Source organism: Calliopsis andreniformis, unplaced genomic scaffold (assembly GCF_051401765.1).
Source record: "Calliopsis andreniformis isolate RMS-2024a unplaced genomic scaffold, iyCalAndr_principal scaffold0022, whole genome shotgun sequence".
NCBI classification, from domain to species: domain Eukaryota; kingdom Metazoa; phylum Arthropoda; class Insecta; order Hymenoptera; family Andrenidae; genus Calliopsis; species Calliopsis andreniformis.
This window is the reverse complement of record NW_027480432.1, coordinates 10591217-10644032: the sequence shown is the minus strand read 5'-3', so window position 1 is coordinate 10644032 and position 52816 is coordinate 10591217. Positions and strand designations below refer to the sequence as shown.

The 52816-nt window shown below is 33.7% G+C and overlaps 5 protein-coding genes across 7 annotated transcripts; 3 read left to right on the top strand and 2 right to left on the bottom strand.

Annotated features, from left to right (window-relative positions):
* Window positions 1-19852: 19852 nt before the first annotated feature.
* Window positions 19853-25981, top strand: LOC143186971 (uncharacterized). The gene is made up of 3 exons (XM_076390867.1): window positions 19853-20178; window positions 23058-23225; window positions 25728-25981. The coding sequence occupies exons 1-3, from the start codon at window positions 20127-20129 to the stop codon at window positions 25940-25942; spliced, it is 435 nt and encodes a 144-aa protein (XP_076246982.1). The 5' UTR covers window positions 19853-20126; the 3' UTR covers window positions 25943-25981.
* A 4344-nt stretch (window positions 25982-30325) lies between these two features.
* On the top strand, window positions 30326-39803 carry LOC143187158 (uncharacterized). The gene is made up of 6 exons (XM_076391194.1): window positions 30326-30557; window positions 31268-34630; window positions 37122-37700; window positions 37764-38029; window positions 38350-38493; window positions 39307-39803. The coding sequence occupies exons 1-6, from the start codon at window positions 30326-30328 to the stop codon at window positions 39523-39525; spliced, it is 4803 nt and encodes a 1600-aa protein (XP_076247309.1). The 3' UTR covers window positions 39526-39803.
* Window positions 39804-40378: 575 nt separating this feature from the next.
* On the top strand, window positions 40379-46221 carry Reps (RALBP1 associated Eps domain containing). Of its 3 annotated transcripts, none has more exons than XM_076391207.1 (5): window positions 40379-40911; window positions 41790-43077; window positions 43167-43231; window positions 44458-44560; window positions 44650-46221. In XM_076391207.1, the coding sequence occupies exons 1-5, from the start codon at window positions 40738-40740 to the stop codon at window positions 44832-44834; spliced, it is 1815 nt and encodes a 604-aa protein (XP_076247322.1). In that variant the 5' UTR covers window positions 40379-40737; the 3' UTR covers window positions 44835-46221. The 3 variants fall into 3 exon arrangements, with proteins under 3 accessions (XP_076247322.1, XP_076247320.1, XP_076247323.1); XM_076391205.1 differs by having other exon boundaries at window positions 44353-44560; XM_076391208.1 differs by lacking the exon at window positions 40379-40911 and adding an exon at window positions 41178-41306 and having other exon boundaries at window positions 44353-44560.
* A 135-nt stretch (window positions 46222-46356) lies between these two features.
* Window positions 46357-49690, bottom strand: LOC143187166 (glyceraldehyde-3-phosphate dehydrogenase 1). The gene is made up of 5 exons (XM_076391209.1): window positions 49635-49690; window positions 48213-48312; window positions 47765-48004; window positions 47431-47685; window positions 46357-47351 (listed from the first exon to the last, which is right to left on the bottom strand). The coding sequence occupies exons 2-5, from the start codon at window positions 48288-48290 to the stop codon at window positions 46923-46925; spliced, it is 1002 nt and encodes a 333-aa protein (XP_076247324.1). The 5' UTR covers window positions 48291-48312; window positions 49635-49690; the 3' UTR covers window positions 46357-46922.
* A 255-nt stretch (window positions 49691-49945) lies between these two features.
* On the bottom strand, window positions 49946-52533 carry LOC143186719 (glyceraldehyde-3-phosphate dehydrogenase). Its single transcript, XM_076390439.1, has 7 exons — window positions 52456-52533; window positions 52258-52381; window positions 51893-52008; window positions 51185-51448; window positions 50843-51003; window positions 50394-50588; window positions 49946-50245 (listed from the first exon to the last, which is right to left on the bottom strand). Exons 1-7 carry the CDS (start codon window positions 52531-52533, stop codon window positions 50128-50130), a joined length of 1056 nt encoding a protein of 351 aa, XP_076246554.1. The 3' UTR covers window positions 49946-50127.
* Between the last annotated feature and the right edge of the window lie 283 nt (window positions 52534-52816).

The window sequence follows — 52816 nt, the reverse complement described above, 5'->3', positions numbered from 1 at the left end:
AGTTCTTGATATACAGATAATAAGAGTAGTTAAAATGAAAAAAAGTGTGTTAAGTCAAACATAATGCAAACTGTCTTAAGTCACGCAGAAAACAAGTTAACTTAATACACTCTGGCTCTGGAGTCTAAATAGTTATACATATGCAAACGCAAAAAGAAAGAGAGGTGTCGATGGTCGCTGACCTCTGACCTGGTGGTCTCTGTTTGGTTAGTTTCATCAATAACTAGCAACCATCAGTGGTCGATGTAAGAAGCACTGAGGTTTCGTAGATTTGAGAACTCAGTTACAGATCAGACCTCAGTCAAACGTCAACAAATTCAGTTAGCCCTAAGAGTCTGCTAGAACTAAATCGAAAGACATGTTAGAACTCAGACATCAATCGGAAAAGAGTCAGTAAAAAGTCACTAGATTAAGTAGAGCAGTTACGCTCTAGAAATCGATAAAACATTGGTTTCAAGCCAGCATAAGTTCGGTGATCCTTCAAGAATACTAGATGATACAATAGAGTGCATTAACCAAGCTTTACAGTGATAACCCTAACAAGTGTCATGCTAAAGAAAAGTTTCGGTTATTTCGAAAGAAAAATAAACGTTCCTTTTTTACAACTAAAAACTGAGAAATCATATTGAAAAAGCCTGCGTTGCCAGATGTGAAATTTTATTTTTTATTTGAAGTCGATTAGTCGAATGTAACCCAAGTTATCAGGATTACCGTATTGAAAAATCTAATTTCAAGAAAAACATATTTAAAGTATTGATTTTATTCTTTTCTAAATAAAATGTCTTTTCCATCAGGACAGTTTTTGTGCTGTGGCTTGTCGATAAAATAAGAATTATGATTATTTTCAGTATTCAATAGTGATACTTTTACGTAGGTATAATAAGACCCCTGGATAAGCTACCAGGCTACCTATAACATTATTAATTTTTCAAATGCTTTCGCGCGATTTCCTTTAAAATATTGTCGAAGTATGAATCTACGTAGATATGTATGAAAAAAAGTTGATTTCTTAAACATTTTTATATTTTAATAATAAAAGAAATACATATTCTCATGTTCAAAACTGATAATAATTATAATGCATAAGGTAGGTGACACCAATTGCACTATGCTAACATTTAAAATGTTGTATAATATTTCCAAATACATATGTGGTGAAATTATTTAGTGCTCCATAAAGTTTAGGGTTTTATCTGATACCTACCATAAATTATTATCTATAAAAGGAATTTTTAAGTATAGTTAAGAATAAAATAGTAACAGGCTGCAACTGGCGAAATTGTCATATCATAATGGAAAGGCTTGTCAACTTAACCTAAGAGAATTCTTTTTTAAAGTTTACTAGCCAAACTGAAAAGATTTTCTGCTCTAATACCAAATTTGCATACAAGACAAGACAAGTCTTACTAAACAGACTTTATGTAAATCATCTTGAACCCCTTACGCGACCATGTCGTGGTTCAGAAAAATGTTTATTATTCTTCATCATGTAATTTTTGGTTGAAATGCTGTAGAACGAAAATCATTCTCTTTAAAAATCTTAAGTTAGTGTTATTTAGCGATTATAATTATGAATTAATGTATTTCTCATGGGCAGCGCATTTGAGAGCACTGACGAAGGTGGGGTCACCTACTGTGCAACATCTGCGTTGACAAACAGACTGAATAGGACTTCGGTTACAGTGGATGCATTTTCTGATGAACTGATATTCTTACGACTGTTTGAACTTGTCTCGCTCGTGCAATAAATAGTTCGAACGTATGTGTCAGGGCATCAGCTCATCAGAAAACGCATGCACAGTAACCATAGCCTAACCTGCATAAAAAGTGGAACATCTAAAAAGATTTAGTACGAGGCGTCGTGGCACGTCGTTAAATGTTTCGTCGAAAAAATATCTGCGTTATGACATCCATTATCCTAGTAGCAGATCATTCTAAGAGAAATGGAGTACCGTCTAACGCAGATAATAACCTTGGCATGTGTTCAAAGCGCGTCAAGTCTCGTTTTCCTTCGCAGACAACAAATTTCGGACAATGAACATTTTTCTTCAAGTTACTGCCGGCAATTGATCGTTGCACATTTTCGACGCCAGAACCAATTGTAAGCCTATCCTTGTTATGGATTTATTGGACAGTATACAGGCAATCACTGAACTACCTATGTACACTCTATGAAGTTGTATTACCGCTGGCCCTTTTGCGTTTTGCGTTTTCTGCTACATTTTGTTACTAAGCTTAGCTGGTACTGAATAACAAGTACTTACATAATTATGAATGACAGTAATAAAAAAGTTACTGTTACAGCTACTAAGAGAGTGAAAGTACAATAGAATAAATCAGAAAATGAATAAACCACAATTTTGTTTAAATAGTGTTCTCTGACAATGTGACATTTGTAATGAATTTACCGTGGCAGTTAACGTGTTGATAACTGTAACATTAAAAGCTTACAATTAATCAAATCATAGAGCATTCATCCAGAGACAATAATAGAGCTTCAAATAGCAGGTGGATTATTTCATTTAAAATTTCTGATATCTACAATCTATGTAAAAGATTTGAATGAAATTAAATTGTGACATGGTCAGCTTGAAATTAAAGAAATTACGTTATATATATGAAATATTTTATTTTCGGACTGTTAACAATTGCGGTTATTTCCTTCTTACCAAAAGATTTCAGAGATATTAATACAGGGTGTTCCAGAATTGATGGTACAAGCGGAAAAATGGTAACTCCATACGAAAAAATAAGTTGAAAATATAGAGTAAGATTTGCTGGCAAGCTTCGTTTTCAAGAAAATTAACTTCGGAGTTTATCGAAGCAGGAATGTACCAAAGTTATTCACGCTTATACATTTGAGGAGTAGACGAAGAGAGGGAAATGTTTCTAGCTACAGTAGAAACAGTCAATAGTCAGACAGTGAGCGTTTTTCTTACCCCATATATCCTTCAAACACACAGAACTATACTTCTATACTTTTGCATCCAATTTTAATTCAAACTCAGTTTATCAGGAAACAAAGAATTATGTACAAAAATTATATTCTGTACCTTTGACTTACTTTCATGTATAATCACCAGTTTTCTGTTTGTACCACCTGTTCTGGAGCACCCTTATATGTAGTAACAATGATATTAGAAAAGTACTGTTTAAATTCATGAACTGGCAGCTTTTCTATAAATTGACACATTATGATTTTGTCTGTTAAGGCTAGTTGAAGCTACACGAATATTATTTCTGTGAATAATATACTTTTTCAAAAATCTATGATTTTTGCATTAATAGTTTTATCGATACACCTTTCTGAGAATTTTATTTATCTTATTATTAGATAATAACATTCAAAACTCGTCAAGTGAACCCTGTTTTAAAAGCTAGTAGAGTAGTAACAATAACTACTCTCACTGCTGTATACCTCATTTTAATTGCTACCAATTATCTTACAAGCTTTTTGCACTTAAATTTATAATGACATTTAACTTCAACTCTTGACTATTACTTCACATGCACATACATGTATCTACATTTACTTTCCTAAATTTGTGCTTGTTAAATTTCATATGTCATTAACAAAGCTACAATCAAAATATAACAAAGTGCAACTTCCATATTTCAAGAGACCTCGCTTTGAATAACAATAATCAACAAATTATATCACTATTTCCACTTTTAATAAACTCAATTTGAAAATATTTAAGTTCCAATAAAAACAAGAAGAAGGCAGCTTACTCGATCCTTAAAATGTTCAATCAAGAAGCAAATACGCGCATACTCACGACCTCTCGGTAGTTTAGGAGCAAGAATCGTTGGTGCGCAATAATGAAAGTGTAGCTAGTGAAAAGTGTCCCGAGAGCGTCAGGATGCTCGGCGCCACATTGCCGCGACCCAAATAGTAATAATACCATCGGCGAAGGCGAGCCGGCGACGACGCTGTTGCGAGTGATGAAGGACGAGGAAGAACGACCGCGCGCTACCTACATTTGCGAATCTTGGACGTAGCGAGCCTTCCCTCAGCGTTATTATTCGCCACGCAAGGTAAAGATTTTGCGGAAGCAGCCTTCTGTTCGAGAATTTCCTCGTGTTCTTCTACGCGTTCCCCTTTTGCACAGTTTCGACGCTCTACCATTCGTCGAAGATAAAGGGACTGTTTTATTTCACGCACGCGACCATGTGTGCATATACGTACGTCTGTGACTATGTTTGCGTAGAATCGTATTTGGAGTGAGAAATATCCTGTTTTCGGAAAGAATGTCATGCCGCGAGAAACATTAAGGGTCAGAATAGAAACTTTCCTCATACTGATAAATCAGATGATGACACCGACGAAATGCTCCCTCGGAGAAGTTTCAACGAGTCGATATAATAAAAGGATTACGTGGCAGATTGATCGAAATATGTTGATTTAATAGCTTTTTATGTTCTTTCGTAAATTCATTGGTATTTGCCATATCTCGATATTCCCAGATAGCACGCAACGTCTTGAAGACGTCCATTTTATGTTCATTTTATGCCTGAACGTCTTACGACATAATTTGGACGTCTGAAAAACATCCAACAGCGTACGTCTTAAAGGCGTCCGAAAATTACGTCCGTAAGACGTCTTAAAGACACACTACATGTGTTTAAAGAGTTACACTTTTGAACACCTTTTGACATTTATTTTTTGTTTGAACCTCTTATAGACGTAATTTGTTTAAACACATCCCAGATAGCACGCAACGTCTTAAAGACGTCCATTTTATGTTCATTTTATGCCTGAATGTCTTACGACATAATTTGGACGTCTGAAAAACATCCAACAGCGTACGTCTTAAAGGCTTCCGAAAATTATGTCCGTAAGACGTCTTAAAGACACACTACATGTGTTTAAAGAGTTACACTTTTGAACACCTTATTTTGACATTTATTTTTTATTTGAACCTCTTATAGACGTAATTTGGATGTCCTTAACATGTTTTCTGAATGTCTTTTAAAACGTCCTTTTTTTTTATGTTCATTTTATGCCTGAACGTCTTACGACATAATTTGAACGTCTTAAAAACGTCCAAGAGTGTACATCTTAAAGACTTGCAAAGTTTATGTCAATAAAACGTCTTAAAGACACAGTACTTGGACATCCTAAAGACTTACGTTTTTGAACGTCTTAAAAACGTCTAATTTTTGTCTGAACGTCTTATATACGTAATTTGGACGTCCTTAAAACGTCTTATAAATGTTTCTTAAGACGTCCTAAAGACATACTGGTTTGTAACATCGAACGTCTCAGAGACGTCTTTTGGACATTTTTAGGACTTTACTGGATGTTTTTAAGATGTCTCTGTGCTATTTGGGATACTTTATTGTAACTTCGGACGTCTCAGAGACGTCGTTTGGATATTTTTAGGATTTTATTGGGTATCTTTATGACGTTTTTAAGATACTATATGGGAACAGGACAAATATGAGTTTAAAGCACATGTACTAATCTTAAAAACATATTTTCTATAATCTTTAAACTCATACACTGATAACGAAGCGTGACATTATAGCAAGTAAAAACTGCATTCTTGTTAATTTGCTTGTACAATAGCGTTATTTGTTCACAATTTTTACGTATGAAATCAACTTTCCAATATAAAAATGTAGTCATTTGTTATTTGAAACAATTACTTTTCAAGTTCCCATGTTAAATTATTCTAAAAATTAGTACCCTAATTTTATAAAACGTAAAATTGGAACTAATATAAGACTTTAAATACTTTCCGCTAACTTATCATTTTTTAAATAAATGCAATAATTTTATTATAAATTATCATGAAATAAAATGTACCTGAATGGTCTAACTTGAAAGTATGTTACCCTTCTGTTTGGAGATTTCTAAATAACATTTTATGAATGTAAATACCTGCATGACACAACGAACTTAGCTACAATCAAACCTCTATATTTTATTTTTATTTTGAAAGTTACTTTATTTAATCTGCAGAATTTAAATGCGTTACAAAATAGTTTACAAATGATTTATAAACATAGATAGCTTGCGAGGAATACTTGGAAAGTGTTATTTATTGAGTTTCATGAAACTTTACAGATTCGTATAATAATCATAAATAAGCGACACATATGTGTCCTCAGTCAGTTGAGGTAACTCGAGCTTAGGAGGCGAAATGGCCCTTCAAACTTTCTCGCAACTTCGACAGCTACTGAAGCTATACATTAAATCGTTCAGATAAATATTTTACGATTCATTTATGGGAAAGTAATATCATTAATAAACAAATTTAACAAGATTGTCAAACAAATACTTATCACTAATTCAAACAATCTTTAAATTTATATTAGTTTACAAATAAATCTCCATTACTACAATCTTCTACTATAATCCTCTCCCTAGGGGACTCAAAGACAGTACCACCACAAAAAAATTGCAGCAAGACGCCGTGTTTATTAGATGTTCTGTCAATATGTGAATTAAGAGACTGATATAGCTCTGCTACGGATATTATATGTATTATTAAATAAAAACAAAAGTCTGCAATAAGCTTGCTAAGGAAAGAAGAATAAATCTCAGTAATTTATACAGGATGCTTCTGAATAGCACGCTATAACTTTGAAGGGTGACTCTGGACACTAAAATAAAATGAAACTCAAAAATTATAATTCCGTGTTTAAAGCTTCATTTGTCAATTATAAGTGTCTAAAAATCTAGTAAAAATACCCTGTATAATATGTTACTATAAATTTTTATTAAAATGCGTCAACACTATCCAGGGTAGAAATTATAAAGCGTTACAGACGAATATGTCCAAAAATATTGATTATACGCAAAAATGTTTCAGATGAAAGTTGTTTAATATCCAGGGGAATATCATGTGGTGGGACTTTTATTTTTCCCAGTGGACACATAAAGGTGAGATGAAGGTTGTGACCATTTTTTCAACTGGAACCTTATTTTTATTTTTTGCTGGTATTGTAGCTTATTAAGACGAATTTAAGACGAATTTGAAAACCTTTAAATACACGACGCGTTGTATGGATGGAACATGGTGTGCCTCCGCACTATACACTATGCTCTTGAACAGCATTGAACGAAATCTCTTCAGAAAGGTCGATAGGTCGAGAAAGTCCTGTAGCCTTGCCTCCCTGTTCTCTCGATTTAACACCACTCGATTACTTCCTATGAGGTTATGTTAAAGACTGCGTAATGTACATTAAGCCTACGACACATGAAAATATGAAAGTCAAAATACGCGTAGTGTTGGATACCCGCAAGTATTAAAATACACAAGTTTAGACTTCAACTGAATAATGTATTTCAACGAGTACAACAGTTAAAATGGCGACGAATGAGGAGGCGTGCAGTCGAGAGAAGCTCTGAGTACAAGAAGCCCATCTTACAATTTTCCTAGCTATTATATACTAATAATTTAGGTGGAGAGATGAGGACCTTAACCCTTAGTTTAGTCAGTATGATTTGGATTCTGACTAGAAAATATGTACAAATAGTGATGTCAGTTGTTTTTACCATAACTTCTTATCGTAGTTGTCCTTCATAATTCAGGACTCAGTAATCTAAGTGGCTTTGCACAGAATATCTTATCGTGTTTGTCCTGTGCGATTCAGGACTAAGATTAATCATCCAACAGTAACTTATACTAAGATAAACATTGAAATGTTGCGCAAGGCTAGACAATGATTTCAACAAAGAATTGTTAAGTGCATTGAAGTACAAGATGATCATTTTGAACACTTACTAAAGTACAAATAAAACACAATTACGTTAAATTATCAACACATTTATCTCAATCACCTTTTCAGCATTCCTCTGCAAGTTTGACCTTGAATGACCTTCTGTAGATAATTTTCAAATTCGTCTTAAAATAAGCTACAATACTAACAAAAAATAAAAGTATGGTTCCATTTGAAAAAATGGTCGCAACCTTCACCTCACCATTGCACATCCACCGGGAAAAATAAAAGTCCCACCACATGATATTCCCCTCGGTGCTAAACAATTTTCATCTGAAACATTTTTGCGTATAATCAATATTTGTGGAGATATTCATCTGTAACGCTTTATAATTTCCACTTAGTATAATATAACACGCTAGATGCTAGGTATTGAAATTATAAAATTTGCTACTCTTATTTTACTATGCATCTAACACAAAAAATATTATATAACATGTTTCAATTTTTTTCTAACAAGTGTTATAACACTGTTATATGAGATGTTATGTTATATGATGTTAGTCAGTCTCCTTCGAAATTCGCTACCCTATTGTAACTGGATAGACGATCATGGAAATCGGTTGCCGCCGAGCCATCTATGGTTCAATATATCACCTAATTAGGCAGCTATCTCACTTCAGCAAGGACCAACTCTTTGTCCTAAGCTAGGATCTCGTTGTTGCACATACACCTAAACGTTTCTATGTGAGATGCCTACGTGACTGATTACACGATTTTCGACGACCCACTGCCGCAATTACAAAACTGCTAACAGTATCTTGCTAGACTGCTACCTGCGCGCATCAACATAATACGTTCGCCAATCTTGGTACCCTTCGATACTTGCTTACCATTCAGCTGATCTCGATTGTACAAAGTAAGTTGCAACATGCTAAATTAAATTAATTTTAATTTAACATATTTCGTATCAAGCCATATTTATATAGGATTTATTCTCCGTGCTACGTGGGTCACGGTCGATTCAAGTGTCTTCGTTGTATGTATAATACTTGTTAAATAAATTGTGTTCTATGGTATTAGGAAATATTTCATAATTTTGGTTCATATTATAAACAAAATATCCAATGGCTTCAACGAAAATTCTAGCGTGAGCTTGGGGTCACCAGTGACCCCAAAGGCATGGAACGTGTTATCTAAGTTGGTACACAATATAGTTTAGTATAGTAATGTAATAATTTACATAAGCAATTAAGTTAAACATAAAAATTAAAAATATTCATTGTGAATCAATGTGCTACCTTTGTTTCGTGCACACTATTCCTGTAATTATAAAAGAATTATTTAGGAATTGTATTTCAAGGGCAAAATATATGTTCATTCTATTTGCGTGCAAATGCTTTTTCCCAAATATTATTTTTTTTAGTCCTCGAAATAACTGTTAGAAAAGGGGGGGTAGATCTAGGACGACCTATCTATCTAATCTAGTACCTTTGTAAGCTGTTTGAAGGACTCAGATGTGTTCTTTTTTATTTCAAAAAGTCATGTAGCGCGGAAATTAATTTGAACGATTTCTATTCAGGAAGATAGCCCAAAGAAGTTGGTTCGAGGAATGTTACCTGTTGAATTTGAGAGGCTTCTGAATAGGAGCTCTCGGAAAGTTCGTGTATTGGGTCGTAGATAGAACGATGAGCCAGTACATATGTATGAGCATTGTGTTCTATAAAATACCGTTAACCTGGTCGTCATAAACTTGCAGAGAGTCTGGACTGCAATAAATTATCGAGTAAATTTCAAGTAAACTATCACTTCCTTTTATTTTATTTTCCATGCCTGTTTAATGTGAAACATGATCAAACCATAACGTGTATATTTTTGTTTCAGGTCGTTCAACGTATCTTAATTTATTAAGATCAATTAGTACACACAGTGCAACTGCAAACATTAGAATTTAGAAACAGTAATATGAAAAGTAGATTTATTAACGCGAAAATTGTTTGGCTATGGAGAGAAACACAACAATGCTGGACTTACTACTCTAATACTACTGTAAATATATAACGGCGATGAATGCTCTAATTGGGGAATTGCCGCCGATTACATTCGTAGTGATGCGGAATACTAAATTTGAGGTGGATGGGAAAATGATAATCCCAGTTTTCAATCCACCTCATGATTCAATCCTGGATTTTAGGTGGATGAGAAAATCATAATACCAGTTTTCAATCCACCTCCTGATTGAATCCTGGATTTTAGGTGAATGGGAAGGTGATAATCCCAGTTTTCAATCCACCTCATAATGGAATACGCAATAATTTATTGACAAGAGAAGCCAATTTAGCTGAAAACGGACACCGTAAATTGCTGTATGTGCTACGAATTAACAAACGCGCATATTTAGACCAATGAAATGAAAGTAAATGTCGCAGTCCAAGTCATGTCTCACAGAGAACCAACAGCTTTACGACAGATCACAAAATATTGTACGTATATCTTTTTATATATTTATAAATTAAAGTATACAGTGCAGGATGTTTTAAAAATGCATGTCAATACTTCAGAAGAATCTACATACTAAAATAAGCAGAAATCATATGAACATATGTCCTATATACCCTATTACTCCAGTTATGGGTGGTTAAAGAAAATATTCGAAATGTCCACAGCGAACCTCAACACACGCTACTGCACGCCTTACAATTAGCATCGAGTATTGCATTAGTTTGAAAATATCAGGTGTTCTTTGAGTAGTCTCAAATCCAATTTGTATCCTTTGTTGCAGTTTGTAAACATTATTCATTTGCATTAAATATTCAATAAATTTTAAGCGGTCTCAAAGGTAACAATCTAATGATTGATGGACACTTTCGAACATTTTCTTTAGTCATCTATAACTCGAGTAGCAAAGTATATAGAATATATGTTTATTTAACATTTTTTACTTATTTTAGTGTGTAGATTCAGTTCCTGAAGTATTGATGTATACCCATTTCAAAAGCATCCTGTATATTAAAATGGCTGACAATTCTTAACCTGAAAGGTAGTGTCTAAAACTTATGTTCTCCTTTCAGGACAAGAAACTGCTTATTTTCTTCTACAGAGAACGCAGCAGATTTTTTAAATATTTGTGTATTAGCTGTTTGACAGTTGAGATAGCGCAATGGAATTCGAGGCGAGGCTAGAGGACTAGGCTTGGGGCATAGAAGGGACTTTGAGCGAGGCTTTGGCCGAAAGATGAAGCGGAGAATGAAAAAAGCAAGAAAGGGACCAATTATTCTTTTTATATAATAATATCGAGTACCTTATAAAATTTTTATACGCAATATTTTTGGAACATTTGGTATATTTAAATAAAGAAAAATGAAAATTAAATAACGAGACATCGTTAAATCATTTATTTAATAATAAGTGTTTGAATAATTCATTTTAAATAATATTTAATTTTTCGTCAATTCAAGAACGTATCTGAAGAAGTAAACACGAAGGTAATGTAACTTGTATATCTGTTAATTTTTCAATTACATTATACATATAAGAGATGTAGTGATGCAGCCTTTTTTCAATTAGAGTAAGTTTTGTATTCATATGGTATTCTTTTATACAATTATGTTTTCTCTTTACATCAGTATTTCATTTCTTTCTTTTCTATTACTTATGACCATTAATGTTGAATAATATACACAGATAATATTCTATTGCTATAAACTCGTGACTATTGCTATTACTTCGTGGTATTACAGTATTTCTTCAGTATAGGTTCATTGGTACATTCATATCTTAAATATATTTGGAACAAGTATCCTGTATTTTGTACACTTTCACTTTATCTTCTACCAAACAAAACTGAGGTACCACCATACGAATTTGCTTAACTCAAAACTTCACCAGAGAATTATGAATGTGATGAAGGAATACTATGATATGTATATAAATGGAACGAATGTCTTTTTTATATCTTATAAACTCACTCTCTTCTGTGATCATGTACAAATGAGCCCCCAATTGATACACTGACCTCAGAAACACATTTTATACACATTATAAAATCGTGATGAGTCACGAGCTTATAGCGAGAGAATATTTATTATTCTTTTATATTGTACGTATAATAAAATCCAGTTATTTCTGCTGTGATTTCAAGTGGGACTTAAAGCAAAAAGAACTATGGCTTGACACAAGATGTGGAGCAGAAACGTGGTCTCCGATAAGGATTTCGTGGAACGATTGCATCCCACGCCCTTGCACTCGCAAATCAACTGGTAACTGTCGCGTGTGTAACGACCTCTGTAACACTCCCTCTCGGTGTTTCGCCACTTTGCGCATTCGCGTATGGTTATGTACTCCCGTGAATCCGTAAAGTAATCTAAAAAGTGATAACATCAGTTTACGACAGATATAAATAAACTGATAAAAAACAGAGTTGAAGTTGAGTTATTAGGGCTGAAGGAATGGAAGAGGGGGTCTATAGTCCTGGGTCTTGCCCTCTAAGGAGCCTCATTGTTTCATCTACTAAAACAAATTTCTGCAAATACTTAAGAAAAAAGTAATTTCTAATTAATTAAAGGTTTTCTTGAAAAATCACATTTTTGAAGTTTAATTTGATCCAAGAATTGAAAACAGTTATCCAGTATAAAATCCTCGTAAAAAGCAGGGAATATTTTAGTATAGCACAAAATCTTAATCCAACACAGTGAATTGCTGGATTCGTTCAAACGAATTCATCCCAAGTAATAAAGCAAATAATTAAAATGTACAATTAAATGGAAGTAAATTGTTTTGATAAAAAATTGTAAATTTGCTCTTACATATGTATACGGCTTTACGACAGAATGGTTGAGATTCTGAACACGGCATTAAATATTTTGTATCCACTTCGTTAATAGTGCAATCCTTGTCTTTTCTGCTGTGGCATTGATAACACTTGATTGCTCTAGATTCTTGTTAGAAATACCATTACATGTAAAAACAAAGTGAACGTAAATTTTAAATGTTAGAAAATGTGTCCATTTATTCACTCCTCATTACATTTTCCTCAAATTTTGAGGAAGATTAAAAATCAGAATCATTAATATTAATTTTTCTTATCATTAGAAAAGAGTTACCAATAGCCAGTAAATGTTTGTCAACAAATTAACTTATCGAAATCTGGTCTAGAAGTATTCTGCATTATCTGCTATCAACATGTACGAAACCTACGTGTGCTAGGCCCTTAAGCTTACCTTTTTGGAAAACAAGCAAAAATAACAGTACTTGCAGTATATTTAGTTTTATCTGCATTCTTTGCGTCCTATTTATTCAAATCTGCAACTTATTTTTAATGCATCAACAATTATGTAAGTGGAGGAGGTATTACTCTAATTACCAAATAATTGCGCATATAATCTTGCCGACATAAAGCGACGTTAAATATTCTCATATCATCATCCTCCTGCTAAAATCACGACATAAAAGAATTGTATTTTGTTTTCGCTAAAAATTATTATATAAAATAAAAGGTTATACAGTACCTTACGCAAGCAGTGGTTCATCAGAAGAAGGAAACTTGTTTCTATTTTAGTTAAATTGTCGTATAAAAGTTTTCTGTTTAATATACTGCATTAACAAATTCATTAGTACACCTTAGAAAGAGAATGGTGCGTGATATATTAATTTCTTATTCTTCTTGTCATAAAAATTCCACCATCATGAACATATCAAATAAAATCGATATACGTAGAACCTAAAGGTAGTCATCTAAATATCTCTTTCATGATATAAACTATATGAACAATATTTTCTATGCATTTTAAATAACTTTCAGCAAGATCAAGGAACGAATACGCTGCGGAGTAGTAAACCTGCTGCCCAAAGTTATTCGAAGCCGTCTAATAAACTTTCGAATAAACATAAAAATACAAATGAAAAGCTTATTTGACGTTTCGGATGAAACACTTTTTGAATGAAGAAAGCATGTCTATTCGTTGAATAAATTCATTTATTCAGAGCGCTTCGAATAGAGATAACTGGGGTTAGCTGAACCTTCAAATAACGAATGAAGATACACTATTTTTTATTTGAATCGTTATTTAAATCATTTTTCGTCTAAAATCTAGATAATGCCTATCTCTGCTGCGAATTATATATTTGTTTATATGGTCATTTTTTCAAATATTTCAAAGTCATTAATTTAATATTTCTATGCATTGTAAGTGCGCATTTTTTTCTTTGCATTTTGACTTATGACAATTTTCTCGCGATGATGCAATATTTACTTATTTCGAGAAATGAAAAGAGATGTTTTTGCCATAAAAAACTATGTTTAAATATTATCTGAAGTAATTGTAGTAAACTCCAAATTTTAAAGGCGTCTTTTACTTTCTTATATCTGTGACCGTAAGACAAGGACATTAAAACAATTTTTTCACTTAAAAATAAGGGTCCTATATTACACCAATCGATACAACAGTATTGAAGTTGAAAACTTCTTAAATAAGTAATTTTGCTTTACAACTACAAATATAAGGCGTCATTATTTGTATACTATGTAAAAGTAATTATAAAGTATGAGTAATTCATGTGAAAATCAAAATGTTTGAAGAAAAATATTAGAAGTGAAACTTGAAATGTGTACCCATTTAATTTAAAAGAAAGAATTAAATTATCTTATTTAAGTATATCTTCGGTGGTATAACATATAATAATATAAAAGATGTTATCTAAAAATTCGGTAAGCTATCGTTTCACATAAAAATACTAAAATACTCTGCACATGAGCCATAACTATTTTCCATAATCTCAATACCCTCACAATCAGTTTTGTGCTTATTTAAATTTTTAGCTTCGTCAGTTTGGAAAATTTTACTTCAATAATAATCTACTGACATTTATTGGTACTTTTTCATCAATTCTAAAACATATGAAGTGATTTTGTTCTCACAGTAATATTGTTTGTAGCTATCCTACCATGGAAATTAGCTTCTATCAAATGTCTCCTTGCTGTTTCGATGCTAACTGGTTTTTGCCGGCCTCGATTCGGTTGACATTAAAGTTGTGTTGCTATTAACCGCCTGTTAGTTTGTTTGAGGCTTTTATATACTTATCTTCCTGCTTAGCAGTAACCTCCGGTCTCCTTCTTCTCTTGTTGTCCTAAAAGTGACCGCTGTTGCGTCGTAGGTGGCAACATCAATTTAACATTTTAATTTTTTGAATTAATACTTTAATTCTTGAATGTTCATTCTGACTTAATTCAATTTTATTTACTTGGACGTAGAAATAAAAGTACAAGCAAAATATTGTTAATCTAACTCTGTAGTTCTGATCAGGGACACTAAATTTCACGATTTATGACAGCGTTAAAATTAAAAAAGCCAGTGCTCAAATTAACACTGTGCTAATGAACATCAGATACATATGTATACAATGTATTTATGTATTTCTTTACGGTATACTTTTTTTATTTATTCTTAATTAAACCATTTTTGAAAGTTAGACGTTCGATACTTTCATGTTAGTGGAAGAAGGCAAACGGTTACATAGATTAACCCTTGAAACTCAAAATAAGCAAATATTAATATTAGTTCTTCTTAAGGTTACCAAAAATTGATCTTAGTTAGAAATTGATAGAGTCCTTAAACTTAGATATAATTAATGTAAAATGTATTTTTCTTAATCTAACTTTCTTCATCTTATCATTGTTCTTCTATACACTTGTATGTACATGTATATTGAATGTATCTATAAAATTTTTTTGAAAACATAACTATATAAACAAACCATAAACAACAATATATTGTTAAATATAATATTAATATAATATTAAAAGAGATTATCTATTAACTACTTCTTATACAGGGTGTTTCATAACATGTGGGACCCACTTCAGGAGTTGATTGTATGCCTAAAAACAATTAAAAAAGGCATATAAACATATGTCCTATCTGTCTTCGTTTATGAGATATAATGAATTTTACAAACAAAGCAAACTCTCTGTTCAGCCTCTCTTTCCATAAATTGTAATAGTTCGTAAGCAAGATTTTTAATTTAGCCTTTTCTCTTGATGAGAATTTAACAGGCACAAAGTATGTTGATTCTTTGAGCAGGCGTTTACACGAAATATTAGAGGAAGTTCTAGTCGATCTTAGACTTCGTATTGGTTTATGCATGATAGAGCTCCGCAACAGTTTAGTCAAGTAGCTAAGCAATTTTATAAAATAAAAATTTTGCAAATAAATGGATTGGATGGATTCATCCATAATTCAAGACTTACTTACTTAGAAGAAAACATTATACATATAGGATGAATTGAGAATACTTTTATAGATATCTCTGAAACTGAATCCTAGAAACAGTTGCGTATGTGTATTGAAAAAACTTGTTCAGAATATTGTCTCTAACAATATAGCATATCAAATCAAGGTCTTTCAAATCAGTGAGGGTGACCGATTGGCAAATGGTTACCATATCTAATTTCATTGTTTTGTAAATCCCTAAAGCTTGATTGAAATTAAAAATATTTCATACTGATGACGTAATGTTTACAATTTCTTTAATGCACATTGCTGCAATAGAGGAAATAAATTATATTATTTTTTAATATAAATAAGAAAAGGAGGAGGTGGACCTGCCATGCACAGAGCATACATACGTATATGCAATCATCAAACAGATGTGTCAGGGACGTGCTGTGTTGCTAAATATGTTAAAATGCTAAGTGTTACAAGCAATGTGCGACTGAGAAGGAGATCGTGAATATAGTTCTCAAAGAGAAATAAAAATTGAATACAGCATCGTGTACAATCCAACTTACAAATTTAATGAGGTAATAAAATCAATTATATAATTGTTGACATTGTTTCAGAACTATATTTTAAGTACAATTTTAAAAAATCTTAACATAATTATTTCTAATATAAACCTAGGGTATTAGTATAAATGACAATTTGCTAAAAATGTATGTATTGGTATTACAATAAAAAATTGATACGATCTTAATCAACGTTATTATTTACAAATAATTACTTACTTAGACGTTTTCACGAATTGTACTCCATTCGATATATATAAAAGATATAAACTATAAATTATCATACAAAAAGAATAAATCTTTAATTCACATTTTATTTGATGCATAGTTCAATGTACTTCATTTATCTAATTATAAACAAATAAAAACGAGGTCTGGCTAAGCCACGACACAGTTGCGCCTATGCACATCAGTGATATAGTCCAATCATCTTGCGACGGAAATAGACTGATTTGTGAATCGTTATTTCAATACTAGAGGACCAGTAACAAATTATAACAATAAATGGGAACAATCTTTCTCTTCGATTTAAACAATTTTATCGTTAATACCTTCTATAGTCAAGGTCAGACCTGGATTACGATAAAAAGGGACTGAAGAGGAGAGGATTATAACACTGGGCCCCGCCCTTTAAAGGGCCTGATTTCTTCATGTACTAAAACAAATTTTTGCAAATACTCAAGAAGAAAATTATTTTTGATTTATTCATGCTCTTTTTGAAATATGAATAAATGTATGTTTTTCTGGAGTTTACTTTGGTTCAAGGATTGCAAATGGTTGTCTTGTTATAAAATACTTTCAGAAAGTAAAGAATGTTTTAGTATAATATTACCTTACCTCCACCTCCTTTGCTTAGCTTTAGGCCGCACAAAATCTTAATTCGACCCTAGTTAGAGTAAGAAAGAAATGGGTCATACTAAATGTTGTTAGGAGTTTACCATTAGCGTAAAAGGGTAAATGCTTCCACGTTCCTTTATGCAAATTGCTCGCGTGCGACTTAAGGTAGAAACACATTAATATCACGTCTCATAAAATCGTGTGTTATCACATCTACTATCTCATACTACCTCGTGGCAGCCACGTGAGTATGAGCCAACGCTTTTCCCTTATTTTAAATCCATTAGAAATAAGTTTACTAAAATGTGTAACATGGGATAGCATGTGATTTCACGCAACGTGATATTAATGTGTTTCTACCTTTATTATATACGAGCTTCTATGACATTTCATGACGTTCAGTATGTCACAGGAAAAGGGATATTATCCACTTAACGTGTTCCAAACCACCACTTTACGCTCCATTTGAACATAAAGCTCTTCGCATCACTCACGGCCTTCCCTATTTAACGTGTCGCCCTACCTTAGTCGTCAAAACAGTCGTATTTTTTCTTATCGCCCTCTAATAAATGTCCCATTACTTACGTTAGATTGAACAGGGCGTCTCCAAGCCTTGCCTTCTTCTTTCTTCGAAACGAGAGGGATAACTGCATAGAAAAATGAATTTACAGGATTTTATGCTTCTCTTAGAAGAAGTTTCCCTCATGTAAAATGAATCTAGCTAGTCTCAGTTTTTATCTATCATAAAACTGAAATCGCAACGCGTAACTTCATATTTCATGGGAAACTTGATGCTAGACATAGTAAGTAGATACGTTTCATGTTTCATTTCAATAAAACTGATGATGTAGAGTGTACGAGATAAAGAATACGAAATTAACGTATTGAATAAAGCAACTGAATAATATTATTAAAATATTGTACTTTTTTTATATGAAGACATATTATTTACAGCAAGTTTGAGCTGAGACTGTTTCAAATAACAAATTCAATAACAAATCACAAATTTCAAAATAAATTAAAACTAATTAAAATATGTAATGTAACTTTATTTTATAGCAAGATTAAGTAAATTGTTTTTTATGTGTGTATTTTATTGTAAGAATATTCATTTACAAGTAATTTTATTAAAATACATTGAGGTTTAATTTCAAAAAAACAATACTTCAATTTTTTTTAACAATTTGTTTTATTCAGTATGAGTATCTTATACATATAGTGTTTGTTTATTTCCTTGAACATGATATTGAGGTTATTTTTGTGGTCCATATTAGTAATTTTATAATTTCGCAGAAGATTTTTATTTAGGAATATATTTTCAATTTTTTATAAAATCTTTTCTAAAAACTGAAAAATGCCAAACTACCGACGATAACATTCTACTTCTTTTTAATTTCGAAATTTAAGTAAACAACAAAAAAATCGTGTACAAACAGAAAAGCCAAAGAGTTTTAGAAATAGGTGGCCAAACTATGACATCATAATTTACTCTCTCTAAGTTTGAAAAAAGGTCATATAAACAGGTATGAAAGCTCTTCCTTCTCGAGATGCTGCATGTGGCGGAATTCTTATTTCATTCTTATTTCTGGAACACGATGTATATTAACTCTTCAGTGCATGCCTTGGATCCATGAGGACATAGTTTCTCATTTTTTTTTTATTTAAATATTAATAAATATGTACCTTATATGTAAGCACATATCAGTTGATCCTAGCAGAATTATATTTATTAATAAAAAATAGACAAAACGATGGTTCCCTGAAGCTCTATCTTGTAACAGCAGGAGTATTTTTCATACATACACTAAAGGATTAATAAATACGGATTTTTTTAAATTTTAACTTCTAATCTCTAAAGGAATCTATAAATCACTCACACGAATTAAGAGAACGTCAATGAATAACGCCTCCATTTTGAATTATTTTAAACAAAAAATGTAAACGTGAGGCTAAACAACCTATGTCACAATTTCAAAAAAATCGAATTTAGCTCTCAATTAAGATCTAGAATATAGAATTTATATTTACAAAAAGAAGAGTTTCTTTCACATAAAAATAAAGGTTGACGAAAACACAAGTTCATAAGACAGTATTGAAGTTGAAAATTTCAAATGCCAATATCTCGAAAACAAAAACATGTGACCTAGATCGTCTCGCTTTGCAACCACAGATAGGTATCGATCAATTTAATATCCATCGCAACATACAAACTCCAAAACCTTTGATGCAGTCTTGCGATTCTAAAACGCAGTGTACACGCAGCCCACATAAAAACTCGACCTACAAACCATTAAAAAACTCGATCCCAGCCAGCTGCATCCCTCCCATTTGTCAAAAATATTGATTCCACCTAGCGTGGCATAGCAGCGGAACCTGATTTTGCATGAACAGGCTTGCGGGCACCGCAGCTAGCCAGCAAGTAGCCACGCGAGGGGCGACGAAACTTTCCCGTCTCGGTTAGATCATTTGAGCCTTGGGTTATTCGTCGATAAGTCCGTTTTTCCGTTCGTCTCGCCTCGTCTTGTCAGCCACGGTATATCTGTCTCCCGCCCGCAATCACGTATTCGTAGTTTCGTCGGTGCTGATCGTCGCCTTAGTTGCGGGCTTGCGCTGCAATCGCATCGAGCGACATCGGGCAGCGTGGACAGTGCTGAAGCAGCTACCGAGGCCGAATGGTTGGCCTCATCAACCCCTGATTCGGTGGCCGCCTTTCGTTCTATTTCTCTCCCTCCGGTCTCCTGACACTCTGAGCGCCACCAGGTCGCGTGCAACCGACAATAGTGACCGGGAGGACCGTTAATCGCCGAAGGACGTGCAAGGATACGGACGTACAAACATGAGGCGCTCACTCCTCGTCTGTAGCCTCTTGGTCGTTCTCGGTTTTTATGGTAAGCGCACAGGCGTCGTCTAGTTTCCCTGGTTCAACGATCGCCCCGGGGTTCATACTCTGCTATCGATCTTCGTTTACTTCTTTTAGACCTACGCTCGCTCTTTCTGTTAGTCCCTTCGGATAATAAATTAGAAGAAGCTCCCTTTTGACGCTGTCATCGGTACTTTGATGGAATTTTTTGTGCTGGACATGATTTGTGATGACACCTACACGTTTCGATTTTTGGGGGGATGTTTGAATACGAATTGAGTTTCTAGTAGAGTTTCTCCATCTACTTTTGTGCGAAATTTTGGAGAACAATTTTAGTAACCATGTGAAACTTTTGTAAATACGTTTTATTTTGTCTAGTCAGTTGGGTTAATCGAGATTTTGAAATGATCGTATTTACTCCAATGTGCGTCTGAAACTGACGCACGTAAGTGTGCTGTGCGAATATAGGTCACTGAAATTTATAATGCGTAGAGTAATTTTGTTATTGGTACTTGTCGCGTGAAGGGTCAGCTTCGTGGATTTTCGCGATTAGAGTGGTAATACGTTTTATCCTGTCAGTGGATCAGCTACTTCCTCATTCCAGAGGAATCGACTCTCGAGCTGCAGTATTATGTTACCATTGATTTAGTATTTACAAATATGTTTACTGTCGAGTTCACGCAGAGAACTTATAATCTGGCATCTACAAAAAGGAAAAATTTGAATAATTGCCAATTTTTTCTCAAAATTCGGGAATATAGTTTTTTTCGAAATTCATTTGAATGCATTGATACAACGTCAGCAAAATCAATGAAAACAAACTATGCGCAGAGAAGTAGTCGTATAGATATGAAATTCTGTTTTTCTTTTTTTTTTTTTTTTAATATTGGTTTGACAGTACTCGAGACAACATAATGTTTTCAATTGTGAATATTAAAGTGGGTTTAGTTATTAGATTGGTGCATATGACATGTATTCTTAAACAATACTTCAAAACAAGTTCTACGTAATTCTTTGAGCTCTATCCAACAATTAACTAATTTTACTCTTCTAAATTTATAAACATACTTGGTTCTAGAATTTAAAAATTATGAATGTTGCTTTTATAACTCCTTTGTTTATACAATACAATTTATTCATTAAATAATTGTTTATGTACTTAAAAATATGGCAGTCAGTAGGCGCACAGAGAGTTAACAGGGGAGATGCTACAAAATTTTATATGCATAATAATCCACGAAGGTTTTTATGGTTTTCGATGTTCCTCACTTATCTATTTTTTATGATACCATTTAAATCAAGTGATGAAGAATAATATAATGTTTTCCTAGGATTTGAAATGATATCTTTTGTATCCTGTAATGCGTATTATTTTTTATTATTTATCTTAGAACATTATTGTCAATGGCATTTTTCAGCTCTGCCTTTGATTCATTTTCTAAAAAAATGTCATTGAAAACTTTTAAATTTCAGAGAGCAACAATAAACTATACTGACATTTACCTACATGAATTTGTTACAAATATTTATATTTTCTGCAATTTTTGGGATACTTTTACGACACTTTTTCCAAATTTAATGTTTGTTTTGATGTTAGTTTTGATATCATATTATAATAGCCTAATAACACTATTATAAATTGTGTTTATATTCAACACGCATGTACATCAGCAACTTCCTCCTTCTGTAAAGTGATCTATTTAATTTGTCAATTTGTCAAAATTTAATCCATCGTATATCGGTCTGTCCACTTGAAATTTTTGTAGAAATGGCACTTCACGTGTACCAATTTAATATTTCAAAGTTAATTTTTACACATTTGTGACCTACTATTTTCAAATCAATAACGCATCCTATGATCCTACATTCATCTTCAGATTACTATGCTACAAGTTAAAACGATTTTGTTAACTCGCAAAGATTAGCGTCCAGAGTATAATACCATTAAGTCGTGTTATACTGTCTTCTATGCTTCTCATCCTCCAGCGAATACATTCAACCTCTGTCCCCAGTAATGCCTAGAATTAGAAATGATCGCAGAAACAAGATTAGACGAGCGCAGACAGGCAAGTAAACTTATCGCCGTTGTGACTTTTCAGGGTAGGTAGCTGCATTGATTTTTATATCAGTTAGGGTCGCGAGGACAATGACCTTTTCTCGATCGGAAGACATAACTCTACGGTGTTTTCCACTGGAACGAAAAACGATGAAGTGTCCCCTTGTCTTCTAAACAGTGTGCTCTGTTCTGTTTTGTACATGTTCGTAAAATGTTATTACAGACATGTACATTGCCATAACGAATGTATAGGGATATACGCCAGTAGATGTTACAAGACTGTTTAAAGAAGAAATACTTTGCTAGTCTTCTTAATATAAATCAGTTGATCGTTCTATTATCTTCGTTCCACATTGACCCTTCTTATCAAGCACTCGCTAGTATACGCAGCGCTTCAAGCCATCACATGATTAAACTACTACTATATTTGCCAAATGGATAGACAATTTTTTATAGGAAACTTTCATTGACAATCTTTACGTTGTCTCTTGTATGCAGGGAAAAACTTACTATAATGGCCAATGAAATTGCAATACTCACTAAAAGTACTATTTGTTGAATATGAAAGTGATCATAAATGTGATACTTAAATATATCTGAATTATTATATAATACAAAATTTCAAGTAAAAAAGGGGGAACTAAATCCTAAATGAAAAATAACATAGACCATTACTTCTTATGAGATAGTTAGACCAAAAGCATTAATATCTGTGGTGTGGTACAATTTTAGTAACCACCACTGTCTCATTAGTATTATAATTATTGGAATGCAATCATTCAAAAAAGGTTGTTTGGAATTTTGAAATATACCTGTCTATTATTCTTTCACAACTTTTAAAATTCTTGCAGGTGTAAACGCCTTGCAATGTTACTTGTGTAACAGCCACAATGACAGCCGGTGTGCCGACGAACATCCTCCGGATGCTCTGAAAAAGGATTGCGCTGACCTCAAGGACGGTGCAAAATACACGATGTGCAGGAAGATTACGCAAGTTATTGAGTTTAGCGTTAATGGACGTAAGTAATAATCAGATTATTTGATGTGAAACTATCACTGGCAATCTCATTCGTTTGTATGCGTTTATTTGGACTGAGTTGCGCAGTAATCCTCGAGAGAATGATTAGACGATTGGTTGAGAATTACTTGCGCCCAAGGCGGAAGTAGATAGAGAAGAAAAAATATAAAGAAAAATGAAGACTGTCGTGTTCAGCATTATATTACACTGAATTTAGTATGAAATAATTATTGTAACTTTGGGGAAGAATAATTATTGTAGCTATTGTAACTGTTTTGTACTTTTAAATTTTAATATTTTAATATGTATTTCTTCTTCTGTTCGTTTTTCTAAATTGATTAGACTTTATTGGTGCGCTTAATAATTCTGAATTTTCTCTCGATACAAATTCACAATTTGAAGTCACTTACATGCACAAGGAATATAAAAAATTCATTTCTAATTATAAAATAAATTTGCGCTGTAACAGCTTGGATTTGTCTTCTCGAAGTCCAAGACACAGTAAATTGAAAGAACGGTTCCAAGGGAACTTAAATGTCCATCGAACTTGCATTAAAACAACACTGTAACTTCCGGTTTAAAAACAATGTACCATGGTTGTTTAATCACTCTCTTGAGGGTCACTAAAGCTACGAGGAAATGTCTGTAGTTGTAAGGCAAAATTACCTGAATCACATGTTTTTGTTTTCGAGATATTGTTGTCTGAAGTTTTCAACTTCAATATTGTCTTACGAACTTGTGCCTTCTTGAACCCTTATTTTTCAGAGAAAAAATTCTTTTAACGCCCTTTCTTCCTTCTGAAAATATAAATTCTATATTCTAGACCTCAATTAAAGCTTTAACTCGAATATTTTGAAAATGTGATACAGTCTGTTGTGCTTTACAGTCAGAAGTATATTCATGGCAGGAAACTAATGAACGTAGTAACATTTACAATAATACACATAGCAATAATATCATTTCCTAAGAATCTAAATATTAGCGTAACTATGCACTGCAGTACGCTGTATGCATTAACCTAGATTAATATGACGCTTTTATTATGCTATAGAAAGCCACAATACATGACCAACTATTTTACAAAGGGATTAATACAATAGCAGTCTAGATTATCTCGTACAATATAGCAACTCGTGTCTTATACTCTCTCGTGCTAGAACATTAATCCATTCATCTAACACAGATCTAACCACGAGTACTGTTGTAGTTGGTAGGGTGCTCAGGATTGTCAGCTGATAAGTAAACTTGTTGCGTTTTAACCCTCTACCTGCAACGCAGGTTGTTTATGACCCAGACTATTTTTGTTTTTAAATTTTCTCCAAGGGACCAGAGTCCTCCTCCTTGTAGATAAATTTTAGGGGGCCTTTTAACAGAGTTAGATTCTCTATTCAAGAAGTTTTGGGGAATTTTTTTAAAACATAAAATATAAAAAAATTGAGTGGACACAAAGGATCAACTTTGTAGGCAGCGTCAGTAAAATAAGGTTGCAGACGGAGGATTCAATGTATTCCAATGAATTAGTAGTATGAATGAAACCACATAACTTCTGCTGGTAGCGAATGTGTGTAACTTAGGAGTGTGCGGATACTCGAGATTTCGGATTCAGGTCGAGTTCTATCCTTTTCTCGACTCGAAGTTCAGATATCCGTCTACTCCTAGTTAATGTACAGTCAGTTACAAAAGTCTACGTGCACTATATTACAAGAAAATGAATCTAACTCGAAAATTCTGATTTTAATGAAAATTTGTGTACATGTAGAGCATAATTGCTTATATGTATACATGAACCAACTGCCAAAGTTTCAGCTTTTTTTCATATTTTAAATACAATTTTCTAGTCATTGTTTTATAACAAGTCGATAGAGCACCAAATGTTAAACATTTTTTACATGAAAAGTTTTACAGTGTTTTTCACCATGATAAAGTTATATTTAAAAAAAACGGAGAGGCACTGAAACTTTGAGCACTGATGTCACCTTCTTAAAATAATATTTTATTTGCACTTTGTGATTCAGTGATTTCAAATTGAAATCATACTTTTGTAGCTTGTTATAATATGCTGTTCCTCATACACTGAAGAAACTAAATTTGCGCTATATCTTTTCGTTTTTATATTTTGGATGACAAAGGATTAAACAAAAGTTCCATCATATAGAAGGTGTTCAAGCTGAAACAGATCTTCTTAGATTTTCGTATTATTAAAAACAGAGAAGATATTTAGGTGGCCCTCTTCAGCTTGGACACCCTGCATAATCTATTATGCTCTACTTTCATATAAGCTTTCATTAAAATCAAAATTTTCAGATTTTGTGAACTTCCTTATCTTGATACCATAATGCACAAACGTTATATGTCCACTATAATATAAATTTTGAACATAAAAGATATAAAAAGGTCGATGTAGACATTTCTAACTGACTATACCTTCCTATATGTCATGCAGTAGCTTACGAGCTATATACGTTACCATGAAAAAACTTAACGAATGCACCGTTTGGTACAGTTTCAGCTGACACTCGAGTTATAAGAGGCTGTGGATGGGACGAATCTAACTACGTAGGGAAGTGCTACCAACGAAGTGGTTTCGGCGGTCGCCAAGAGGTCTGCTCGTGTTACACGGACTATTGCAACGCGGCAACGCCAAACGTTCTACCCCCGCTGTCGTTGATCCTGTCGTGTGTCCTTGGCAGTGTTTTCCTAGCATTCATGCGTAATTAGTTCGAAGAAATTTTGCCATACTCCCGAAAAGTTGACGAAGAGATCGTTAGTAGCTTCGACCTTACGCATTCGAGAAATGAAAGGGAACGAGCTCACGGAACAAAGAGTCCTAGAGGAACCTTTAACCTCTAAGGAATAAGAAAAGTGTATAGAACGAGAAAAGAGTCACTCTTGATGCACGATATGTCTTCGTCCAAATACTTTTATTCACGTTCTGAAACTAAACTGGCTATCTCGGAATGCTCGAAGGAACGAGGAACGCTCGAAAGGGACGTCGTATCGTTCGAGGTTCTCAAAACAATACAACGGCTTCCTCCTGTCCATTGGTCAAAGGTTATCGTAGCTTTAGATAATGCGTGCACGCTGTTCCTGGTTGCCTGTCTATCAGAGATACGCATCGTCAACACGATACGCGAACGTTAATGTCAACGTACATTTACTATTTTAATCGCTGTTAACGTAATGGAGTCCCGATTAAGGTTGTGAAATCAACTGAACCAAAGCAAAGATAATCAAAGTAATAACAACGTTAGTAAGCATACCGCAGAGAGATTAAGAATAGATTGCGCGAGATTCGTTATTTAATTTGCACATTTCATTGTTCGTTAATATTATTATAGTTTTATTGATTGTCAATTTCTACTTTTGCTAAAGAATCACGCAGGAATTCAGGAACAGTATCAATTTTCGTACTTTTTGCTATAAAAACTACAGTCTGGCGAGCATTTCTCACTCATGCGGAATTCTTCTTGAGACACTTTATATTAGGTGCTGAAAGTGTGGCGACAGTCACATTGTGTTCATTCAACATTTTCTGCGTAGAGCTTAAGAATGATACATAGAGGTAACATATGTAATGATTGCGCAACTTGTTGAAAGTCTATATGTTATGAAGAAGTTCGCGGAAAAACACCTGTACGACATGTTTTATGCGAAGAAAAGAAAATATATCAGGGTTGTCGTTGCGGAGAATTTCGGATTATCTTACTTTCCTTCATCCTACTCGATGATACACTTTCTGGTAATAAACCAGAGCTCTAAGAAGATATTTAGCAATCTAATTAATTTTTCTTAGATAAGTTGTGATTTTCATCTGTTGACAGTATTATATTTAGTAATTCGATTATACTTAATACACAATAAGCCCAAACTTTGGAACCACTTGCTAATTCTGTTTAAAGTTACATGTATTGATAAAGTATTTTTGGCTTGGAGTTACTACTTTCAAGAATACTTACAATATTTTTTGTCTCAATACAATAAGAAACATTAATACAATTATTTATTGTTACTTAAGATCTATATTTTATAGGGTAATCTTCATTTTCCTTAATTTAAACAATGATTTCAAGCTTGTGACTGATAGTGTATGTAGTAATTTTCTGGTAATTGGTCTACACATCTTTTTCTTTTTATTTAAATTGTGGGTCATTCTACATTTATACCTATTTTGTATAATTTTCCTATCACGTTCTAAATAAATAATCACTTAGCTTATTTTTTAAAACGTATTCTGAAATAATTCACAAAGCATTTTTCTTTCCCAAGTGATTCTAAAAATGGAAATTTTTTACCATTTTCTTCAGTATTTTTAATACCCATCACAGTTTTCCCGAAATTATTTCTCTTATAGCAGACTCTCCAAGTGGAAAAGGGTTGTAAAGGACAATGTTAAGTCTCTAAGGTGTGCACAGACCCAAGGAAAGATTTTGTTAAGATGAATCGATTTATGTAATTTTTAACTTCAAAATCGTATTGGAACACCGCGGAAAATGGCATCAAAGCTTGCAATCTTGCAGTTTTGAATAAAAGAAACCAATAGTAAAATCCCACCTGACCCTAGGGTTCAAGACTCGACACTTGAGGAAAATTCGGAGATGTGAACAATGCTGTAGTGCAGGTTAGGTCGCCAAATGTGGCTTATGACCTTCTTTCCAGGGTTGTATTAGGCCTCTCTTTCTTCCTTCCCCTGTCTTCCAATGTTGACGTTCTTAATCTACGTCGTACAGAATCATAATTATAGTACAATAGTACATATTTAGTACTTATTAATATTTGTGACTTCTGTATAATTTCCCATAGAGCAAAACTCTGTTTGTATGAACCCATCGAGGACAAACAGGTTCACGCAACTAGGCCGTTCAGATAATAGAAGCTCACTTAATTCTCCCCATTCGCTATGATTTCTCACGTAATTAATAGTAGCTCTCATGTATAATGCCAAACATTTTCCCACGAATACATTACTTTAGGAATTGAGCAATTGAGCATTAATTGAGAAATTAATGAATTTGTGAGCACAATAGTTGCCTAATGCTTAATGAATTAAATCGTTGGTTACTTTGTCAAAAAAATGGAATACTGGTCGAATGAATTCTGACAATTGATGCAATGTATCAATATAAAATTGATTCAATACTTTATAGAAGATAGAATGATAAATAACTTACATCACAAAATTGACCTAACTAACATAGATATAAAATATACTTTTTGAAATAAACAAAAGAATAATAAAATATCATCTACATAACTTCAAATACATACTTTATTAATTATAAAAATGTTAAAGATGTTATTAACGCTATAATTCTTAGACATTTCTTACGTCACGACCACGCTGTCGAGGATAAATAACAGTATAATATAGAGGGTGTTTGGCTACTGTTGGGATAATTTTAGGATGCGATTCTAGAGGTCAAAATAAGACGAAAATTAAGAATGATGAGTTGGTGTTTAGAGCTTCGTTAATTATTTATAAGCAATTAAAAATATGGTAAAATTCGCCCGTAATCAGGCAAACTGTCTTACAATATCGACTGCATTGGTTGCGCGGCAAATGACAGCTGATCGAATCGCAGTGGTGATCATTGCCATTGGAACAGCCAATGACTTGGTTGTCCATACCTGATATACCTGATAGACAATAAAATTCAACGATACTTGTCTCGGCTAGATGATTCTGCGACGCGCTTTATAGAAAATCGAAGGTTGTTGTTGAATAACAATAAACCTGCTTACTACCAACAATCTATGAGACAAATTGAAACATTCCCTATGAGATTTTAGAATAGAAAGGATTAATGTGTTAATTTTCCTATTCATTTTCTGTCCAATCCGAAACTAAAATCAAGCACTACTTTAAAAACTATAATCCCAATTAACTAATATATAATAATAATAATTTCAAATACTATAATCTTATATTTTAGAAATACCACTGTCTATGTACTAAATACTACAGAACGTGATACATACCACTATTCTTTTCTATCTAGATTATTTTATAATTCAAAAGAAAATAGATAGTACAGTGTAATTTACACTGACCCTTGTTTAATTAACTATAACTATAATTATATTTTCAATTGCATCAGGTAATATAAAATCTTCTGTATTCCTTTTGAAAGTAATTGGGTATAGTAAGAACATTTATCTCACATTAAGATGAATAATTTAAACCAGTACTATAATCAGTAAAGGAGTTTCGCAAATAAAACTGCCTGTGCCGTCCGTCAAATTTTTCTCTCGTTTCATTGTTCCGCGCAGATAATTTTGTTTCATGTCAACAGACAGTAATCTGCCATTTTTCTTCGCCGTGTTCATTGATTCTTCCGTTTAGTATATTACTATTTCATTTTCGATATGTATATACGTTCTCCCGTTTCCCGTTCGCAAGGAATTTTAATCGGTTTCTCCTGAAGGAAGCATTATGCGATGAAACGCCAACATGTATATTCGTTAATTCGAAAGGAGGGCGAAGTGATTCCCTAAAAACGTGCATCAGCAACACGTCCCTTCGTCTAACCGCAAGTTCAATCGTTCATACTTTCAAACCTTTTCCTTTTTCGTTTTCCCCTACGTATTTATTCAAGTTCGATACGATATTACCCTGTTACCCCCCTATCTCCCTGTGAATACAGTCCCTTGCTCCATGAGGTTTTTTTGTCGTTTACCTCACCACTTATATGTTCGAACACGACTGGTTTATTCAAGAAAATCGAAAGAGTGTTCGGATACCAGGTAAAATTAAAATTCTCTTTTATATTATTCATTTGCAAAAGAAATTAAAGGGATATGTGATTAGGTTAGAAACATGACAAATAACAGCTGATACGATGGCTATATTCATTTCAATTAGATTATCGATAATGATCTGTTACGAATTTCTTTGTTGAGAAAATTTGTAATTTTAGTTCGATGAAGCAAGGTATTGAAAACGAATGGTTAATATTGTATTTTCAAAAGGATATTTTAAGTTAATGGAATAAATTTTGAGCTTGTGTTGAACGAATAAGTATAAATAGATATTGAACGAATTCGATGTTTGAACAGACGCTGAAAAGGGCAAGAAGAAGACTTTGAGCCAGAGTTAGGTGGATCATGCACCCTACAGCTGCACGATCTAATCGATCATCTTTTCAATCATCGATACCGTCTACGTCAACACCCTCGTCCCTCCTGCATCCACAACAGCAACAAATTCTTTATGGCCCCATCGTTAATCCAATGCTAACTCTCCAGCGATGTAGCACTGGTTTGCATCCATCGTGTATCTATCCAGGAGCGCAACGTAACGCTGGTCTACCCAATTCTGTTCCTTTGCAGATACAAGGTGTAAATATGCATCCTTTCACATCCTTACTAATTTAGTACTTTTTCGTATTTGATATTTAAAAATTTGAATGAAATTTCTGATCAACATTTGAGAAATAAAATATAGTAATATTATTTCATTTTTAATAGTAATCTATAATTATATCACGCAAACTTGACGTGAATTTTATCCTGTGTAAACAAGAGGCCTAAGAGAGACTTCTACTTTTATTATGAAGGAATTTTAGGAAGTTCCATTCTTGCTTTTAGTAATACAAGAACAAGTTACATATGAATTGACCTCAAGAAAATACTTATTACTACTACTACTATTACTACTAATTACTTTTTTGTAATATAGTTCTTAACAATGCTAGTCCCTAGTATTATTTCGTGCATCCTAGATAATCTGAAATGTGATTGAATGATTAGCTAATTAGTTAAAAAGGAATCTGTCAGTTAAGTTTTTCTTATAAATTACTTTCTTCATCAAAGTTTAACGAAATCTACCATTTCACGTCAGGTCTACGTGGCGCAACTATATTTTTATACCTTATCAATCTTTTTAAATTTAACTATATTCATTTTATCGATAAGATACTTCATAATTTATCTTTTTTATCTCGTTTTCGATAAAATAGATGATTAGTTTGACAAATCAAAATTGGATATTCTAAATAATGGTTTCAGTTTTCTAAGATTCTCGTACAAACCCATCCATGAATATAGGCAAAAGCAGCAGATGGCCACCGAAGAATAAACTATTACGAACTCAACAATATTGTCAACAACAACAGCAGCAGCAACATATTCAACAACAATTGTCCTACAATCCTAAGCCTCTGTTCTTATACGACCAAACAACAAACAATGGTCCACCGCCAGCGCCATCGGCATCATTTCTAGTCGCTTCCTCAACGTATACCCATGGTTCCTTTTCTGGCGATCAGTATAATAATTCTGGAGTCACCCTAATACCTCAACCTTACCACAAACCTCCAGACATACAATCGTTTTGTTTCATTCAAGATCGGCAAAGCACCCAACAACAACAACCCCACGAACAATCATCACATGGTTCCTATTACAACATTTCAGCTACGAACAGCTGCAATTTACAAACTGTTAATGCCAATTCAACATTTCAGTTTTCTAACCTTAGTCCTTATGCGTCCACAAATTTTACCAGCAACCAAATCTCAGGACCCATTCAAACAATACAAAGCACCCAAATCTTTCCCAATCCATCAGTTAACTTAGTCTTCGATGGTGTGCAAAGAGACAAACCTGCACCCTCCTCTGCGCTCGATGTCCAAGCCTTCAAATGCACCAAGAGCAAACTACTCACTGTCAGTGATTCCCAGATTACACCAAACACTTCTGACAATTACAACGTGTGGCCATCGCAAACCAATACCTCTTCGGCCAACAGCCTATTTGATGTCAAACCGAATACCAATGATATAAATCAAGGGATTGCTGTCAGTTCTCTAGACAAGGTCGTCTCAAACGTGTCCACGAAAACGCAAGAGGAACATTACTCAGACGAATCCTCGGCTAGTTTCGATTTCACAATCGAGGCTGAAAAAATGGTCTCGGCCCTCTGCAATACGTCTTTAAACGACTTGGGGAAGGAAGAAACGAAGAACAGTAAACCTAGCTCAGCACCTCTGTTCAATGGCGCTGGTGACACTATATCAAATAAAAACGCCTGGTTCACTGACCTCTGCACGGATTATGGGACCAACACGTCTGTTGCGGTTCAAACGGATGATTCCTCCGTCGACAGAACACAGTTTCCAGAATTACTGAGAAAGGTTGTGTATTGGGGATGCACAGAAGCTGAGATCGTCTTGAATAATTGCTCCAAAATAAATCCTAGATCTGCTTGGTTAAAGGACCTTTCTGTCGCCACTAAAACAGCAGTGACTAAATCTTCAACCTGCTTTCCTATATTCGCTGGGGATCGTATTTTTGTCAGTGACTTGATAAACGCCTTACTGCGTATCGGTAATGGCTGGCTTATTCTCGATAATTATTTGAACAAACAACACTACCCAAGTTTAGACGAGAAGCTCGACCGTGAACTGGTCAGATGCTTCCAATTATGGGAAGAAAACACACATGAACTGCTCAATCAGATCGTACAGACCTTTCTGAAGCTCGAAGGAAACAGCGATGCTTCTAACCTTGAGCAGAAACCAGAGTCATTTGGGGCTTCTTTTCCAGGTGATGTTTCAGTTTACACAAATTATGACTTGTTCGATCCCCCTTCGACTATAACTACCAATACGTCTCGTCAGGAGTCAAGCAACAAGAAGAACAGTCAAGACACTCCGTTCAATGGCACGCAGATTGGTAGCTTGCGAAACCTTAGCCTCCCCAACGTCAGCCAGGAGAAACAGTTCGCCCAGAAAGAATCTAAACCGCGAAATAAGTGGACCGTCACTGAGAATCTAACGGCAATAGACAGCACAAAGTCTGCTCCTGATATGTTTCTAGGACACACTGAAACTGGAGTTCAAGCGAGTAGCAGATTTCGTACAAGAGGAAACTCGTCTGCCAAGATCGACACTTCGACGCAATCCCTGAACGCCGAGTTCTTTCACCTGAAAAGTAAAATTCTTACAGAAAATAACCAGGACTCTTCGAAACAGTGGACGTTTAAAGAAAAGAAGCAAGAGTTCCCAGAGAACAAACTTCCATCGCAAGAAGAGCCCAATTCTGGTTTCAGACTTCAACGACAGCTCGATGAAAAATACGAGAACAATTATACTCAGAAATATTTGTCAAAAGTCGACTCGTCGTTTCTTAATCCATCGATTAATTTGGAATCAGCATACTTTGCTTCTAATAACGAAACCGAAAATTTTTATCCCAATTATCTCTATCCTTCGTACGCGGTAGACTACGCTGACAAGAATTTAAAGAACCTGGATTACAATCATGGAAATAAAACCAATATGGATCTAGTTTATGTTGGTAAGTCGTCGACGAATCAGCTCGAACTGGCAGCTGTGCCAAAGGATAAAATGACGTTACTCAGTCAAATCGAACCGAGTATTCCAGACAAATCATCCGAAGAGATGACTGCTAATTTGTCAGCTTGGTTCGCCAGTATGAGAAACTCTGACAATCGGCAAATGCCATTCATGAACATCAACGACGTAAAAACTGGAAACGTCGTGCCACGATTGTCATCGCATCAGGAGATGTCGAAGAACACGATGGATCTGAGTAACTGCATCAGACAGTTACAAATCAATGCGAATCGGCAATTCCAAACGTTGCAGAATATGCAGAGTATTCAGAGCGCGCCTTGGAATGCCTACAATTTAATCAATAATCACATTCAAGTTCAACAAGTGCCGGAGGAGTATGATAGTTCTGAGGACGTCCGAGTATACATGAAGCCAGGGAGCTATAATGTCCCTAAGAAAAGGCACCAAAGAAGATCTAATCGTCGCGCAGATAACACAATGCAGAGAAACGTAGCGTCTGGTGCAAGCAGTAATTATCGTAACCATTATACTAGTAAAGAAAAAGTGTTCAATACTCCTGCGTCGTCCACACCTGTGTCACGAATCACTGTGACGCCTACTACAACCAGTGTTAACAATTTGGCCAATGCAGCCATGAAGTTACCCTTCCCAGCGACTCCTATTGTGCCACCGCCAACTTTTTCGCTCGAGAATTCACCTAGAATTTTGAAACGTTCTGATTCGTCGAATTATACTGTGTCCCAAGATGTTACTTGGAAGGCAGCCTGTGCTTCGGCGGAGATTTTATTGGAGGCGCTGAATGTGAAGGAAGATGCTGATTCTAAAAAGAAGGACGCTGATCGTGGAGAAAGTGATCCTGGCGAGAATCATAAAAATATTAAGAAGGATGATAATAATGACACAACTTCGCAATTATCGCAGAAACAAGAGAAGATACAGGATAGTTTTTCGAAGACTTTGAAGAGCCATAATGATGGCTGCGCTGGAGCTTCGAGTTATGAAGCGTCAGAGGATGACTCGGAATCGACCTCTCGGTTTTCCCCGAATACGAGCATCAACGAGATTTCACAGTTATTCGAAAATAAGAATGGTAAATATTGCAATCAGTTGAAATATGTTCTTAATATAATTTTTCTTCGATTGGTGATCGTGTTTCTCCCTCATGAATATTTTTTAATTATTTTTTAACCACTTTGCTTACGAATGTCGGTCGTTGAGGAACTATAGAACTACAGGGTATTAAGAAAAATAAAAGACACTTAGGAACATCAAAATAAGAAAAAAGATTATATAATCAACTCATAAAAATGTATTTTTTAGGAATTGCCAAAAACTATTTGTAAGCTTAGAAAAAATTAAACAAATAATATTGACAAAAAGAATAGAATTATCTGACGAAAGTTATCTTGCTTGAATAATTCATCTGAGGAACAGTAAGTTCCAATCAACAATAAGTGATTTTGTCGACGTTATTCAAATAATATGTAATTTATATTTTAGGAATTCTTTGATTAGACCTTACAATTTTTAAATTCAATTCGTAAAATGTTTACGATGAATAAAGATCTATTTACAAATTGCTTTATAATTGTGAATAAAAAATTGCAATCTTTGAGTTGTGTCACGCTTGAAATACATCTGTGATATGTATACTCGATAATGCTTAAATAATCAAACTGTGAAACATGTTTGAAGGAAAAGTACATTTTCTGATACAACCTGAGTGGCCTAATGATTAAATATCTGAGTCTCTCTGATTAGACATGTTACTGATAAAATTGTTTATAACTTATTTAGTCAAACTAAGATGTAAATACATAATTGAAAAACGTAGACAATAAATCTAACAATTAAGTAATGTATTTAACATGTCGAAAATAGAAATAAAAGATACTGTTACTATTAAAATTTAATAAAACAATAATAAAAATCCGAAAAACATCATTTCTATCTGTACATTACAAATCATGGAACGAAACTATGCACGATCATCTATCGAAGAAACATCAAATAGTATATTATTAATGAAAAACTTTTCAGTATCTTGCTCGTTACTTCACAAATAACATAAAAGTAATTCCTTCTATCATGTGTATAACATAATTATTATACTACTAATTCGTTTTATTCACTCTAACTATTTAATTCAAACAAACTTTAATATCAGAAGGACGGAAATTTCGGATATATTGCATTTTTACGATAAAATCGATTGAGTGAATCCACAAAAACATTAATTTCGTCTTGAACAAATATTAACAATATTTCAAAAGTAAATATTGTAAATAGTATAATAGCCACCATGCCCTATTGCATACATTTAAAATCTCCAAAAGGGGATCTTTGGTAACCCGAAAATTCCAATTTTTGTTATATTGTTGTTAATTGTAAAGTTCAGTACAGTTATTAGAGAATTTTCATGTACGACTATTTGTTACTTCCTAAAAAATAGTATATTTTACCACATTCTCTCGTACATCATTAAATTCAATACGAAGTGAAGCGGACATCGACTCAAATAATGGATTTAAGTCCATGGCTCACATGACGTCGAAATATCACTGTAATATTCACTACCTTTAAAAAAAAATCAAAAACATAAAAAAAAATTTGTTAATACCGTGCTTTATTTTTAAACAAATTTATTTAGAATTACGATCGGTTATAAGTGTATAGAAATATGCTTTCTGATGCTTACAGGATACACAGAGTAAGGGAAAGACTCACGGTCTGACCAGTGTCTTTCTCTACTGTAAACTAAAAACATTCTCCTCTTCCCATTTATCCCTCAAATACCCAAACCTGGACCTTCATACCCTCTTCCTTGGCAAAATTGCAAACTCAATTTTCTGAAAAAGAAGCATGACACCAAAACATATTATTCCAATATTTTCGATTAATTTTTTCATATAGAATCACCACATTTTTGGTTGTACCACCAATTTTGGAACACCCTGTATAATTCATGCACTTTTAGCATACATATACACTGTCAGCCAAAAGTATGGGACCACACTTTAGCAATAAGATAAACATTACTGATACGTAATAAAAAAGAATTAATAACAAAAAAGTTACTATATTAAATTTGGTTAAATACTAAATCGTTATAGAATTTGTTCACTAGTAGCAATAATATCCTGTAGTACTTTTAGCCTACAGTATGCGTGCCTTATATAAATTCCATAAATGGAATTGTTAGGAGACTAATTTATATAGAGTGAACCAGCTAAATGAAATCGCCTAAATATCTGTTTTATTTATTTTTGTATGGAAAACTATATTTTTAGTTAAAAGACTATCTAGTTTTTCTCGTAGCGTTCATAGTTTAGGAACGAGAGAGGACAGTATGGATGTTTCTCTTACAAACTAGAAATCAATCGAAAAGGAAAATTCTCTATCACTCGTATGAACCTTCTCAAAAAATCAACAAAGATGCCTAAAAAGTGGAAATTTTACGATTACCGAAAATCCCTCGTGAACTCTAAAGGAGACGATAAATCCGACAACATATCGAAACAACGCGTTCCGTTCTTCCAGCATTAAATTTCACAATATTTTATGCAGCTGCCCGTTAACAGGTTCTAGTAAAACAAACGTAAAAACGGACTCGTGGTTAATCAAAACTTTGAACAACGCTAATATGGTAAATAAACAGAAGTGGCGAAAAAGCAACGCTGACCCCCGCAGCTCGGAGTCGTCAAATAGTTCAGTGACAGAAAACGAGCAGACGACTTCCGTCTTTTCATTAGAAGGCAACAATGCCACGCCAACGGCCGCGACGACAACGGCGATCAAGAATCTTCAACAAATGACCTGTTCTAGAAAAAGTTCGTGCACTCTTTTGAATAACGACCAAACGACATCCGAAGAAACTGAGCGCATTGTGGGGAAGGCCACCTATTCCGAGACAGTGCGTCGCTGCACGTCGCTGAGCACGTCGCAATTAGAGAAGAAAGAGTTTTGCAAAAAGGCAAAGTTGAACGTCATCAACGCGTCGACGATCTGCAGTACAGTGATACCGATCCCTGGACGGAAGTGTCAGAAGAAAGACCCGGAGAAGTCCTACTATCTCCTGCACAATAGGTCACGAAAATGTTCGGGGAAAAAGAGTATGAAAAATTGCGACATGAGCGAGCCTCAGCTGGAAGAAATATCGTGTGGCAAATCGAAAAGTACACGATGCGATATGACAAAAGAGAGTTTGTCTGTTGTTCCGTTAGTGACGGCCAAGTCAGCGACTGCCACGAAACATGGGAAGAAAAAGGAGAACGCTGGGTGCATTGAATTCTTGGACGGGAAATTTGGCGGAAAAGCTAGCGATCGAGGGTGGTCTGTGTGGTACAGCTCTAAACGAAAACAAAGTCTCAGTCCTCTGGCGCTTAGCAAGCTGGAGATGATACACCAAACGGTTTGGGAAATGAAGGAAGCAGAGATTTTTAAATGCCCATCTTCTGGAAACAGTGGTAGTCAGACCTCGACGCATACGGTAAATATATATTTAGTTTAAGTAAAATATTTAATTAGAAGTTTAAAAACTTTCATGGCCAAGTGATATACAGCTTTCACTGTTGAGGATTTCGGGAGTAAGCTGTGTCCTCTATGAAAAATTTGCCCAATGTTTGATCAGCATTGCAGCTAGCTTCATCAGAGAGTTGAATGTCATATTGATCAGTACCTATCAGTACTGATGAAGCATTGGAAAAATTCTTCCAAAAGAACACAAGTTACTCTCGAAAGCTTCAACAGTGAAAACTGTTGAAACAGAGTATGCATTCAACATACAATAAGTATAAAGTTTTGTTTCAGATCGAAGAGTATTGTAAAGTCATCAAGAGTCCAATGTTCCTTGAAACTGTCGAATATAAACTAAAGAATCGAGTTTACCATAAAGTGGAGCATGCAGTTAGAGACTTTCGTCGTATTGTTTATAATTCAAAATTATATCATAAGGTACGTACTTTGCATTTATTGGCGATATGATGTCAACTTTTTGATGTCGAGTGTGATTCGTCATCAGGTTTCTTCACAAGTACTTTTATGTCGAATCACTCGAAATTTTTTAATTGAGTTTGAATAATAGAGAGGTGTTAAAAAGAAAATTTTTTAAAAATTGGGAGTGCAAAGCTTTGGGGAAAAAATAAAAAAAGAATTAGGAGTACCCAAGAGTTAATATCCTTCCTTAATGCAAAATGTGAAATCCATTTCCTACAAACATCACGGATCTTTAAAGCTCTACGTTTAGCTCCTTTCTATCCTCTTTTTGCTTTCGTAATTTTTTTCTCTGTCTCTCTCAAACAAATTACTACCCCCTTACAATACCTTCTTTCTACAATTTGCTCTAATCTACAGTCAATTCTTTCTACACTCTTCCACCAAATGTTTAAACGTCCCGTTTGCTCTCTCACGCAACCTACATTCTTTACTCTTTTCACCCATCCAATACCTACAAGATAATGAGTTTAACTGGAAACCTTCTAATGAGTGTTAGCAGCACTTACAATGCTAACAGCACTTACAATACTAACAGCATTTACAATAAATGCTGCAAACACTCGGAGGGTTTCCAGTTAAAGAGATCATCCTATATTGTATTCTTCCACGCTTCCGCAACTAAAATTTAGGCTAGTATAGCCAAGAGATGTACTTCTTAGTAAAAAAATATTTAGCATCATTCCCAATAGTAGTTTCTTTTTTAATTCTCAATCTTTTAAGCTTCTTCCAGGCCTCTACATGGATATAACACAACGAAATAAAATGTTGCAGGACGACCAGGATCGGGTAAAAACGATTGAGTCGCTGTCGAAGAAACTTGAAGAACTATTCGAAGAACATTTTTCCAGCTGGGATTTCGATAACATTAGCGGTAGTCCAAGGGAGGATACGCCAATGCCGCAACGATTTAAGTCAACTGGACAAAAACCAGTAACCGGACGTTATGGTACGAAGAAAAGCCCGTCCTCATCGATCGCCGAAAATATTTAATTCCTACACTGATGCATGCTTCTGTGTGACATCAATTCTTATTCGAAGGAGTATTGCGTCTGTAATTCACGGTTACGTGTTGCACGTCTCTACCATTTGTATCACGATTAGATGGGAAAAGAATCGATCGTCTTGAATTAGTACAAGCCTGACGGATTCAAGGTCAACTATATCTCTAACAAGTTGTAAGAGTCTATTGTAATATCACACTCTAGTCACACATTAGTTTGTATCACCGTTACCGTAAGCGTTTTACGAATTTTCATTCGCAAAGTAGCTTGCTCTGTTAGAATTTTCTTCGTTTATTTCTAAGGAACGTGCAGAAGTTAAACGCTTAATCTGTTGGTACGCCGAAACGTAGGTACATTTACACGAGATATCTTGAACACAAAATAAAAATATAATAATTATTCGTTCCTTATATCGTTACCGTTACAATCACAAAATAACAACAATAATTACTCCACGACCAAATACGATGGCCAAGAACTAAATATCGAAAATATACAGTCGCTGTTAATAAAACATTTTGACTTCCCTTTACTGACAAAGTTCAGACACAATAAAACCAAAATACCTCAAATAATCGATACACGTAAAGCAATTATTCATTTCGTGACACGACTAATGTACACGAAAATATAATATTAACGGAAGTAGTGAAAGTACTCTAATATTAAATTGTATCGTTAAACAAGCGAAGGATGTATCGAATAAAATACACACAAGAATTGAAAAGCCCGCGTGAGCGTCGCGATAGAAGGGCGGTATGCGCAGTAGAGTATGCGCGCTGGTACATAACCAAAGTTAATGCGCATCTACCGTAGAAATGTCAGTAACGTGCTGCGAATAGTATATACGTATGGATTATAACTAGTAATGTCAAACGCCGAGGGAACGGAAAAATGGCGGTCGAGCGGTAATTTCGCGATGCGCAAGATATAGCTTCCAAACGTTGCGTCTCGCGTTTCCTCGGGATTCACCGAAGCTACAGTATTATCGTGCGATGTGACCGCGCCGATCGCGATCGTCTCGTGAAGCAGACCGTGTCGAAGACGGAAAGGACAACGGCGAAAGGTGTGCAGAGGAACGATTGCAAAAGGGAGGGAGAGGGAGCGAGAAAGAGAAAGAGAGCGCGGAAAGAGAACGGACCCCGTCTATACGTAACGAGTGTCGAAGCGGTTCATTGCTCTGCTCTGACTTGTCGCGAAGATGGATTGGGACTCGATTACGATGGCGAACCTTCACCTGACGATGACCGAGCACCAGTACTACGAGGATATTTTCAGTTACTGTTGCGAAAACACTGACAGCGAGAGCGTGCCGGTGATAAAGGTCGCCGAGCTCCTCCGCTCGGCGAATTTGCCAGGGGTTATTACGATAAAGGTAAATTTTTCTCAATCGCTGTGCCTGACCTGTCAGCTGTTGGTCTTCTTTCGCGCTTGTTATCGAAATACTAAGGCCATGCGTTACGCTTAGCTGCGCCGAGGTGGGCGTTCAATGTGTCACAATGAGTCATAATATCGGTAAATTATGGGAACTCGAGAAGGTTAGGTCTATGTAATCATCGTAAATGGATTAGCAATTTTTTCGACGAGGAACGACAGCAACGATCGTTTCTTTCTGTTTTTAAAGGTGAAATGAAGTGAATTCGAAGGTCTGTCGTTGTTGTCTGTGGTATAGTGTTGCCACGAACACGCAATATTGATTGTCAACATGTATTATTCTGAACTTGATTAATATTCTAATATTTCGAATGAGTAACGGTTTTCGCAAATAACGTACGTTTTTAAAAATAATTGGGTTAAAATACTGTCATATATTGTACGTTATTCTAATAGTTTTTTATTAGTTAAAAAATGATAATGCTATTTAGAGATGGGAAGTAAAACTTTGAAGATGTTTATAAAATAAACAGGTGCATTGCCCTATTTGAAATCTGTTTCAAGTATAACTTCATTTGTTACTTAAGCACACTTTCTCATCATTTTGATTACAATAATTAATTATTAAACTAAAGTGTGATTTATTAACAAGTGTCTCTACTTAAAATTAAATATTACACATACAAAATGAGATCTAAAAATTTTAAGTCTAATTCTTTCTACATACAATTGATTTTATTTTATGGAAAATGTAACCTTCAGAGCATAAAAACATTAGAGACTATATTTTTGAAATATGTCAATATTTTTGTCCACAATGACAAAAAGTTAAACACTACTTCACTTGTTATTGACATAATCCATTTTTATGGTTTATAGATCCTGGATATCTGTTTTGGAACTGAGGCAGCTCATATTGGTACACATCTTGGAAAGAAACAATTTTATGGGCTATTGAAACTTGTGGCAGCTCATCAAGCGGGTCTTAGTATTCGTAAAGACTTAATTACAATGCCTTTAGATGTTATAACCTTGCCAAAATTTACATGGCCAACATCAGGAGACGAAGATGGTAGGAGAAGTTCTGATTCGAACAGAGCTATGAAAAGTCGACATCGTGCTCCTGAAAGTACAACAGAAAGTGAAAGTGAAGCTGAGTCTCCAAGAGAAACTGGTGGCAGTACAGACTCGCCAACACCAACAAATAGTGTAATACAAGAAAGAAACAATGATATGAGTGGTGAAACGATATTAGACTCCGTTTCTGGAGGTTGGCAGGGATTATTAGTATCCGAAGAACAGAGACAATTATTAGGGACAGAAGAAGAGAGTTCCGAACGTCACAGCAGTGATGAAGGTGATGCAGATGGTGATGGTTCGGGATTCCCACCAGAAGAAGTATGGATAATTAGTGATGAACAACGTGAATATTATACCGCCCAGTTTGTACAGCTCCAGTTGGATCCTGATGGACTTTTACATGGCCCTATAGCAAGGACATTCTTTGAAAAATCTGGACTTCCTTTAGGAGAACTTAGTCGAATTTGGCAGCTAGCGGATATAACCAGAGATGGAGCATTAAGTTTACAAGAATTCTTAGTGGCTATGCACCTTGTTGTATTAAGAAGAAATCATGTGCCTCTACCTGAGGTTTTACCCCCACCTTTACTAAGCTCATTGCTTAAACAAAAGACTGGTCCACCACCCATTCCACCAACTACAAGTAATATGCAATCAAGTCTATCTAATTCAACGGGTACTAGTGAAAAGAACACTAATAAAGAGTGGACGAAATTTGTGGACTCGCCAACTGGAACCAGTAGTTCTCTCACTAGCCCTGGACTACAGTTAGTGAATTTTGACTTTCAAAAATCTGCCGTTGAAAGAAATCCTAAAATTCTACATCCTGTACCATTACGTTTAACACCTGAAGCAGCAATTCTTGCTTCTGGGGCAAATGGTAACAGTAATAGTTGCACTACATTAGGAGATGAGGATCTCCAGCATACTGCAGCAGCATTATTGCAACGACCTATCATAAAAAAACCACCTCCACCTCCTGAAGAATCTGTTATTGTAACTCCAAAGAAGGAACCACCGCCTCCACCACCACCCAGACCATATAGAACACATGCAAGAAGTTCTAGTCTTGATCTTAATAAATTAGGTATATGTTGCTACCAATACTCTGCGATACTTTTCATCTGTGGCTGTGAAAGCAAAGTTTTACGCTTCAAACTGTGCGCGTTCTTGTAGGGAAAAATGGTCAAAGTTTCCTTGGAGCGCCGCCACTAGTTCCACCAAGAATCTCCCCTGGAATTGTAAGTATTTTTATCTACTTTTGAACTATTCAAGTATCAAAACATTAAACTAAAATGATTATATATTAGATCTATGTTTCATGGAGCTGCGTTTCATGCATCCGTATACAAAATATTTCAGACAGTTTATACAGTATGTTCAATTTAAATGTGTACACATGAATAATCTTCAAAGTATTAAGAACACGAGAAAATATTTGAGATGAATGTTATATTGTATCTAATTTATATATAATTGAGATAAAAGACATTTTAATCGCTATAACACAAGAAAGTGAGTAGTAACAGTAATGAGTAATTGGTTGCATTTTTTCTTATACAAACTAAAATAATTATCATTTCAATAAGTCCTCCTTCATATCATAGAACATTTATTTGCATTCTCAATACTTTCGAAAATAATTGTGTGTATACATTTAAAACCAATCACACTGAATGTTACACAGACTATCAACTCGTAATTGATTTACTTCAAATATTGCCAAAATTATTACTAATTTATGTAAAAATATTACACAATAATTTCAAATATGTAACACTTTTTCCAGCTTCTTTTATCTTTAAAGATTATTTCATCAGTCAACAAAGATAGTTTTAAAGTAACAGCATTGTTCATTACACTTGTAGAATTTAAATGTACAATGTCCATAAAATTAACATACAACACCTTTATATTTTCTTGTAGGGCTATTTATGAATTCAAATTATATTTTTAAAAAATCTATCTTCTTTAGCAGTGCTTAATTTTAACTTATTTTTTAAGTAATTCATAAATCGTTAAGATATCCTTTTAAATACGATCTATAAAAACTTTATTAATATTTATAATCTTTATTATAATTGTTTTGAGTAATCACAACAAATATAATTTATTTATTTTTGATTTTTTAACTGTGTAATAACTATGGAATTCTGTAAGTATTCATAAGTATACAATATCACTGTCAGTATCCTTATTTTCACATTCTATATCTAAATTAAAATTACGATATTACTAATAATTTTGACAATACTTTTTTGTAAGTCAATTAAAATAGTGTTTCACTATATGAATTTGGAAAATCAGAAAACAGTTAAAATTATTACAAAATGGAAAATTTTATCATATATCTTCACCACAGACTTCACCTCGGAAATTGGTTGGTCAAAAAAGTGAGGGAGAGGGACAAAAATTTCTAAATGAAAATCAAGGTTTTGTTGCTGATTTTTCTCACTTTTCTCCAAAGAGCGAACTACCTGAAAATCCACCTTTGGAAACTGTAATCCCCCAAACGCAGCAATTTACTGGTGTCTGTGGTGCATTTCATATTTATAGAAAACCAAGTCCAAGTAAGTTTCTTATTCTTTCTTCGCTTATTTTTTAAACAATTTTTGTAAATTCCAAGCAATCTGTCTCCCTTTTTTCTTCCTTTTTACAGAACGAGAAGGAGGAGAAGAAGACACTCCAAAGGACGAAGTAGAAGAATCAAAAAAGTTAACGTTGCAAGAATTACGAGAGAAGAATGCAGAACTGCGATTAGTCTGTGAAGAATTAACGCGAGAATTAGCTAGCGTGCTTCAGGAACGTATAAATCTTCGTGCAAGACTCTTACTTTTAACATGATGTAATCTGTCATTATTTGTAAACGTTGCAAACTGTGAAATACCGATTTTTCTTAAATTCGTGGAGAATTCATACATTTGGTATGTCGTGCTAGTCTAGAATCTTATTTCTTTCTTTTTATTAAAATCTTGTATACTCATAATAATTAGCGTAACCAAAAATTAATATTACAAAACAGATATCAGTAAATATCTGTTACTAATAGAATTTATATCGAACAGATATCAATAGAAGCTATACGAAATCTGTCGGCAGAGTTTAATCTGTTTCCAGTGTTGTTAGTTCATGTTTAAAGAGTCAGTTGAACTGATACTTTATTCAGAAAACTGATACTTTGTTCAAGCATATATTTATGTATTTTTAATAATTTAGTGATATATAGTTTATTGATACTTATAAATGTTTATATTTCATTCACAAAATAGAGATTTCCACAATTAAAAATTTTAAAGAAATCTTGAAACAAGATTCCTATGGTTACGCTATTATTCATATTTTATCCTTTCTGCCAACAATTCCAGTGTGCGTTATATAGGAGTGTGAATACAAGTATTATAGCATCACCTGCCACTATGTAACATTTACATGTTACGACACTTCAATGTTAGATCATTTCGAAAACTTATATTTTTTATGCATAGTATTGTGCTGAATTGCTAATGAATAGTTATTTGTACATTAAAGGATCCTATAAAAGTTGAACATTTGCATCGGGCAACAGCAAAAGCTCGGTGATTATTTTAAACTGCAAAATTACAGAAACATGTTAACATGTAAAGACAAATGATAGGTGTTTATTGTTTATGATGATAAAATGAAACTGTATTTTCTTATCGCTGTACAATCAAACTTTTCACAGCATGGCATAGAGCTGAGAATCGGTATTCCTGTAAAAGTGTTATAATGCGTATTTCATGTCGTGATAGAAACTGTACATAGTCAATAGAGTTTAGAAAACGGAATGAAAGAAAACAAGGTCTGCAGGAACAGAACATTCAGAGAATAAATGTACTTCGAAAAAAAATGTTCAATTTTAAATTAATTTACATGTTCTACTAATCTTGTTTTATAAAAATACGTACTATTAAATATATAATTTCCAATCTGAAGAAAATGATATCGTATTGTTTGCTATTTTGCTTACGCAGCTAAATGAATATTTTATCGCCACAGAGGTACTGTTTTTGATTAGATTCTCACTTAATAGATCCTTTTAACGAATGGTGTTTTAATATTAATTAAGAAATGTTAAATAACAATTCCTTGTGCCATATAATACAATATTTTAATATTAATATTACGACAGTTATTGGTGACTAAAGAATTGTCCTGTCGTTGAAAATATTTAAGAAATAAATGTTTCAATCAATTATTCGAAAAAAAACTCTTTTATAAATGTATAGATATTGTGTAAAAATTATATAAAATTGTTATCTACTTATTCCTTTTATTCGTGTAATCGTGTAAAAATGTAACGATATGAAGATAAACGAATGTCAAAGAAATTAAATAAAACGACCTCTTAGTTTCATAACAATTTTTATTGATGTCAATGAATGATAAATAACATTAATGTTACAAGAAAGAAATCATAAATATTTTTACGTCACTATCGTGAACATTGAATGACTGATGATAAAAATTAATTGCATCTAACATACATTATTTGTATCTAGATAATACAACACATGAAGACGATGACTTGTGTATACATATGTCACCATGTACCTTTCGTACATGCACATTATACTTCCTTTCATGTTTTCAGATTAATTGCGAATAGTATCGGCAACTATAAATCAAAATTCAGATTAAGTAATCTAAGGAACTTCAAAATCTTTCATCTTGCACTGGTTTTAAACGATAGATGCCTATGCAAACGTTAATTATTCCACGTTATCTGTGCGACAAGAAATGTATGCTAAAGTATTTTCTCTTTTATGTTTTCAATTTCTGCTCGAAAATTCTATCATCTAATTGTAACATCTTTCAATCTGAAGTATTCATACAACAACGATATGTTGGTATGATACAACATCATACAGAAATAGTTATGAATGTATTACACGTGGGCACATGAGATACTGCTTAGTTGTCCTTAGTTTGAATATACTTAATCAGATCGATTACACGGTTGGAATAACCGTATTCGTTGTCGTACCACGAGATTAACTTAACGAAGTTATCGTTCAAAGGAATACCAGCTTTAGCATCGAAAATACTGGAGTGGTTATCCCCAATGAAGTCAGAAGATACAACTTCATCTTCTGTGTATCCCAGAATTCCCTTCAAAGGTCCTTCAGAAGCTTCCTTAACCTTAGCTTTAATAGCATCGTAAGTTGCGGGCTTAGCAAGTCTTACTGTCAAGTCGACAACAGACACGTTGTGTACTGGTACACGGAAAGCCATACCAGTCAGCTTGCCATTAAGAGCTGGGATAACTTTACCCACAGCTTTAGCTGCGCCAGTTGCAGCAGGAATAATGTTTTGTGCAGCACCACGGCCATCTCGCCACAGCTGTAATAAAAACAACAGAAGTTAAATCAAATACACATTTAACGTACAACAAACAGAGTACTGTAAAAATTTTACATACTTTGCCAGAAGGTCCGTCAACGGTCTTCTGAGTAGCAGTAATAGCGTGCACAGTGGTCATGAGGCCTTCAATGATTTCGAAGTTATCGTGGATAACTTTAGCGAGAGGAGCTAAACAATTGGTAGTGCAAGAAGCATTGGAGATAACTTTGTAGCTTGGGTCATATGCTTCCAAGTTAACACCAACAACGAACATGGGTGCATCAGCTGATGGAGCAGAAATGATGACTTTCTTAGCACCACCTTCTAAGTGAGCCTATAAGAATAACATAGCATAGTTTATTTTTATGAAGTCTATCTGTAGACTGTCTATAACTTAATAGACTTCTACATACAGAAGCTTTGTCGATAGTTGTGAAGACACCAGTTGACTCCACAACGTATTCAGCACCAGCTTTGCTCCATGGAATGGCTTTTGGATCACGTTCACTGAATACTGCAATTTTGTTGCCATTGACGACTAAGCAGCCATCTTCGGCTTTAACTTCTCCCTTGAATCTACCGTGAGTTGAATCATATTTGAACATGTACACCATGTAGTCCAAGCCAATGAAGGGATCATTGACGGCGACAACCTGTTAGGATTGTGATTATTATAGTTACTTCAAAACGATGAAAATAAAAAAACAAGCACACTATGACTACAGTCCAAAATTTAACTGAAACTGCTAATACTGCTGAAGCTGTATATATCATCATGTTACATGTTACACGATGTACGCAATTGTAGCAGTCCCAGCTAATTTCGGAGTCCAGCCAGTATTAACAAATTGCTTTTTATACCTGGCCACCACGTTCAATCGAGGCCCTAAGTACAAGACGACCAATACGGCCGAATCCGTTAATTCCGATTTTACTCATGTCGTCGTCGTCGTCTGGACAACTGTAAAATAAACGAGTTACTTTTCGGTTCCATATTTTGGAATCAATACATATCCTTTGATGATGAGCAATTAATCTTTGTGCTTTGGGTAGAAACATTCGACGAAACGAGAAATGCAATAAATTCATTGTAAGTGAGGTTATGCGGATGTTGTCTTTAAGTTAATATTAACTTAATTATATTTTCTTATTATAACTTTCTGTTTGTAATATTTATTACTTATATTTTCCACATTGGGAAACATTAAGTTAATCATTAAACTTTCTTTACTTTTAAAGTCTAAATTAATTGAAAATATCGTATATGTAATGAAATCATTGAATCAGAAATGATTGACTAAAAATCAAAAATTTCTTCCAATTTAAAGCTTCATCTAACTAAACCGCAAGTTTCTAAAGGTCACGCAAGGTCAATACGTCTCATTAGATATCTTTCAACTTGTCCTTGAAGGTAAACGTAACCTTTTTCAATAAAATGTCTAATATTCAAAAAATTTGCAGTCATTTGAATTTGACGTATAGTCGGTATAATGACTGATAAAAATGACAGTAACAAGATGCATCACAGCGAAACAGAAAATAGTTATACAATATCAGATAATAATCATCAATAGTCGAAATGTAGAAACGATTTGCCGATACAAATCCCGAATAAAAATCCCTAGTATTTTAATCTTTCTCACGAATTATTATCCAATTCTAAAATCTGCAGAACATTATAGCAATTGATAATTGCTGTTACATGTTTAAAAAGTATTACGAATTACATTTGCGGAACAGTTTCTTTCAACATTTCCTTGTTACATTTACAATGCGGGTGCTCGAGTTATTAAAATTAGCCGGTTGGTGATGCAAATCCCTTTAAATAATTCGTATTACATATTTATCAGATAGTTCGTGAAGACATAGTTGTTGCACCTTATAATGCAATTAAAGATAAAGGGACGCAACGAGCAGAATGAAACGAAATTTCACGAAATCAAGGTGGACATACCGAGGGACAGATTCGGACATGTAACGACTTCAACGGAGCACGTTTTCTCGAAGATTCTCTGGATAGGATTAGGCCCTAGTGATAGATAAGCAATTGCAGGAAGATGCTTATTTCAAATGACGTCACATCAACTAGTATGGGCGATATGTACATTTACATGCTTCAGTTTCGGGCATAAAACCGGAATAATTAATTTTTAGCTCGGTCTTAACGAATGCACGAAAATGGACTAATACAAATTATTAGATAAAAGATGCATAATGAAAATTTGTTAGTTTTATAGGAATAAAAAGAGTGGCAATCAAAATGAAGTTAATTATTGAACTTACGTGAAAATTGATCCTCACCCAACGGTTACCACAGAAGCAGTGTCATTTGAAGGGCAGAAAACGGTAATATAACCGGCGTCAGCCTAGATGCATGCGTCGTATCCGATTTTTGTTTTCGTGTGTTGTCGGCTGTGCTCGGATCACGTGACATATGGTCTTATCGACGTCTTCAAAAACAGCCAAATTTAAATGGTTTCGGTTATTCTTCTCACAAAGTAAAAAGCAAAATTGCGTTTCTTTTGTAATTTTGAATTGGATAAATTATTTACGCAATCAATTGATTTAAGTTCGACTTTTATTTTTTGAGAAACATAGACATTATATAGGACAAAATTAAATAAGTTGATACCAATTTATAATATTTACAATAATGATTCTTGTGTTAAGTCATATCAGATCAAATCTTTTGTATCAAATATAATGAGGTACATCACCGTCATTTCTCACAATTTTTGTTGTTTATTTAATATATATTTATGTATTATGTGAATAATTATTCTTCGCTTTGTTCTATATTCTGTGGGCCTACTGGTATTTCACCAGAATCTACTTTGTACATGTATTGTAGAAGATCTACTATACGATGTGCATAACCATATTCATTGTCGTACCTGAAAACATTTGTATTTTTGTAGTTAAATAATATATTTCATATGCGATTATGTAATATCTTTAAATCTTGTTTTAGTATTAACAATAATTAATTGGGATGAAAGGACACAAATTTTGAACACTTATAATAGTACATATTAAAATTACCAGGCAACAACTTTGATAAATGTACTTGTCTGGGGAATACCAGCTTTGGCATCAAAAATGCATGAGTAACTTGTATTATTAAAATCAGATGATACACAGTCGTCATCTGTGTAACCCAATATGTCTTTTAGATCAGTTTCTGATGCTTCTTTCATAGCTTCTTTTACTTCTTCATAGGTTGTTGGTTTGTTGACTCTAAAATCAAATATACAAAATTTAACAATTCATATCTAACAGTTTAATCAAAGTAAACTATATTTAGTACATCATTATTTTATGTATTACAATCTTTTATCCTTTTATAGCTAGTTTTCTAAAACTTTTTATTCAAATAATATAAATTCTATACTATTTTACTATTTTTCTTTAAATAAATAAAAAAAATTTTTTACTCATATTTTCATTCTAAATTTCAATAATAGATGATGTATACAATACACTTATGTTACCTAAAAGTCATATCACATAAAGAAACGTTGGGGATTGGTACCCTAAAAGCTATTGCAGAAATTTTGCCCTTCAGTTCTGGAATAACCTTATCCAATGATTTAGCTGCACCCGAAGATGTTGGAATAATATTTTGAATAGCCCCTCTACCATCTCTCCATAGCTGCAATTAAAATATAAGTCTAATTTATATAGTAATGTAGAGCAATGAAACAATACACATTTGTATTTTACATAGTAACTGTTATGATTCCAAAACAAATAAATCTGAAAGAAGCATTATGATAGTAATACATATAAGATGTGTAATTCATGAAGTTTATAATACAATATTTGCTAATTACATTTCTTCTTTCTATGGGACCATCTAAAGTTCTCTGCGATGATGTTAGAGCATGTATGCTGCTAATCATTACTTCAATTACTTCAAACTTGTCATGCATTACTTGGATAATTGGTGCTGCGCAATTTGTTGTACAAGAAGCACCTGATACTACTTTACTCTTTTTTGGATCATAACAAGTATGGTTTACACCATAAATTATCATTGGTACATCAACAGAAGGTGCAGTGATAATTACTCTTTTAGCTCCACCATCCATGTGTAACTAGAATTAAATATGTATATAACTATTTTACTATTGCATACATTGTATACATAATATAGGTAAAAATGTTAATATAATGGGAAAGATGATATTTTATTCTGAGAATGTACATTGAAATTGTAGAATAAACTACTCATATAATTATTGTTATAATTTGTGAAATACTTTGTGTATCTCTAAATTAACTACAGTAGGTAATATGAAAATTTTAAATACATCAACTACAATGTGATTAATAAATCTGTCTTAATTCTCTACATCAAAAAATACAATTTTTCTTTGTAATTTTAGTAAAACACTTCATAATAAATTATATTCTTTTAAATTATATATAAATGTGAATTAAAAAATATGCAATGTAAACTACAAACTACAGTGCCTAATTTAAAAAAAAACTTAGTTGAGTATAAAATATGTATCAAGACATTCTTTTTTGTATCTTACACTTGCTTTCTCTAAGGTATTGAATACCCCAGTAGCTTCAATTACATAAGTTACACCAGCATCTTTCCAGTTTATTTTATATGGATTTTTTTCTTGTGATGTAGAAATTTTTCTATCTAAGAAAAATGATTAGTTAACTTATCAATACTCAATTAAAACATTAAAGAATATACGTCAAGAATGTTTCTAATAAAATAAAAGAAAAAGAAATCCCAATAATTATAAGATATGCAATTTTAAATATTATTTAATTTTTAAATTCGATTTTTAACAACTGATAAATTGCTTTCATGTAAAATATAATGCTTACAATTGCATATGATTTAACTAATTACTGAATATTATAAAAAACACATTACATATACCTGCAATAAGGATACACCCATTTTCACATTCCAACTTTAAGGGATAATTTCCGTGGGTTGAATCGTATTTAAATAAATATATCATGTAGTCGGTTGTGATATATGGATCGTTGATCAACTTAACCTAATGGAATAATAAAATTATTTAAGATTTATTTCATATATGTGCGATTATATATTTTAAATTGTTACTCTTACGTCGACATCCTTCTCTATACAAGCTCGAAGACACATTCTCCCTATTCTACCAAATCCATTAATTCCCACAGTTGCCATAACATCAAATTGAAATTGTTGACTAAAATATTAATAATGTTACTTATGGATATTTCCGAATTTTGTGTTTCATCACTTTAATAATTCAAATACCTAAAAGTCAACAGTGCGAATTTGTTCGCGAAACTGAATTTTAGGATAGTCTATATCATGAAGGTTTCTTAAAGTTCAACATCTCTAATCATTGTATCGTAATCATTAATATGTACCCAGTAATTATAACTGATTTTCAAAATGTAAAGAGGTAAAATTTCAATTTAAACGAAAATACATACAAATTATA

What these genes read in the sequence shown, in the direction of transcription:
- LOC143187158 (XM_076391194.1), top strand. Translation starts at nt 30,326, where the DNA reads ATGCACCCTACAGCTGCACGATCTAATCGATCATCTTTTCAATCATCG. An exon ending in GTTATTCGAAAATAAGAATG is followed by an intron (nt 34,631 to 37,121) that starts GTAAATATTGCA and finishes GCCCGTTAACAG; the next exon opens with GTTCTAGTAAAACAAACGTA. An exon ending in TCAGCTGGAAGAAATATCGT is followed by an intron (nt 37,701 to 37,763) that starts GTGGCAAATCGA and finishes TTGTTCCGTTAG; the next exon opens with TGACGGCCAAGTCAGCGACT.
- LOC143187166 (XM_076391209.1), bottom strand. Translation starts at nt 48,290, where the DNA reads ATGAGTAAAATCGGAATTAACGGATTCGGCCGTATTGGTCGTCTTGTA. An exon ending in CGATTGAACGTGGTGGCCAG is followed by an intron (nt 48,005 to 48,212) that starts GTATAAAAAGCA and finishes CAATCCTAACAG; the next exon opens with GTTGTCGCCGTCAATGATCC. An exon ending in TTGACGGACCTTCTGGCAAA is followed by an intron (nt 47,352 to 47,430) that starts GTATGTAAAATT and finishes TTTTTATTACAG; the next exon opens with CTGTGGCGAGATGGCCGTGG.
- LOC143186971 (XM_076390867.1), top strand. Translation starts at nt 20,127, where the DNA reads ATGAGGCGCTCACTCCTCGTCTGTAGCCTCTTGGTCGTTCTCGGTTTT. An exon ending in GGTCGTTCTCGGTTTTTATG is followed by an intron (nt 20,179 to 23,057) that starts GTAAGCGCACAG and finishes AAATTCTTGCAG; the next exon opens with GTGTAAACGCCTTGCAATGT. An exon ending in TGAGTTTAGCGTTAATGGAC is followed by an intron (nt 23,226 to 25,727) that starts GTAAGTAATAAT and finishes CGTTTGGTACAG; the next exon opens with TTTCAGCTGACACTCGAGTT.
- Reps (XM_076391205.1), top strand. Translation starts at nt 40,738, where the DNA reads ATGGATTGGGACTCGATTACGATGGCGAACCTTCACCTGACGATGACC. An exon ending in CAGGGGTTATTACGATAAAG is followed by an intron (nt 40,912 to 41,789) that starts GTAAATTTTTCT and finishes TATGGTTTATAG; the next exon opens with ATCCTGGATATCTGTTTTGG. An exon ending in TTATAGAAAACCAAGTCCAA is followed by an intron (nt 44,561 to 44,649) that starts GTAAGTTTCTTA and finishes TCCTTTTTACAG; the next exon opens with AACGAGAAGGAGGAGAAGAA.
- LOC143186719 (XM_076390439.1), bottom strand. Translation starts at nt 52,533, where the DNA reads ATGGCAACTGTGGGAATTAATGGATTTGGTAGAATAGGGAGAATGTGT. An exon ending in ATACCTTAGAGAAAGCAAGT is followed by an intron (nt 51,449 to 51,892) that starts GTAAGATACAAA and finishes ATTTAATTCTAG; the next exon opens with TTACACATGGATGGTGGAGC. An exon ending in TTATGTGATATGACTTTTAG is followed by an intron (nt 50,589 to 50,842) that starts GTAACATAAGTG and finishes ATTTGATTTTAG; the next exon opens with AGTCAACAAACCAACAACCT.